General features: G+C 38.1%; 1 protein-coding gene across 1 annotated transcript; it reads right to left on the bottom strand.

Moving 5' to 3' along the window:
- Positions 1–24,090: 24,090 nt before the first annotated feature.
- Positions 24,091–30,264, bottom strand: parapinopsina (parapinopsin a). Its single transcript, XM_028825238.2, has 4 exons — positions 30,000–30,264; positions 26,672–27,000; positions 25,523–25,765; positions 24,091–24,225 (listed from the first exon to the last, which is right to left on the bottom strand). The coding sequence occupies exons 1-4, from the start codon at positions 30,229–30,231 to the stop codon at positions 24,091–24,093; spliced, it is 939 nt and encodes a 312-aa protein (XP_028681071.2). The 5' UTR covers positions 30,232–30,264.
- Between the last annotated feature and the right edge of the window lie 30,684 nt (positions 30,265–60,948).

The following is a 60,948-nucleotide window of genomic DNA, read 5'->3' as shown; positions in this document are numbered from 1 at the left end:
CCATGTGTTTTATTGCACCTTTCCTGTGTGTTTGTAAATGTTCAAAATTAACTGTTTATAGAGATTTAGGATTTTCCTACATATGTTGGTTGTTCTTCTGCACTGGCATTTTCTCTTTCCTCTGCAAACTTTCATGTTTTACTTACTTTCTTAACTTAATTTTACTCCAGTATCCCATGGTTTCAGACGTCTCATCAGAATTATTTATATGTGTTAGTAGTTCAGTACCAAGCTAGCACTTTTATTTCAACCATTGCAGTACAGAAGCGGCCAGCTTATATCTTGTACTGAACAACAAGGCATCCATCCATCTTTTTACTAAATCCATTTAATCAAAAACTAATGCTGTTAGGACACTAAACAAAAATGCATTAAATGAGACAGAAAAGGTTAACACCTACTTTTAAACTTCCACGTGAGTAACAGATCTGGCTGGAATGTTGTGTAAAACACACTCAAAAGAAACACAAATGGCTTAATATTAGCAAAAAAAAGGAAGAATTCTAAAAGTTCCATGTTAAAATGTAGACTTCTTTTTACATGAATTTGTAAAGTGGTTCGGTGACTGTTTAGTTTAAGACATTCTGTACCATTTGTACCAAGGGAACTATGAGATAATGAGTATTAATACTTTTTATTCTGTTCTCAAGAAAAATGTATATATATGAAGTTCCTCTTTAGATATTAATGTGTACCAAACACTTTTAATCTGTTTATCTACAGATATATAAAAGATATAGGTGTGCTAAACATTATACCATTTATCTGTATACTGATTGGTGTAAACTCCTGTGCTTCTTAAATCTTTAATGCAAATGAAACTAACTTATTTAGATCATTGCTTTGCTATTTCCTTCCGTCTTGTCATGCTGACATGACCTGATCTCATTCCAAGCTTCCCCAGGCTTCTTGTAATAAAGGACATCCATCTTTGAAGTTATTTATAACAGTTGTGACGCGTGAGTCCCCGTCTTGCACTCCGAAACACGAGGCTGAGTCTCAGTACTTTAGCAAAACCAGCTTTATTCAACTTGAAACAGGAACAGCAGGGTTAGCTACCACTCTCCTATACACAAACACAGCAAATGGGCATAGTCAGGGCCAAGTCAGTGGCCAAGTTATACCGTTCCCTGCATTTATAATGTACCTTGCATCACCCATCGGTGACAGGCGCTTATAGTGTGATCTTGATTGGTTCGTAGTTGTTTCTGCGGCGCAATGCTGCTGTGCTGTGAACCTGTGGTTGTCTCGGTAATGAACAAGCAATCCTCTACAGATGTTGAAGTCGCGCTTCGGCGTGTTGTCTCGTTGGGTGGGGCCCAACATGTGGTCACAACTATTCCTTATTTAGAATAGTAAATTCCCTGGCAAAATGTTACACTAATCTGAAACCTAGTTAGTTACTAATACTCCTTTACCCATTTTATAGGCTTGAGTGATCAGTTTACTTGTTATTTTATACCCATTTTATATAATCTACTAAATCAATGTCTCCTAATGTTAGACAGTGTTCTGGGATTTTTTAGTTAAGGAAGGCAATAGTTTGAAGTAAGGTAATTATACTTGCTTATTAAGACAGGCAACTTGTTGAAGTAAGAATTTCATTGTACTGTACTTGGTATAGAGACTGTATTGATCCTTTAAACCAAAAACCTTAAATCAGAAGAATTTGTGATCTTTCCATGGTTCTGGGCCTGCTTTTAAAATGAAGGAAAATGGCAAGATGTTAAGTGCTGACTCACCTGATGATGCTCACTTCATTGTGGATCCAAATCCCTGTGATATCCTAAGGTTGTGGTCATCTTGGATGCCTGAAACAAAACAAGGTCATCAGCTAAACAACTAAAATGAAAAACAATGAAAATAACTGATAAAAAGTGTGAAAACAGTATGAAACACAATTAGCTGGCTGTGAAATCTGACACAGGTGAGGACACAGTCAAAAATAAAGCAGGTTACTATATTTCAGAAGATATAATACAGAAAAAATATAGATAAGGGTTGAAACAACCTGAATACAAAAAATTATGCGTCATAACACAAGGAATCCCTTGCACCTCTGTACTTAATGGTAGTGTCAGGGGCTTCCATGAATTAATAGGCCATCTGAGGACAAAGAAAGTTCAGCTGATGGCTGTAGAAGTCCTGTCTCAGGGTTGCAATATACAAGAGGAGTTATTAAAGACAAAGTAATTGTGCAAGGAATTAAAAAATGCATGGCATATTCTAAATTTTGGTACAGGTGCATAACCAAGTACATGGACAAAACAATAATATTGCACCAGGGTAGGACAAGAAAGAAATGATGTAACATGTCCTGAAAATTTTCAGTTAGGATCAGTTAGTTGCGATTAAATCCTAAGTGGAATAGTCAATCAAAATCATAATAAAAAATACAACCCCCAGCTTTAAGGAATTGTCAGGACCCTCCTGTAAAATTTAACAGCATTTCAAAATTTCTTATCTACTGTAATATGTGAATATATTGTAGTTGTATAAGTTGTAATGAAGTACTCAGCTGACAGGGGGCTGATAGGCCCAAGGAGACTACTAGGCAACACAGAAAGCTGGCAGCAGGAAAGTGCAAACACAATGAGGCTGTTAAGGAGCACAACAGCCTGTGGTACTATGGGTAAAGTGAGGAGACACCCAACCTGCCAGACAAGACTTCAGCAACAGGTTTGAGTAACCTGTGGATATCAGACAGAAAAAATATTTGATGTACCAGCAGCATGCCTGTTTACTGGGTAAAGTACGAACATACTGTTGGCAGCCTCTGTTCCATTCTCCAGTTCTGCAGTCAGTTCAGTGTCAACGTTCTCTCACTTGCTCTTTTTGAAAAAGTGTCTGTATGTTTGTTTCACTCAAATCAACACAGAATTTGTGTGTTGTTTTGAGGGATCCTTTTTAAAAGAGTGTTGCTGTGTGAAGAAACGTCTTCAGTTCATTTTCTTAGATAGTGGTATCTGGATTAAGCAGAAAATGAAATGCTAACCTCACTCTGGGCTACATATATTTTATTTGTAACATACTTAGCTTGTTATAAAATAAAAGAATGTGATTTAAATCCCACCTTCAAAGTGAATGAAATGTTTAAAATTCCAATGGAAGGAAGCAGAGAGGGTTTACTAAGTAAGTTAAGAAGAGAAACTGAAAACTCTTGGAAATAGGAGACATACACGTATGTTAGTTTAAATTATTTTTGATATAGCAGTATTTTGTCATGGTAGTGTCCTAGGGTCATACTATTCTCCTTTGTGCTCTTTATTACATAGAGTAGACCTGACTAAAATGTCCCTAAATCCCTGCAATAGCCCTCATATATTACACTCCTTTTTATATCTATGACCTCAGGCAACAAGATAGAATACTAAAACCAGTGAAAGTTATATGTTTATTCATTTTTATATTATAGATAATATGCTCAAAATATAAGCAGAGTAGAAATGCTCAAAGAGTAATAATAATAATAATAATAATAATAATAATACAACCTGGTTCCTGTTAAGCATCTTATATGCTATGATTACCAGGTGGCTTTCTGTTTTAAAATGATGAATGTCCAATTTGGTCCAGCATGCCGGTTAAATCAGCATGCTCTCCGCAGCAGAAATGGTTTCCTCTCCTCAGAATGGAAAATGGCATAGACAGCATGGCCTTCTGCATGGACTAAAAAGAGATGGTTTGACTTTCTCTCAGCCATTAATTTAAGTTCAATCTTGTCATCATTGACACATCTCTTGGTCAGGCAGAATCCGCCCCCCATTCCAGCCCTGCTGTGGCCTGTTCATGTTTTGTCACTCATTTTGAGTAGTTTCAAAGGATACACAAATATAGTTTCGGACAAACAAGAAGGAAAGTATATGCAGATAATTAAATCATAAACTGCCTTCTCAAACCTGCTTTTCTACAAGAGCAATGATACATTCACTTCTCTCTTCTAGTCCAGGAAAGCTCATAGAATATAACATGTTCCTGCATACTGAGTCCGTTTTGATCAACCTTCGCACTCCCCATCACAGATGTTCAGAGTACTTAACAAAAGTGTCTTATCTGATCTAGTAAGCTTTAAATGTCCCAGATCAACAATTGGCTTCTCCAGCTTCCTTGCATTTTAAAATTAGATATTTAGATAATAAACCCCTTGTCTGTATAAACATATATATTATTAGCCATTAAATAAAAAATTTTAAAAATGATCTACCTAATTCTAGATATTATTCTCTGCTGCAGTATATAATATGCCTTACATGAGTGGTTGATTCTCAGAAGAAATGCCACAACATGCTATATTGTGAATTTCCCATTGGGATTAATAAAGTATCTATCTATCTATCTATCTATCTATCTATCTATCTATCTATCTATCTATCTATCTATCTATCTATCTATCTATCTATCTATCTATCTATCTATCTATCTATCTATCTATTACAATCATTTCATTTTTTTCATTAGCATTCCTATTGAAGAATGTAAGCCATCAGTGCAGTCAAGAAGCTATGTGTCTCTTTTATAGAATTTCTGTTTTCTTGTTGGTGGAGAAAAGGATATTCAATATGTTTTTTCTTTTGTTATCATACTTGAAAGACAGATGTCTCAGTGACTGACAGAATCCCCAAACACACAGTCACTGCTAGAACCAAACACTCAAGCCTGCAAATCTCTTATGGGGTACAACATAGGTGTTCACATCTGTGTTTAAAGTGATACATTCATTTGACCATGCAACATTGTTCCTCTGCTCAGAAGTCATTTGTTAACTGACAAATTCTAAATGTACATTGTCTGGTCCAGTGATTGGTGTTTGCTTCTCAACCTGACTCTGATATTGAGCTCTTTTCCACTCAGATCTCCCTCAGTAGCATCATTACGAGAGGGCTTCCAGGGCTTTTGTCCATGATCTTTGACAGCCCTCCCCACAACCTGTGCAACAGATTGAGGCTTTCATCTCCTGAACTTGGATAACTCAGCTCTTATTCTTCCTGTTTTGTGTTCTAACAGCACTCGTTGAACATTCCATGAAAACTACAGATCCAACACATATATTGCATATACTGTATCAGAGTTGGGGTGCGGCTAAGCCCCCAATAATTACTGACGCTTCTGATGCCCGTGATCTCCCCATTCAGATTATTGATTCAAATTGACCAATTGATTTAGAGTCTTGTGAAACCCAGCAGCCTGATCACCTTTTAGCAATCACCTTAGATTTAGTTCTTTATAAAATATCAACTAGCTGAGCTCACTTTGTTCCAAATACTCCTGTTAAACGTATCAAAACTCATATACTTACAGTCTGCTTTCTTAGATTCCAGAATTCTATTCAAAGTAGATAATTTTTCAGTATCTTTAAAAAGTAATCCTAAGTGACCACAGTAAATGTGAATTGATTAAGTAACTCATGAAACTCTGCTACGTGGAAGCACCTTCTTTTAGTATACGTTGTACCTATTTACACAGGCATTTCCACCTTTTCACTGGTGCCTGTTAATTGAAGTATACAAAGAAACTATACAAAGCTGTGGATTAGCAGCTATAAACTATAAAAGAAAAAAACTTACATCAGAGATGCCACCTATCATCCAATAAAAGAAAAAAGTCAAAGTCAAATGTTATGTTGGTCTCCGACTTCCAAAATCAAACATGCGTACATAGAATGCAAAAAGAAAGATCCCCAAATTTAAGTGATTTGCATTAAATAGAAGTTTTTATTCACAAAAAAACAAGCATTTGGAGTATCTTATCCTTTTGAAATAATTTTATGTAAGAAAATAAAACCTACATAGTAAATAATTTAAGGTTGTCATGAATGCAAAATGCCCACCTTATAAATAATTCAGGGAACAGTGTATTTCACTTTGTGAAGATTAACTCTTGTGAAACAATTTACTCCACCAAGAGCATTTGACCTTTACAGAGGAATGATAACTTCCATAAACAGATGGGGAAAGCATAAAAGACACAAAGTGGCTGTGGAGAAAACAAAGAGAGTCGTGATATATTAAAGTGCTTCCAGTAACCGCCTCCAATGTCACACGTAAGTGGAAGGCATCAATGTGAATAGTTCTTGAAATATTATAAGCGATCGTGTCTTCCACAGTTTGCAAGAAGCCTTTTGTAAATTTATAGAAATAACAGAAAGTAGGAGCTTTAGGTAAAAGTACTATATTTTTGCTCATAGATTTGAGGAGATTAATTGCTCAGATGTTCCAAAAAATAAGGTTACTTATTATTTAATTAAAACGCTATGTGATCTGACAGTGAGCTGACTATATAGTATGATATACTGGTATGTGTCATATCAGATGTTTTCCCCATACTCCCACCTTACAAACTCACCAAGCACTCTTCCTGCCTGCCTGTCTCCATCTTTTTACCTTGCTTTCTCTGTTGTGTAATACCTTCTGGTCTCCTTACCAATAGCTCTTTGATCCAAAATCATTTCTTGTCTTCAAGTCCACTTAGGTACTGGCATGACGTAACAAATAACCACCACCCCCTTATCTCCAGATAAGGCCACACCATTCTGTGGATCACCCACCCTTTGACCCCTTACTGGTATGTAAACAGATGTGCCATTTTACAGTTTGCTTGCCATCTTTGTTTTCTCATAAATTTTACCGTGTATCTCACCTGTGCAGTTTAGCTTTTGTCCTCTATTTTCGAGCGTATAGTTTTGGATTTCTCCTTTTTTGTGGTGTGGTGTCCCCTTGAAGACTTTTCCAAACCTTGTTGTCCCATATCTACCCTTTGTAACTTTTAGAGAGTACCATGTGTCACCTTTTTGATAGCCCCCTTACCAGTTTTTAAATCTTCTACTTAATGGCCCAACAAGTAAGATAGTTCAATAGTCACTATGACCTTTCAGTGAAAATATTTAAATCATGCTGTGTATTTTACTGCTTTTTCTTTTGTTTTTGCCATTTGAGTTTTATTTTACAGTTACTTAGTAGCATTTTGTTGATGTTGTCAAGTGTTGTCTTTTTAAAATTGCATTTAATGTTACTACATTTCGTAAGAATCATGTTCTACACATGTGTGTGTGTTTCTGAAGTCAGTAGGATGTATCCACATGGCTGTGGTTGCATCCTTATTAAAGGTTGATTTGCATGCAAGTGATTGTGATTTGTTTGTGAATAAAGAAAGACCCTATATATAGCATAATACTAGGTGCTTACTAGTCACAGTTAGGTGGTTTGCCTAATATTCTGAAGTAGAGTGGGATTACAAACTCAGGGGTGTAAAGTCCAAGGACTTAACCACCAGACCATATTTCCTGCCTTATTTGCTTCATTGAATTGAACCTGGATGCCCCGATGTGAGTGAATGTCTTAGGTAAGCGAGCTGCTAAAGAGCAAACAAACCACAGTAGAGCACTATGGCAAAACAGTACACAAACAGGAGCAGAAAGAATAAATCAGAAAGAAAAAATATGTGCATGCAAGATGCATGTACTGTCTGAAAGAAGCAATAAAGAAGTTTTTGTAAATAGGACCGGGAGAAGAGAAATAATCAAAGACAAACGTTGATTCACCAGGAATCAAAACCTTTCCTCAAGTTAAAGTACTATTTAAAAAACTGTCAAAAAGCTGGAAAAATAAATACCAATAACCAGAAACACAGCAAAGAAATAATCACTGTAATACACAGCTTTGGTCCAATCCAGGATAGTACAGAAGTGTTTGTGTTGACCGTTAATGACATTGATGTCACACCATAGCAGAGAATTCTGGAAAATGTCACAATGGCAACCACCAATGCTAATGGCAGAAAAAGTGTGGAGGCCACAAGAAAAACAAAATGGCATTGAGGGACAACACTGAACAATGTAAAAATTAAATCTTTGGGTGGAACCCCCCTAGAAATGATTCAAAGATTTTAACAAACACTTCAGGAAAGTGTGTAACAAATTAATGAATGACCCCAATCATAACAACACTGTATCTAAAGATCTGATGACATTAGCAAACATCCTGGCCACCTATTCAGAGAAAGTAACAGGCTGCTGTGACCAACGCATCACAACAGACGGTCACCAGCTGAACTGTTCTATCTCAATTGAGACTGAGGACGATATTACTGAGAAGATCAGGAGAAAAAGACGAGGTCAAAACTATCATGCCAATTCATTACCAAAAAGATTAAACCAATCTGTTGACAAATTCTAATTGTACAATGCAAATATAAGTACTACATAACAAAACCGATGTTGAAAAAGCTAGAAAACACCAAATAAAATAAATTGCACATTAAGGTCTTTATTGTATGCATTTTTGATGATTAGGGTTTGTATGTGATAACATAAATACTGTTAGGTTGATGACATCAGTAGATGCAAATTCCTGGGGAATCTTGCGATTGACTGTCATAGCAATGAGCATAATATAACTGTAAAATGATGTCATCTATAATCAGACAAAATGTCATCACATTATAATATCACACAATACCAGACTTTTAAATGGAAAAGAATAGGAAATAAATGACAAGAGATTTTAATTCTCTGAGTTAAAAAAAAAACTTTGGAAAGGACACAAACATCATCCCAGAAGACCTCAGAAAATAAAAAATGTAAAAGAAAATAATAATAACAGTAAACAAACCCAAAATTAAAAACTAAACATTAAACAAGCTGACAAACAGCAGCAAACACACAGTTTAAAGCCTAACAGTATAGAACTGCATAGGGCTGTGTAATAGTAGAGGAGCACGTAGGAGTTAAGGGTTCATGCTGATGTCAAACACACACAGAAGTGTGCTGTACGAAGCTTGGAATCTGTCCCATCTGCACAGCAGAGAGAGTTCTTGTTTTTTTCTCCTTGATATGAGAACGTTCATGTAACCCGGTTCATGACCGGTAAGCAAAGCTTAGCTGATGACACCACAGATGGATTGAAACAGCAGGGGTTAAACTGGGCTGGAGCATTCTGGAATTTCATTCTGGCACCCTTTGGTTCAAGCAAAAAAGAAACATGATTGATTTTCTATTGCCTGAATCATGTTCTCTACCTCCATGTATTTGGAGAGTGCCGAGTCAAAGAAAAAGAGCCAATCATGTTTGAATTTTGTCAGAGAGCACCCAACGATTTCCCATAGCTGCAATGTCACATGCTCAGTTAAGTGTGAAACAAAAGGAATAAAATGCACAGAGCAGCATATTAACTTAAAATCGACAGTTTGCTAAATGAACAAGCTAGATGAGTTGACTACCTTACCTGACTGAAAACGTAATAACAAATGTGGTAATCTATATATATAAAAGTCAATGTGTGTATGTATGCATGTATGTTCCAGCATCACTTCCGAGTGGCTGGATTTTCATGAAACTTGGTACACACGTTTCTCGTTGGTCAACTAAAAATGGTGAAAATCAACCCTAACCCACCCCCTTCTGGGTAAGGTGGGAGGGAGGGTGATCTTGTGGTCTTGTATGCATGTTATTGTTACTGTTACTGTTCTTTTTAAACTCTTTACTACCTTATCTTTATTCCTCTTGTTGCACTGAGCATATATATGACAAAAGAATTTCCCTCGGGATAAATAAAGTTCTTATCTTATCATCCAGTTGACATTCGGAATGACAACCAGAGGGCGAACTGGAGGGGACTGCCAGCATTCTTTACGTGTGAGCAGCACTGCGCCCCTGTTACTTTTGAAATTAAATAGAGTTTGCGGGTTCCAAGCATCAACTGGATGATACCATAGATACAAAACCGCAAAACAAGCACATTAGTGAGTCTTCATTGTTTGTTAATTTATTTTTATTTTTAAAGTTATGTGTTTTTTTTAATTATATATTTTTCAAACAATTAAAAAAAAACACTTTTTCCTCCCGGGCAACACCGGGTATTTCAGATATGTTAGCTAGTGTTATATAAAGTTTAATCCTCTCATAATGTCCAAATTGTTTATCAAACTGTACTCAAAATAGTTTGCTACCTAGTTTAATAGGCTATATGCCATCCATCCATCCATTGTCTCCCGCTTATCCGAGGTCGGGTCGTGGGGGCAGCAGCTTGAGCAGAGATGCCCAGACTTCCCTCTCCCCGGCCACTTCTTCTAGCTCTTCCGGGAGAATCCCAAGGCGTTCCCAGGCCAGTCGAGAGACATAGTCCCTCCAACGTGTCCTGGGTCTTCCCCGGGGCCTCCTCCCGGTTAGACGTGCCCGGAACACCTCACCAGGGAGGCGTCCAGGAGGCATCCTGATCAGATGCCCGAGCCACCTCATCTGACTCCTCTCGATGCGGAGGAGCAGCGGCTCTACTCTGAGCCCCTCCCGGATGACTGAGCTTCTCACCCTATCGTTAAGGGAAAGCCCAGACACCCTGCGGAGGAAACTCATTTCAGCCGCTTGTATTCGCTAAGTAGGCTATATGTGCCTGATAAAATAAGCCCATTTTTATGGCCTGCATAAAATAATGCTAAGCTGGGCTTTTGCAGTGTAGGATGAAAGAAAACATGTCATTTGATGATCATTCACGCTGCATGATTGACTTGTCCAAAGTGAAGAAGGGAAACAAAAGATGCTCACAGTACAGGCTACAAACAAGGTAATTACAATATATAGACGTTCACACTATACAAATGTCTACGTGAGTGCAATTTTGTTTCTACTGACCAGACTGTAGTGCATCTCACACCATGCTATTCTGTTAGCATTGCCAACCAAGCTAAAATCTTTTGGATTTTATGTGTGAAATTTGTGAGTGCGTTGAATGACATTCAAATCACACACCTCTTAGCCATGATGGAAACAAAGGGGTGTTACAGTATTATTGGTGAAAAATCAGACAATGTCAGCTTGGCTTTAGTGAACTTTATTCAGACATTTGAAACAAACAAAATGTTACGTTGTCTCTATTTTGTCTCTATCATTATTTTCAAACATGTGCGATTGAGCCATCTTTTTCACTGCATTACAAATTCAGTCCAGAGCCTGTAGTTACCAAGCATCTCAGAATTACTCCTAATAATTGCACTAAAGGGTGGGCTTAGAGGACTTCATGCTTCTCTTACGTTCCCCTGAGCATTTTCCCCCATTGTCTCAATGTGAGTGTGTTTACACCTGTGAATGGTTGCTGCCCCATAAAAAATGGCTTCTTGCTTTGCTTCTATTGCAGCTATGATAAGCACAGAATCATTACACCCTAGTGCAATAAGAAATGGATGGTTGGATGGAATCTGAAATGTAGCAAGTATGGAGAATATTAAAGCTGACAGGTTAGTATAGACTTTTAATCCATTCTGTGTGCTTGTGGGGACACTTATGTGTCTTGATAACCCCTGAAAGCTATACCAGTGGAGCTTTGCCTCTGGCAGGTTCAGCCAAGCCAGGCAAGTTTCAGCATGGAGGCCAGAAGAATTTTGGCACTTGTTCCTCCAAGATGGAGGCTGGGCATGGAGCCAATGACCCAACTTCATAAAACTTCCATCAAGTTACAGAAACAACAATGAACGCATCCTTCAAAGAACCTGAGCCTAATAGCTGGCAGTGTGACTACTTGTGATGAAATCCCCCAACAGGAAGTCAGAAGTATGACAGATAAGTCTACTTGGGCCCAAAATGATCCACCTATGAACATGGAATGTCTGCACCATGTTTGAACAATCTAAAATAGTTCAGGCCATCAGTGAGATGAAGAGGTATAGGTTGGGCATTTTTGGGATTAGTGAATGTTGATGGACAGGCTTTGGACGTTGTTCGAATAGTGATGGATCAGTAATCCTGCACTCTGGACCTGAAACCCAGCACATCCGTGGTGTGGCCCTTACAGTTTCAAAAGAGGCCAACAGCTTGCTGTAATGGGAGCCACTGACGGACATGCAGATCAGAGCATACTTCAACTCTAAACACTGTTAACTCACCATCCTGCAATGTTATGCACCAACAATAGATTTTTAATACACAATAACTCAGCAAGCGATTAATTAAACTGGATATCAAGTGTAACAATAAGAAACTTTCACACATCTCCATCTATTATAAAAAAAAAATCCTGTGGGAGGGAATGACTAGGAGACGATACGTGATCTTCACGTTAAGATCACGGAAGACAAAAGACCTGCGAGACAAAAGAGAATGGCCACGGAGCATCTCGCGGGGATATAGAACATGAGATGCAAGATACGCCCTACTTACAAGCAAGCAACAGAGCACGGCCAGCAAAATAAAATCAGTAGTGTAAAGGCACGCAGCACACACAGATACAGGGGTCTCAGTGCATATAAAGCGTATAAAGGACAATACGTTATAAATGAAACATCGACGACTAAAAGATCGCATTAGCGCAAACAAAAGGAAATTAATCATCAGGACCAGGTGTAATTGAAAAAATAGCAGGACAAAGCGAGGTCAGAAATAAAAGGCAAAGAGTAGAAAAGAAAGTCCTTTCTCATTTGCATCATTCAATGCACAAAACGTAGATTTACACAATAATGGACCATACGCTATGAGAATCTGTGGTCCCGCAACAGTTAAAGCAATGACAAGTTTAATTTAAAAGAAAACACAATTCAGTCAGGTGTATATTTATGATCACGGAGAAGCGATTACAACGTGAGCAGCAGAGACACGAAGTGGCAAAAAGGACAGCGGCTGTACAGGTTTTAAAATGATCGAAGGGCAGCACGACAGCAGCTGCTCCCCCCTTCACAACGCGAGCAGTGTTATACGTCCTGCAAGAAAGATATTTAACCACGCCCGGGGCCAGAAATAAAGGACAATTATTGTTTTTACATTGTCACGCGATACAAGGCAGTGAGCCATCATTTTAAACAAGTCCACAGACATCTAACCAAGCAGTTGTTGGATTGCTTTTGGCAGACACGCATCATGTGCTCCCAGCTCTTAAAACAACGACATGTGACAAGCAGAAGAGACACCTCGCAAGCAGCAGAAAGACAGCAAATGATCCAAAGGCATATCCTTAGCGTGCGTTCAGACTTCCACCCCCCCCCCACCCCACATTCACAACCCCCCCCCTTCACAACACGAGCAGCATTATACGTCTGGCAAGAAAGAGATGTAACCACGTACAGGGCCAGAAATTAAGGACAAGTATTGTTTTTACAAAAGTTTTTAAAGTAAAAGTGAAAATAATGCATATGTAACAATTCCCATGAAAATAACAATCTCTTTAAATTGTGTATCTGGTAAACCAAACACGGGGGTGGGCGAGCAAAGCGAGAATGGGGCAGAGCCCCCTAGCAATAAAAATGATAAAAAGAAGAGGATGGAAGGCAAGATGTGATTATATCTAGACTACATCCGTTTTCTAGAGTCACGGGTGAAGATTTAAAAAAAAAAAAAAAAAATTATATAAAAAAGGAAAAAGGGAAAGGGATGCTTGTCATCACAGAATATTTTCCCAATAAGTAATTACCATTGAACGTTTACCAGTATTTGAGAACTGAACTGTTTTTAACACATTCTATTTATGTATGAAAGTTTAATAAGCAATAATTTTATGAAAAAGAAAACAGATCAATAGTAGCCTATTATATATGGAAATTTAAACCCTAGAATTTTAAATGCATGCATATATATTTCTAGAAACACACATCCTGGGGACATCTTTGGGGCTCCACATGCAAAGGTATGACAGGGGAAAAGAATGTTGTCACACCGGAATTAATGTCATTTCTCTTAAAGAGAGGAAGAAAGAAAAAAAGTCAGGAGAAACCATAATGTTATTTCCGCCAACTTAGCACTAGTTGAGCTGATATTTAAAATAATCACTTACTAGAAATCTGTGTTCATTTGTGAACCAGTATCCAAGTGCAGTGCAGATTTACCTCCTTGGAAGCCATTTTGCCTGACTGAGAGTCTCTATTCCAACCATAGGTCTCTTTTGTTTGTTTTCATTTTTCCCACTGTTGTAATTAAATGGAGTTCATAACACTTTATCTCTGTTCTCTTGCTATATTTTTACAATATATTCCAATAGTATATTTTAATGAGAAACATTTTAATGTTGGTTTTAGGTTGACAGTCCTACTAAGAACATACAGGCTTATCTGCCAAGCAGCTTATATGCTGATGTGGCATGGCACGCACTGTAACTGGGTTTTGTGTCTTAGGCTGTCGTTTGCGGAGTCTGTTAAATTTGTTAGCTTAGTTTTTAAAATTACCTGGGATTGATTAAGTCCAGGGTTTTTCAGAAAAGTTAAAACAAATTGATACGTTCTTGTCTACAATGGTATCATTTCATCTCTAACTTCAGTCATGTAAGGCATTGAATTTCCAAAACTGAGAATATTGTAAAACATTCAAAAATGCATCTTTTTTATATCATGACCCAATAACCGTGATAACAGTGTGGTGTCCTAACTCTTGCACTGACTGCTCTCTTTGTCAGTTCTCCATAGTGAATAAAATATGCATTGCTTATGCCCTAGTATAACTTTACCCAGAGCTGTGGATGATATGAAGTGGTAGTGCTGTTTAATGGTATTCAATACAAGACCATATAGTCACAACTGGTATTCTGCAACTAATGTCTAACACCAATAATTGCTTCCTACTTGTGTCAAAAACGTGTGCATGGGATGCTGCTAAAGGGCCTAAATGAAGGTAATTCCACACCAGACCAGGTGGTGGCAGAGTGTGCTAATCCTTTCTCGCTTTCCACTGCAGACCAGTTTCGGGAAATTCCTCCAGGCCCTGATGACGTCCCTTCCGGTCCCCGATGATACCACTTCTGGTCATGAACCTGATGATGTCACTTCCGGTTCTGAGGATGTCACTCCCGGTTCCAGTCCTGACCCCGATGACATCACTTCGTCTGCCTTGCTTTAAAACCACCATCTTTATCTCACCCAGTCAGTTCTGTTTTGGACTCCAGTCTGTACACTATTATACTATTAATTTACCAATTTTGCAGCCGGGTTCAAGTACACAGGAGGCTGCCCCAAGCCTTTTTGTGGCTCTTTTGTTGTTCTTTTGACACTTGTAATTGAATCATTTAGCAGGATACAGTTGTAAAAATTAATGTTAGATGTTCCCTTGGATGGCGACAACAGATATGTCTTTCTCATTTATTTATCAAACATCTAAATGCTTTTGTTTTGTATACATAAGACCTAAATAGGACCCTGTTTGGTTAGTTATTTTTTGAAGAGCAAAACTGAGCAAATGGCTTATTTAAGGTATGGGTAAAGACAAATGAAAACACAGCAAAGGACAGAAGCAGGACTTTCAACAAACCAAAATGCTAAATAGAACTTGAAATCTAAAAGTAATACAAAATACTAATTATGAAATTCTTTTCACAAGCCACAATAATTTGGTGCATTCACAAGTATGCCCACATCTTTTATAATGACGAAATATAGATGGTGTTCATGATCTTGAACACGTGGTTAGCAGCAGGTGCTGCTGCCATAAACAGCATGGCGGTGTCCATGAAGAGCTCTCACTAAATGGTGGTGACTACAAAATGGCTACGGGCAAAATGGCACTGAAATGACATCACTTAAATAACAATAAATATTTGCAAGAATTTAAATAATAATGCATGACGAGCAAAAATGGATCTCCACAAAGCACACATAATGCCAGCATGCTCCTAGCAGTATATGACAAATTGATGGTTTTTAGATCATTAGTTGATAAAAAAGAAGGTGAAATATTCCCGAGGCAATGGGTTGAAGAGTACTCATTAATTTTACGGTAGTAGAAGTTCCATTAATTCCTAAAAATGCCTTGAGTATAAATATAAGCAATTATTCAGAAAACTAAGCGAGCGTAAAGGCATAGCTTGTCGTCTAGTACTCAGAAGTGTTGAAGCTTTTTGGCTATTTACTTGAATATGTTTCACATCCATCATTTTGCTACATTATTATTAATGTCAACTTCTGTCCTTTGGACAACTTTTGTCCTTTCAGCTAAATACAATGTTTTCTGTTCTAACATCAATCAAGGAGTTGGAGGCCTGGCTCAGCAGAGAGGATGAGTAAAAACTGCCCGGGTGATTCAAGTGCTGGATTTACCAACATGGCATTCTGCCTCAGATCCAATGGCCGTTGCTGGTTTATGATGTACCCATTACATCAGTGAAGACAATAGAGAAGAGAATCAGTGGATACTTTCGTAGGTGACTTCGTTTACCACGTAGTCTGAGCAGCATTACGAAAGAGTTTAAAGTCTCCCGTATTAGAGATGTGTTGCAGTAGAGAGACTCCGAAGACCCCAAAGTCCCAGCAGCTGGCACTGAAATCCATACAGGCAGGAGATGGAGTGCCGCAAAGGTGTTGGAGATGTCAGAAGCGAGGCTGTGGCACAAGGTGATGATGGGGACAGTGGCTATGGGTAGATCAGGCTTGGATGACTTTCCGATGCTTAAGTATACAGAGTCCCAGGGCAAGTAGAGATGCTTGCTGGTCCAGGGAGAAGTGAGAAAAGCAATGGATGAAGTAAGAACAAGCAGGACGGCAGGTACAGTATGAGGCAGCAGGGAGAGTGGATGAGATGGGAGAATGTGATTGAACGAAGGCTCACTTGGACTGACATTTGGTGAGTAGAGCCTTAGCACATAAAATTCCTGATCCAAGCTGAATATGACACCTTACCCAGCCCAGCAAACCTCCATTTGCTGGGTAAGTTTGACACACCTTTCTGCTCTCTACACTCTGGGAGAGGGACACTTGAACATATACTGAGAACTGCCTGAAGGCCCTAGATGATGGTTGCTAATGTTGCCGTCATGACCATGTCCTGAATAACAGGTGCCGAGAGTGTCTCCTTAGCCCCACTGTCCCCCCGGGAGAAGTTAACATTCATCAAGGCAATTAAGCATCCCAAACAACAAGCAAGAGCTTCAGTGGGTCTACTCTCCACTGCACAGTATTGGCAGCTAAAGGTAGATCTAGGCAAGCAACTAAAGTTTCCAGCACATATTGCAGTAACATCATTGCAACCAGACATTGTCAGAGGCCTCAAAACAGCTAGCCCTGATGGAATTGACAGTGCCCTGGGAAGAATACATAGAGGAGGCATTTGAGAGGAAACCTGCAAAATACCAGGGACTTCTGGAAGATTGCTGGAAACAGGGTTGGCAAGCACACTGCCACCCAGTGGAAGTAGGCTGCAATGGCTTTGCTGGCCGTCCTCTGAGAAGAGTCTACACCCTGTTGGGTATGAGTGGGCCAGTGAGGAAGTTAGCCATTAGCACAGGAATGGAGGCAGCAGAGAGGGCCTCCTTGTGGCTGTGGATTAAGAGATGTGAACCAAAGGTTAATGCTGCTGAGACTCAAGTTGGGGCCTGATTAACACTGGCTGGGTCATCAGGGTAAGGGTGTATGAGGTCGTGAGACCCAAAGCACCCAATGAACCTGGGAAACATCACTGAAGATGCATCCCAGCACATCAGTAGCACAAATCTTTTACCTTAAGGAGTTAAATTACTAGTCTTTATTGCCACATTGGCTTTCTATTGTCTGTAGCCTTTGTGTGTCCACCCCATTGTAACTGACCCTAAATGAGGAGAGCACAGGAATATGAATATCCAAATAATTATGACTAATAAGATTTGCTTATAAATAGAGATATTCATTATTTTCCTGGTCTCAGGAATGCATTTGTATGATGCTGTTTATTATTCTCAAAAAAAATAAAACACTAGGTCATATAACTTGCAGAAATACTCATATAATTCTGCACTTATGGGGTATATTGATAAAGGGGATGAGACCAAAAATAGGAGTCAGATGGGTAAGTTTATTTCTTGGTGAAAAGAGAATTATCTGGATCTTAATATCAGCAAAACCAAGGAACTGGTTATTGACTTTCACCACATCACCACGTCCAGTCAGTATTCAGAGAAATGGATGTAGAGGTGGTCTACTCCTACAAGCACTTGGGGGGTCCACATTAATGACAGTAGACTGGTCTGGAAACACAAAAGAACTATATAAGAAAGGGAAGAGCCAGTGCTTTTTCCTTAGGAGAACGTGTTCCTTTAATGTGGGAAGTGACATCCTTCACATCTATAACTCTGCAATGGCCAGTGCAATTTTTGACACACTAACACTGAGTACTTTCAGTCAATGAATTATTCTACAGAACTGTGTCAGGTATTGCTACTGGGGCTCCTTTATACCAACAGCAATACATCTGCATAATGCCTCACTGTGACTATGACAGCCAAGCAAGAACTTTTCTTTATTTTCAATTTTCTTGCTTTCTAGTCATTCTGGTGTGTGTTCAGACCAAAGTGTGTGTGTATATTTATTTATTTACTTATTTTCTACGTATTTATTATTTATTTAAAGAGCTTCTGTAAAAAGCCAAATTCCCCCCTGGGGATAAATAAAGTGCTATATACCTAAAGTTCAATCTATCTAAGCCAAATCAGGGCCAAACAAAGAAGGAAACATTTACAATTAGGTCCATAAATATTTGGACAGAGACAACTTTTTTCTAATTTTGCTTCTGTACATTACCACAATGAATTTTAAATGAAACAACTCAGATGCAGTTGAAGTGCAGACTTTCAGCTTTAATTCAGTGGGGTGAACAAAACGATTGCATAAAAATGTCAGGCAACTAAAGTATTTTTTTAACACAATCCCTTCATTTCAGGGGCTCAAAAGTAATTGGACAATTGACTCAAAGGCTATTTCCTGGGCAGGTGTGGGCAAGTCCGTCGTTATGTCATTATCAATTAAGCAGATAAAAGGCCTGGAGTTGATTTGAGGTGTGGTGCTTACATGTGGAAGATTTTGCTGTGAACAGACAACATGCGGTCAAAGGAGCTCTCCATGCAGGTGAAAGAAGCCATCCTTAAGCTGCGAGAACAGAAAAAACCTATCCAAGAAATTGCTACAATATTATGAGTGGCAAAATCTACAGTTTGGTACATCCTGAGAAAGAAAGCAAGCACTGGTGAACTCAGCAACGCAAAAAGACCTGGACGTCCACGGAAGACAACAGTGGTGGATGATTGCAGAATCATTTCCATGGTGAAGAGAAACCCCTTCACAACAGCCAACCAAGTGACCAACACTCTCCAGGGGGTACACGCATCGATATCCAAGTCTACCATAAAGAGAAGACTGCATGAAAGTAAATACAGAGGATGCACTGCAAGGTGCAAGCCACTCATAAGCCTCAAGAATAGAAAGGCTAGATTGGACTTTGCTAAAGAACATCTAAAAAAAGCCAGCACAATTCTTGAAAAACATTCTTTGGACAGATTAAACCAAGATCAACCTCTACCAGAATGATGGCAAGAAAAAAATATGGAGAAGGCATGGAACAGCTCATTATCCAAAGCATACCACATCATCTGTAAAACACGGTGGAGGCAGTGTGATGGCTTGGGCGTGCATGGCTGCCAGTGGCACTGGGACACAAGTGTTTATTGATGATGTGACACAGGACAGAAGCAGCCGAATGAATTCTGAGGTGTTCAGAGACATACTGTCTGCTCAAATCCAGCTAAATGCAGTCAAATTGATTGGGCGGCGTTTCATGATACAGATGGACAATGACCCAAAACATACAGCCAAAGCAACCCAGGAGTTTATTAAAGCAAAGAAGTGGAAAATTCTTGAATGGCCAAGTCAGTCACCTGATCTTAACCCAATTGAGCAGGCATTTCACTTGTTGAAGACTAAACTTCAGACAGAAAGGCCCACAAACAAACAGCAACTGAAAGCCGCTGCAGTAAAGGCCTGGCAGAGCATTAAAAAGGAGGAAACCCAGCATCTGGTGATGTCCAGGAGTTCAAGACTTCAGGCTGTCATTGCCAGCAAAGGGTTTTCAACCAAGTATTAGAAATGAACATTTTATTTCCAGTTATTTAATTCGTCCAATTACTTTTGAGCCCCTGAAATGAAGGGATTGTGTTAAAAAATGCTTTAGTTGCCTCACATTTTTATGCAATCGTTTTGTTCACCCCACTGAATTAAAGCTGAAAGTCTGCACTTCAACTGCATCTGAGTTGTTTAATTTAAAATTCATTGTGGTAATGTACGGAGCCAAAATTAGAAAAAAATTGTCTCTGTCCAAATATTTACGGACCTAACTGTATGTACTGTTGCTTTCTCGTATACGAAGTATAGAGAAAGTATTGTAATCGTCCAAAAATTTGATTGTCAAGATTTTGATGAATCTCTGCGTTTTATAGCTCCCTGAGTCTGAAAACACCATTTTTGGAATTATGTTTGTGTGTCTGTGTGTGTGTAAACACAATAACTTGAGTACGCTTTAACTTAGGTCAACCAAATTTTGCATACAAGTATTAGGTACAAAACGTAGATTTCTATCAACTTTTGGACTATTTCCGCTAACTGGAAGTGGTACTTTACCTTTTATTCATGCAGCTGCAGAGTCCAATTTATTCAACTTTACTTTTATAATAATTGTTCAATATATTATTAATATGATTTGTTGTTGTTGGTTCATTAATGTACATAGTATAAAAATATAATCATTGTAGTTTAGGGCGGCACGGTGGCGCAGTGAGTAGCGCTGCTGACTCTCAGTTAGGAGACCTGAGTTCGCTTCCCGGGTCCTCCCTGCGTGGAGTTTGCATGTTCTCCCCGTGTCTGCGTGGATTTCCTCCCCCAGTCCAAAGACATGCAGGTTAGGTGGATTGGCGATTCTAAATTGTCCCTAGTGTGTGTGTGTGCCCTGCGGTGGGCTGGCGCCCTGCCTGGGGTTTGTTTCCTACCTTGTGCACTGTGTTGGCTGGGTTTGGCTCCAGCAGACCCCTGTGACCCTTTAGTTAGGAATATAGTGGGTTGGATAATGGATGGATGGATGTCTTGTAGTTTACTCCTCAAATATCCATCCCAATATCTGAGTATACAAGGAAGTCGAGGGGAGACCACTCCTGATTTTTTTTAAATGTGGATCTTTTGTTATTGCTGGCTTTCCCATCTGTCACCTACACTGCTGCTTATAACTATCAATTTCTCTGCTTTCATGAGTGGAAAACTTGTTCTTTTTGCGTATTATTGGATTCCATAATTGCCTTATGTTGTCCTGGCTGGATCAGAACCACAAATACTACTTCTTTATATTCCCTACTTTCATTTGGTTTTGCAATTTGATATTTAATCCCACATTAATAGACTGTATAATTTGTTGAATAGTTGAATCCATGGACCATGAAGAACATCTACAGTAGAGTGGGCCTAGGAGTTTGGTTTCAAAGACATTGCTGCAGGTCACTATATAATTATGGTAGACCGCACCAGTGGCATCATTTCATAATGTTATAAAGATGCTCCAAAACTGAATCATTCAATGTTGATTTAATATTTCCTCAAATTACATTGCTGTTTTGGCATTAAACCTTAAAATTATAAATGCCTTATTATAAAATGTACCCGAATAAATGTCTACCACCAGGAAACATTAAAGGTTTCTAATGCCATCCTCAGTCATTCCCTTTCCACCATATTCTAAATAGCAACTCAGCATGAGCTATAAAATCATAGTTCATTATGTTTTCATTATGGCTTATCTCTGTCACAGTTAGTAATGACATGCAGGTGTATGATATCTTTGCTTTTTTCAAAAATTTAAAGCTTTGCTTTGATAGAAAATGTAGTGTTATCAGTTTATTTCATAGTCATTGTCACATATTCACTGTGCAATGAAATTTCTGGCTGGATATCTGGCCAACACGGAACAGGCCTCATCTGTTCTTTGGTGACCTGAATCTCACTCAATTGGTTATTTATAACATCACAAAATAATAGGGAGTGCTTTCACATTCAGTTTTGTAAAAATGACACTAAACTTTGGTTTGCTTGAAATTTCAGAACTGCGAAACTCATTAAATAGGGTGTTTTGGAGTTTTAAAAGTTTTTTAAAGGGTTAAAAGACAGGAATATTGCTCCTTAAAGGTTTGGCAACACCCCTTTTAGACCTTTATACGTCTCAGAAAAGGGGCTAGATGAAAATCAATGGGCTTTCGAAAATTCAGTATATGGCTAAATACAATCCATAAAAATACAAAATGATGTACTCTTAGAGAAATGTTATAATCTAGAGATACAATAAAAAAATCAATGGGCTTTCGAAAATTCAGTATATGGCTAAATACAATCCATAAAAATACAAAATGATGTACTCTTAGAGAAATGTTATAATCTAGAGATACAATAAAATTTGTATCCGAGTTAGTTGAGAAGAGAATGCTCTACCTATCAGCTCCCATTTTGGCCATTACAAAACTTTGTATGAGCTGAAAATGGTGTCCTTATATCAGCCCCATCACTCTCCTGCAGCCTGATGGGAGCTGTAGTCCTTGTGTTTGCCATTTAGCCTGTATTTTAAGTTGGACCAATGATAATGCACAGGCAAGATTTTGTGAAAATTGGTACAGCCATTTTTGCGTGATTTGCAAACAAACAAACAGATTGCAGTTTTATTTAAATACATAACAAAGTGTGCACTTATCTAACAAATGGTAAACTGACTCTCTCCAAGACTGTATGTCAGGAAGCCAGTTGTGTTAAAGGACAAACTGCATCAGCTGAAAGTTGACAAGGAGATGTTTGAAATGTATCATTTTAGTCCATGGCAGCTTCTAATCATACCTTTGATTGCTGGCATTTGTCTCATCTTTAACAAACCAATCATTTAATTTAAAAGGCCTGGAACTGCAGTTAGAAGTCGGTATAGCTGACATGGCCTGTATTCTTTGCCTTTTGGCTTTACATTTGGCAAAAAAGCTAAATTTTGATCCCATCAGCCAATAGCCTCTGGTTCCATGTGATTTCAGAGTCTCCATTGTGCCTTTTGGTAAACCGTATCTGAGTTGTCACACATTTTTTTTTTATTAACATTGGCTTTTTTCTTTGCCACTCTCCCATAAAGCACTTTTCAATAATTGAACATTAGACCTCATTATGTGCAATAAGAATGTATGGAATACTTTATCCATTTCTTTTCAGGTTTATATGCTTATCACAGCTTGGTATGTATGAACAAATGTAATCAAACTGCAGAAGAGACAGATTGTGTGAATACTTTAACTAGATTTACTTTACAGTATATGTATTCTCTACCCAGGTTTATACAAGCAAACCAATAATTATGCAATCAATGACACAATAACACGTAGGAACAGTTTTGGAACTGCAAAAACCTTCCAAAAAAGTAAGTAAACAAGTGAAAATGTTGTGCCCATTTTGAATCAAGAAATTACAGAAGCACCTCTACTGTATCTCTAAGCACATTTTCATCTACAGTGCTTAAGGTACATGTGAAAGTGCAGGGAAGCAAGGAGACAGATTACAAAAGACACACATATCAGGTAGACACCCATCCTTTATTTTAGACTAAAGAGATCCGACCCTGTGTTCGGATTCAGTGGGTTGGAAAATGGATGGATGGATGGAGATAGGGTAGCCCTGAAAATTTTTTAAATGAATGGGAAATAAAGGTGCACAAAGTAGGTCATGCTTATGCAATACTAGTGTTCACAAATGTGTAATTTAAATGGATTTGGGTTGCTTGATGGCACATGAAAAAATACCTGTAAACTGGACATTAACACTTCCATTCTGAATATTTTACTGTAATAATTTCATTACAAATGATGAAATGTTTTAAAAACAAATTATGCAACTCCAACATGAAAGGTAATTTGGCACTAACTACTGAACAATATGTAGAGTAGCTATCATTTTACAGAGCTAACATTGGTGCCCCTGCAGTCAAGAGTAAGAAAGCCTCCTAAATCAACTTAGCTAGTTACCAAGTAGTGTAATATACATCAGACATTTAAAACATCTCACATGATAATATTTTGTAAAAATTGAATGAATATGAATTGAAGAGCTAAGTTGGCTTGTTTTTTATCAAAACCTTTGTTTTTTTATTGCTGATAATGCCCAGGTGTGACACAAAATCTGCATATTTGCAACCTGCCAAAGTGACTAATCTGCTAAAGTTAAAGGCATTCATCATCCTGTTGGGAGTTTCCAGTAACAAACTGTAGCTCTTTTGACATTACTCTAATCATAAGTCAGCCTGAATGTTGATATACAGAAAATCTGAATATCACTAGCTGACAATTTTTTTTTAAATAGTCAGAAATGTCTAATGCTACATCATGGATGGGAAGATCAGATACAGGAAATGGCAACTTGCTTAGAGTTCTTGTTGACAGTGATCATGGGGGTGTCCACTTCGGAATCCTGTCTCTGCATGGCCCATGGATTTCTCCCACACAGCAAAAATGACACAGCAAAGTCACGGAACTGAAAAACAGAAGAAAGTCATCTTTTTTTCTAACCATGAGACAAATTCACTTACTCATGTTGTAACATTGAGATGTCAGGGGACACAAAAAACCAATGGCACTCACATAATTGGTATGTAAGATGGTCTAGTGGTGATATTCGGACACTTTGGAGGACTGGCTTAAACCATTAATTTCAGATGCTGTTTTAATGCTGGATGGGTTATATCAGACTGAGTGGAAAAATCAGGAAGGGAACTGGAGATTTATGTGAATACGTAATGGTGAAAAAGAAAGTACAGTACAATTAAAATTAAATGTTCTATCCTGACACTGAATTGGTCCACATTCCTGTCCAGGGAGATAAGTTACATCATCCTGGCAGACTCAGCAACAGAAATGACTCACTCTGTTACTAAGATTTTAATGATGAATTCTGAGAGCTTGTGACTTCAAACAAGGAAACAAAAGTCTATTAGCATGTTCCGTCCATGGACACTACCAGCTGGACCTACTCTGCTCAAATGCTAATGACTTTAAATATAAACCTGTGGTGCAATCTGAGCAGGTCTGACCTCGTCTTACTCCGACCTACTGTCCTGCTATTGACAGCAGCAGCTCTCCATTATCTAAGCCAGATGTTCTTATGTGTGTTTAGGAGGCTTGTTTTTATAATATTTATATATTTGTATACATATATAAATTTTTTTAGCTTCTGTAAAATTTCATTTCTCTTTGGGGAAAATATAGTGTCATCAATCCATCGGGCTATACTGGGAAACTAACTATTTAGGTGGATAGTAAATTATGACCCTCCTAGTGTCAAAGTATCCATTCAGCAGATGCAGAAGAATTTTGTGGCTCATTTGCAACCTAAAATGTAAACCTCTGGGCATTAAATCATCCATCCTGGGACACACTGAGGATGCTGATTTGAAATGTGAACCTCATGGTTTCATAACATAATATAAAATTCTCAGGTTGATTGAATTCAATTTGGGATCATAAGATACTGGAGAATATTCTGAAAGTATCAAGGACCAATCAGGGATCTACCCTGGACAGGGTGCCAGTCCATTGCAAGGTCATCCTGGCCATTTTAAGATAATAGATGTATTGAGAATTAAGAGCTAGACCCTCAAAGTAAAATTTTCTGGGCTGAAGCTTTTTCAGTCCAGATTTACGCTTGGATTAATTGGCTGAGGTAGAATCCAAACTTTGGGTCACCTGGTTTCATATTGGCACCTGGGGAGTGAACCAGTTTTAATACTTGAAAAATATGTACAGTGTCTTGGTAAAAAAGAAAAACCTCTTACCTGTGTGTTCATAAAAATGTATATAATGGGATTGTACACAGTGCTGGTCTTCGCAAGGTACATTGGGACAGTTGCCACAAGAGGATGGATATAGAACTGGGAGTTGAACACAACTGCTAATGAAAATGCTGCATATGGAAGCCAGCAGATTAGAAAAGCCAATATCATCACTATAACCATGCGAGCAACCTTGGCCTCTGCCTTAGCTGTGGTGCCACCATGAGCGATGCCTGCCCCGGATACCTACATAGCAAAGACAGAAAAAAAGACAATAAGAAATATCATACACCTGTAAAGAAGGGCACTCTCCTGCTGACCATGTCTACATGAGCCCCTTATGAAAACCCCAATGTTTTCATAAAGTATGTTGCTGCACATGATGGCATGATATAAGCGTTACTTTTGTATTTACTACGTTGACAGCTGCACTGCTGAGGAGTTCAGAAATTTGAACTGACCTGTAAGTGCTTTCATCCTCTATGTCTTTACAGCTTCAGCAATGCAAGTGAATTTTTTTTAAAGATAGCCCTATTCAAATATACAGTATTATGTTTTGTGCCATCATGGCTACCTTGAACATTGCACCCCATGAAGAATGAAAGGGAGTGAATGCAAATATAAACAGCTCCTTTCTGTTTTTCCGTAGGTTCATCCACTTAGTTACTGCTTATTTTGACATCACTAAATCATCTTGCATCTTTACTTCCATTTGCCCTAAATCTAAAATACACTGAACATATACTGGTCCATTACGGGAGAAACCTTTAGGTTTTCTTTTACACCACATGGCTGACAGCCTCTCCGGTGTCAGGTTTCAAGTCTAAATAACTGAGGCTGCCAAGTTAGTATTACACCTCTAACCACGGAAGTAAGTTAATGGGACAGGCACCCAGTAATCAGATCTCATGTCTAGCCTCGCCTATTAATTCAAATCCTTCACTCCAAGTACTAAATGTTTCAGAGTAATGGTCCTTAAACCAGTTCAGTGGAATGCACTGCCAATTATGAGATATGGCCTCTGGTAGGAACGTTTCTATCTAAAATTATTAACGTGTTTCTATGAACTGACCCAGTATTAGATACCTGAAATGGGCTAGTAAACTTAGAAAAGTCCCAAATAAACCCACAATTCACTCTTCTGGAATTTACCTTCCGCAAAGTCCATAGTAGTGTCAAGTAGGAAAACATGATTATGATGAAGGGGATGGCAAAGCAGAGGCAGAAGTAGCACATGATGTAGGACATGTTAAGGGGGTCTGGGTTTTTCCAGTCTGGGGCACAGGAGGTCTTCACTCCTTCCAGTTGGTAGCTTCCCCATCCAAAAAGAGGTGGTATGTTCCAGATTAAAGACCAGATCCAAGCAAAGGCCACTCCCATCACTGCATGCTTTGGGTGAAAGTGTACAATTCCGAGGGGTTTGCATACAATGACAAAGCGATCAACTGCTATCACAGCCACTGTACAAAGAGCTACAATGCCTAGAAGAGGAAGAAGAAGAAGGAAAATTTGTGAAAATCTAGTCCAGCTACTGACCTGGTAAAGGAATCAGCAACTTCAGGTTTCTGGAGTATTTCTGCTGTGCTATCTGTAGTGTGTCTTACAACCCAGTTAAGGCCTAATCTGCTATCACATGAGTCTACCAGTTCAAATATTGATCTTCAGCTTAGTACAGGTATAGCCTTAAAAAAAAATAATCCACATGGTCATGAATCCAGCAGCAGAGAGCCTCATAGATCTGCATTGGAGAGATTTGTTTCCTAATTTACATTAATAATTTTGATTCAGCAATGGAAAATATATAAAATTAGCAGATACAGTAATATCAAACTTGAAGGGATAGTAAATAATGAAGGGACACCAAAAGCCATTCGCACAGAAGTGTCTTGGACAGAGAAAGCTGCATCAGGTTTGATTCCTTGGCTTCAGAATTCACAGATCAAACAGAAAGTTTTCAGTATTCAGTTTCATTCAATTAAAATTTTTCTTATAAAATCCTATTCCACCCGATATTTCTGCACACGAAATAATGATGCAGTATAAATAAAAAATAACACAACAATCATTGGAGTTGTGAACGACATATTGAAATGGAAATAATGGAGTATAAGTATAATATTTAGACTACTTGAACTCTTGTGATATCTACCATTCATTGAAACCTCCTCACCAACAGACACCAGAAACTGGCAGTCTAGCCTCAGCTAATTAATAACATGTCAGATGCATAAAGAAACAAAGTCCTTGGCAATATATTAAAAAAGGTTTTTGAGAAGGGCTATCCAGTGGATATTGTACTCCTTTCAGAGCAAAGAAGTCATTGAGTTTTATTGAATGAGAAGAGACTTGTCTTCCTCACAAGCTTGCCTTATCTGTTTTACCATTTATTGGCTTTGTCTGTGGAGTCATGTAGCAAGTGAATTTTGAAATAAATGTAATTTGGAAATCTGTTGTCCGATTGGTAGATTGTTGTAAAGCATCTCTGTTATATCTCTGAGCATCATTGTGTATTTCAAATGTAAAGTAATTTTGTGTATTTGACAAGTTTAGGTCAATGGTTTGACCAGAATTCATTAAGAAGAATTTAGGGAGCCGTGGTAGGCAAGGCAAGATGACATTCTTAGAAAAAAAATGTAAACATTGTCTTTAAATTGTCTTACAAAGGTTACAAATAAACATAACTCATGATGGCCATCTTTTGTTGCATAAAAGTAGGCCCACATGAAATCAGATGCTACATTGGGTGAGAAAGACGTCCTCATGGCTAACTGAGAGGTGAAAGCAGCTCTTTGGCTGCTCCTGTTTTAGTGAATTGTGTCTTGATACTGTTGGACTAGAGTGGCACATTGGCATGGTATCTGATTCTGCTCTCTCAGAGTTCTAGGGCAACAGATTAAATTCCCTCTCTGGGTGGTATGTTCACAACGTCCTCATATTTACATGGGCTTTTCTCTGTATAATACAATTTTCCTCTGCTATTCTAAAGACATGCACATTAAGTTAATTAATTTAAGTTCAGAAAGCTGTAACTGTAGGTTTGACAATGAACATACATGGATGAAGAGATGTGATTAACAAGTGGGCGATTGGACATACCTACTGTGTCAGAAGTAAAAGGTATTGAAAAATGAAGATGATGAGCCATCTTCTAACAATTGAGACTATGCTGTACTGTGTTAAACTCATATTTATAAGATTTCTATTTTCATTTTCCATCACTTTGTTCACATTCTAGGCAGTGGAATTTAGAACAGCTCAGTTTAAATATAAAAGGACTAAGGTTTCTGTGACCCTTGCTACAGTGGCTGTTATCCAAGTTGTGAGCCACTGGAGTTGACTTGCAATGATGTCTTCATCTTCAAAGGTGCTCAATACAAAAATGGTCGATTAACAGCTTGGCTGCCCTTGATCCCTGGTGCCTACTTCTTGCAAATATTAAGTCTGTTTATTACATATTCATGTATAATATTCCATCTCTGTTAGTTTATATAGTATCTTTTGGTTACACTTTAGGTACTGAAAAAATGCCTCTATTTCTCATTTATTGTTATGCAACAAGACCTTAACAACAGCTTCATTTGGCCCTGGTAACACTTAGAAAGCACCGGTAAAGTGGTCATTTGCAATGTAGCCTACTAAACTAACTTCATTTTGGATTGGTCAGAGGTGGCTTAAAGGAGACATATTTCTCTTGATATTGCATATTTCAGTATGAGACCTGTGAATCTGTCATAACAAATCATTTTATCAGGGTATTGGCACAGAGATGAATATCCACTTTACTGATCCCTTGTAAGTGTTATTAAGAAGCCTTTATCACTTACTGTACATAAGTGATTTCATTTGTTATTTATTTACGCTCACATGTTTAACTTTACTTTTACTGTGTTTATTTTGAACTGTTAATAGTAACTGTGCCTCTCATGGTTAAATGTTTACTTTTAAATATGTGCTTCTTGTAGTTTAATGTCTACTCTTATATACCTTTACCTAAGGAATCTATAGGCTTTTGCTCCAAAAGATATTTTATTGTATTGTACAATGACAATAAAGCTATTATATTTTACATCTTAAGTATAAATAAGTAATAGATCAGTTTTTACAATACCTGTGTTACCCTCCATTTTGGTGGCCAATGTCATCTGAAGCTATTTAACATGTACAGAGCTATCGTCACCATTGTCCTATGATGCAAGCACAGTCTGGTTTTACACAGTAAGCTGGAGTTGGGACTGAATATCATCCCAACACTTTCAAATCAAGTGCCTTAGTCATTAGCCACACACAACTAACCTTTAATTAAACTAACAATGATGAACATCTGAAATCCTGACATAAAAAACTATGATTTTTTTTTTTATCATGTCAAAACACATATCATAGGCTGCCACTCTATCATCAATATAGCTTGGCAAAAGTTGTTCCATTCTTAAATTTCTCAGAAAACACCCTAAAATGCAACTGTGGAGTCATCACTTACCGAAGAATGCTACAGAAAATCCCTCAATCACACATCCAGCCCTGCCAAGACTGAAGTAACCCATGGAATTAGTTATGGCTGTTAAGAGTCCACCCGACACAGTTACACCAAGGTCAGCCACCGCCAGGTTCACCAGGGCATAGTTAATTGGCTGTCTCAGCTGCCTATGACGAATCGTTACCCAGATCACTGTTGTGTTTAAGACAACTGAAGACAAGCAGAAGATCGCCATAATCACCGCCAGTATGGAATAAGCAAACCGAGGCACTGGGGCAGTTTCTTCGTCTGCTTCTGTGGCTACTGCTTGGTCTTCAGCACTCTTCATATTTCTGTGTGGAAGTTCCATACTTCAGCTGCTAATGGTGTTCTTCTTGAATGAGGTCTTTATTTATCCTTGCAGCTCTTATGATCTTTAACAGGTTAAGTGACCCGTGATTGAAAGCTTTTATCCTGATTTTTGTCAGCGGATTTAATCTCCCATCCAGCTTTCATCTTCTAATTAATCCTTAGGCAATACTTTGCCTGATTGCTGTAAAAAGTGCTTGGTGTTTCTAACTCGGCTATTTCTCTGGACACCATTTGCCACATGACTCTTTTATATTTGATGATACTGGACCATGGCATAACACCAAGGCAACGTCTTAGCCAGGAGTTGGAAGGGAGGAATGTAGTTTAGAAAAGTTACAGTATATGGACATTGAATTACGTTAGTTTCTGGGGACCTGGCTCATTGGTGCTCATCTTTGCCCTAGTCAGTCTTCAGAAAACACTTTCACCAGAGGCATGCTTGAGATGTCAGTTAAAATCTTTGCTTAACTAAAGATACTGCTTTCATTTATCAGTTTTATGAATTTGCTTATCCAATTCAGAATCACGAGGAACATGAGCCTATCCCTGTAGTAGAGGACTGCACTCCCGTAGTAATCACAAATTAATTCTTTTGTGCAGCTGTATTTAGTTGTAATGAAACAGATGGAGGTGTGGGATCAAGAAATAAAAATTCAAAACATTCCTTTTTTGTATTAGTGATTACCTGAATCATAAGCTATACCTCACTGTTTTGTATAGGGTGACATGTGGCAACATAGCAGCTAATTAGGACCAAGACAAAAACTGTAGGAAATACTTCTGTCATGCCAGAAGTTTACAGTAAAATATTGCAATAGTGCATGTTGGTTGATGAAAAGGCTATTTAAATAGCAATTTTAAAGGCAATTAAAATATCTAAAGTAAAACCTGACATATGGCAGCCATATTCTATTGTGGTCGATGAAAGAGAAAAGTATCTGCCATTTGCTTTCTACAATATGTGTTTAAAACTTTCACCGTAAAAGAACCATAATGTAGCACACCCCGTCATATTGTGAAAGGACAAGTTAAACTGAGATTTACAACAATGTTAACGTGAGAAGTGATCGGGGAAAAAAAATCAGACAACCTGAAATGGAATAGGGCAACCACATTTTGCATGCCTCAAAGCGACACAAAGTGATTTATTTTCACATGAACTGTAACTAATCGGAAGTGCATTATTGTATTGTTCCTTTACCACTTTAACAGTGACCTTCTGTTTCTCCTAAAACTTAGTGCATGGGTGGACCATGACACTTTTTCTTGGGCTGCAGGTGAGAGTAGTAAACACTGAGATTGGTTCTGTGTGGGAATGAGTAATAAATGAGGATGGGAGAGGTGATAAAAATGCAGTCCAGTGCAGAGTTCATAGCAAGACACATTCATGCACGTGCCCACTTCTTCACACCAGGCCAGTTTAGAGTTATCAATTAACTAGACCAGGGGTGGGCAAATTCATTCCTGGAGGGCCGCAGTGGCTGCGGGTTTTTGTTCCAACCCAGTTGCTTAATTAGAAAACAATCCTTGCCAATAATTACATTTCATGGCTTGTTAGTGCTTTAACTCTGCTATGTCAAGTCATTCTCATATCCTAGATTTTTTTTTTCCATTCTAAGGATATCATCCAAATACTTTGAAGTGTAAAACGGACGGGTAATTCTCAATCCTTCACTTTTTTCTCTTCTCTTTCCTTCCAAGTATTTAATTAAACCAAATAGTGCACGATAAATTCACACAGGTGTAAAGGGTAACAAGCAAAATGGATAACTGCTGGTTTCTTTTGTCATTTGCATCTAATTGCTAATAAGGAGCAATTAAAAACCAAGAATGCAGCTGTTTAAGACTTAAATAAGCAATAAGGGTTCATAATCTTAACGATGAAGATAACTAAAATGAAGCAGAAGAATTTCTAGAGCAATAAGTGCTTCTTATTAAGCAATTGGGTTGGAACAAAAACCTGCAGCCACTGCGGCCCTCCAGGAATGAATTTGCCCACCCCTGAACTAGACACATACCTTCAGGAGGTTTATTGCAGAAAAAGTGAATATATTGTGAAAAGGTTGATGGAAACCCAAAGAAATTCTTTCAATATTTTAGTAGTGAATGAACGGTCAAGGGGGAGGCGAAGAGTATTAGAAACAGTTAAGGTGAGTTAGAATATACAATAAAGTGAAATGTCAAATATTTTGAATTTGCATTTTATTGAAGTCTATAACCCAGGGCCGGATTTTCCTATAGGCTAACTAGGCTTCAGCCTAGGGCCTCAAGATCAAGAGGGGCCTACATTCAAATTGTTAGCAAAATTTTATTATCTCTCATGTATTTTACAAACTTAAAAATGGAAGGTGAAAGGGCCTCATAAGTGGAATAGCCTAGGGCCTCTTTTCATATAAATCCGGCCCTGCTATAACCTTTCTAAAGTATCAGGACTACAAAAGAGTTACTTAGTTATTTGGAAACCACAGAGGGAGAAGTGTTGTGTAGATTAAAAAGGCTAAAATCAAACAAATCTCTTGGACTGGATAACATTATTCCTTGAGTGCTTCAGGACGTTAGTGAGTACTTATAATAACCCTTTACACATATATTTGACACAAATATCTGCACAATGGGGAAATTCCTGAAGACTGGAGACTAGCAAATATTATCCCAGTTTATGAAAAGAATGCTTGAGCTGATCTAAGTAAGTATAGGCCAATAAGCTTAATGTGCATCACAGGTAAATTAAAGTAAGGAATTAATAAGGATAAGATCAAACAGAGCAGGTGTATTAGCAAGTAAAAGCGGAAGCAACAAAAGCATATAATAAGAAAGGTGCATATGATATCATTTATCTTGATTGTTCAGAAGCCTTTTGTGGTACCACATTTAAGGTTAGTGATCACACTAAAAGAAGTGGTAATTCAAGGCACAGTTTGTAGAAGTAAAAACATTAGATTTAAAGACAAAATGAGAGGTCTGAAGCTTGAAAGTATACTCTATGAGAAGGATCTAGGAGTTATAGTGGACTAATAACTATCTACATCCAACAATGTACAGAAGCGATCACGAAGACAAATAGGAAGGATATGTTACATTTCAGAATTTGTGTGGAGTATAAGTCAAAGGTGGTTATGCCTAAGTTACATAACACACTAGTGAATATTCACCTAGAGTACTGTATACATCTTTGGTATCCATACTACAAAACAGGCACAGCAAGAGAGCGTCCAGAGGAGCGTGACAAGGCTAGTTCCAGGACTAAGAGGTATGAGCTATGAAGGGAGACTGAAGGAGATGAAGCTTCCCAGTTTAAACCAATGGACATTAAAAGATGTTTAAAATTCCGAAAGAAATAAAGTTTCTTCAACAAGGACACAGGTGGGAACATGTTAAGGGCAGATTTCACCAATTGTAATAATTTGTTTTTATCACACAAAGAAACACATACCTATGGAATAAATTACCAAGTAGTGTGCCAGAGGATAGGACTTTAGAGACCTTCAGATCTCAAATTGATTTTATTTTGGAGAAACTAAGTAGATAGAACGGATGAGCATGTTGGACTGAATGGCCTGTTTTCACCACACATGTTCTAATGTTCTAAAGGTGGAAGCCAAACCCAGAGAGACATAGAATATACTCAAACTTCATATAAACAGTAATCAGACTGGGATTTGAAGCCATGAGGCAGCAGCAGCACTATATATAAAGTTGTTTGTCAAAGATCCAGAGACATCAAAAAAGTTAGTAGAGACCAAACTTGTCTGTGTTAGGTGAGTATAATTTTGTAATTTGGCTTTAAAAAAACTAAAAACTTAAAGGAGAGCAGATTTATTGGGCCATCTCTTTGTCTTCTCCTCAAACCTAGGATGCCTCCTTATCTTACACAGTCATTTTCTAGAAGATACATTTTATGCTTCAACAACATGAAAGTTTCTCCCAGCCTTTGTTTTCCATCTTGAATTCTTACCCTCTTTTTCCTCAGTGAGGTCTTCATGAGTCTGATTTACTGAACTGGAAGCCAGCAGGACTCATCATGATCCTGCCCTTCAGGGATTTAAAGACCTTGGAGTGTTCAAGACTGCAAAGATTGAGATCCCTTGGCTTACTGAAGTAGGAAATGCCCTTTGACTCCAGAGATGCATTTGCTTGCGTGTCTCCCATACCACTCATGCTTTTCAAGATAAATAAAGCCTGATTAAAATGCAACTGAATATTCATGATGCATCAATGTGCCACTCAGCAGAAAGAGATGCCAGAGGTCAAACGTGTATGCAAGCCTGATGTTCACTCTGTGAAAATGAGCGCAATGACAATGATTTCTTCTAATATTTTCAGTCGATTCATAGTTACGCCTCCTCTTATTCCAGGACAAAGAACCACATAGATGTATTATTCATTAATTCATTATTGCTAGCAATGCAAAGAATTCCCCATAACAGACACAAGTCTATACCCTGTATGGATTAAGCAGCTTAAGTGAATTTACAAATGACTTATATTGCTTCCTAATCTGCAGCACTCTTGTAAATAAGTGAAAAATTGATTAAGCCCTGCTATCCTTTAATTTATCTTTAGGTTCAACACATCAGTGGTCACACAGGTTTTCACATGTTGCTATCAATACAGCATTAATAAAAATCTCTGGCCAATTTCACGCACGTTAATACATTGTCTATAAATCATGGCATTTGATAATTATGCCACTGCCTAGACACAGTGCAGGAAATATATTGACAGGTTAGAATTTAATTCATAAGTTGAATTAGTTCACCACATAAGCAATTGAGAAGTGCACTGAAGAGTAAACTTACGTTTTATGCTGTACACCACACATGCCTAAATAACACCTGACTCTAGGAAACATAATGGAATTATCCATGTTCTGCCCAGCTCCATATTTGTTAGCAGCTATTAGTTAAATGTGTGAAAATCACCAAACATAAAATTCTGGGTAACAACAATTCACATTTATAATGATTTCAGTTTAATATCTTTTTTGAGATTCAGCACAAGGCATCATCTTTTCAATGATGAGAACTAATCAATGCCAATCTTACCATCTTGTAGTGATCTTCTCAACTGTTTATTTGGCATGTGCTATGTGCAGTTGTTTTTTTATTCTGTGCATAAAATACTACTGAAGAAACAAAATTATTAACAAAGAATGAAGGACCATGAAAAACCAAAAAAAATGACCATAAATTGAATATGTTTGGATGTATACATGAAAGGGCGCAGTGGGTATCGCTGCTGCCTCACAGTTAGGAGACCCGGGTTCGCTTTCCGGGTCCTCCCTGCGTGGAGTTTGCATATTCTCCCCGTGTCTGCGTGGATTTCCCCCGGGTGCTCTGGTTTCCTCCCGCAGTCCAAAGACATGCAGGTTAGGTGGATTGGCAATTCTAAATTGTCCCTAATGTGTGCTTGGTGTGTGGGTGTTTGTGTGTGTGCCCTGCAGTGGGCTGGTGCCCTGCCCGGGGTTTGTTTCCTGCCTTGCGCCCCGTGTTGGCTGGGATTGGCTCCAGCAGACCCCCCGTGACCCTGTAGTTAGGATATAGCAGGTTGGATAATGGATGGATGGATGGTATACATGAAAGACAAATTAACAAAAATGATATGCAGGTCCTGAGTTTATCTTCTTCAACAACTTGTAGATGTAGTTATGTAGCTGATTCTTCTGAGCCTGGAGGAAAAATAATAAGAACTACAAAATGTCAATGATCCAGAAGTAATGGAGTGTGAAGAACTTAGTGCCTCTTCCTCTTTATTTTTTCGTTTCTTTTTCACACATAATCCATCAGCCTCCCTCACTGTTACCATCACTAACACTGCAGTGACTTATTATGGCTCCACTGCTGCCTCTTCTCTTTATTTTTACACTTGTTCAGTGAGTGTGATATTAATGGCATTGTTCCACTGATATTCTTTATCATTATTGTTAAGATATCCTTTATTCATGATTAAATAAAGTTTTGTCTTAAAGGTCTAATTAAAGTTAAATTTTATGCCCATAAATAATGGGCATCATACAGCAGGTCTATGAGTGAAGGTGTAAAAGTAAAGTGTGTAATAACACAAGCCCATAAACAGCTATATAAGATTAAGTCATTAATAAAGAGAAAATACCATGTTTGAGTGACCCACCATGACCTAGTGAAGTGATTGTGATCTTTATAATGATATTTGGTGTTATTTTAGGAAATATGCATGCCAATTAGGGTTAAGGTTAGCGTTAGGGGCTATTTAAATTAACTAAATCAGCACTTCTTTTAAACACTTCCTGCGGTTAATGCTCCTTTCCTGCATGGATTCCTATGACTATCTCTCTTTAATACTTGTATTTGAGCTTTGATATTTTCCCAGTGCTACAAAAACTGGTTATTGCTAATTACTGTAGGAGCTTTAATAGCACTAAAGATTGATTCACTGCACGGTGATCTTTTTTGTTGTCTTTCCATTCCGGGCTGGGTGTTTTTAAAATGAATGCACTCCTTCATTTTCATTTTGTAAGTGCTGTGCTACCCTTCCCTCTCCAAATAAATTTTGCCTAGGAGTTAGATCCTTGATCTCTAAATTCTTATGGAATGCAGAGAGACCCTCCATTAAGTTTTTGACTCTAATTCATGATAAATTGGAGGGTGGAATCGCCTTACCAGATTTTGAATTGTATCTTTAAGCTTTTGTTCTTTGCCTGGTTTTGATCTGGATGAACCATCTTTTTTAATCACCCCTCCTGCCTGGTGATCCCTCTCTCTCCTCCTCTTTACACCACTTAAACTGAAATCGCATGGTAACTATTTGGGACCTTTAAGCCACGAGGTTAAAAAACTTCTAGATTACTGTTTAAAATAGCACTCACACACCCCTATCTTCAACTGTCCTGCTATGTTATAGGTGATCATCCCATTTTATTTCCATCTTTGGCCACTTTTGGCATTTCAACATTTTAATAGTGCTAGGCTCCAGATATTCTAGCCCCTGAGGCCCGAGTTTGGACTTATATACTCCACGTTTTTTCCATTAACAACTGACGTCTGTTGTCAAAACATAAAATATTTCTCTATCTTCATTTCTTCCTTTAATTTCACTTTGCAACTTCTGTAGGCCTCTATCCTTCATTTTGAGACCAGTGGCTTCGTGTCTGTGCAAAGCGTCATATTGACCTTTACCAAATTCTCTCTGTTAGGCAGCAGAACCTTCGCTCAACCTACCCTTCACTTTTTTGGAAATCGATTTTTACAATTTCTTAATCTTTGCTTAAAAGCTTAATCTTTGAAACGTTCAATTTTGGAATGCTCATCGCACTTATTTTACTCCATGAAAGAATTTTGGCATGGGTATGTCCAATAATCCTTGTTGTCTCTTCTGTCGGACGAGAATTCCAGGTACTTTAATATGTGTTTCTGGAGTATCTCCTGTCTTGGCTTTGTAGATGCCTATCATTACATTTCTCTTAACCTCCATCCCTTTCTTTCATCAAATTTTTCATTTATTGGAACTCCAGTCTCTCTCTCTCTATTTTATTAAGCAGATTCTGTTTTGTCTATGCACTATAGCTGCTATGTCGTCCCTAGCCTTTTGCTGGAAATCTGATGTTTCTATGTCCTATCTGTCTTGGCAAGCTTCGTTTTTCAAAGTTGTTCTCACTCTCACTCTCACTCCAAGTGGGTTAACTGCTTCATGTAAAGGACAAATTCGTTTAGAACGAAGTGCTCTGGAGTGAAAAAAAAATTGTTATAAGAGGGATTAGTTACAATGAATTTGAAAAAAAAATTGATGTATGGTGTAAAAAAAGAGGTTTATTTTTGAAAAAACCCATGGTTTGTAAATTTCTGCTGTTTGTTCTTTTGTGAGTCATTATATTTTTTAACTAGGAAATTTTTTAGATAACAAGATCACAGCAAAAAGGTTGAGGAAATTGAGGTCACTTTTAAAACTAAGAATCTTTGGATGCATAAATTTGCAGGCACAAAATTCAAAGAAACATTCAAATGCAATAAAAAAAATGTAAAAATATTAAGGTGTGTTGGTGTTCACAGGGTAGAATCTTAGCAAATTTATGCAACACATTGGAAACTTGTTTAATAGCATAAAATGAGAGAAGTTAAACAGCCAGCCGTTATGCTGTAGGGTTAGCCAAAATATAATTCTCTATCTGTTCAATATGTTGAGCGAGGAGAACCGTACCTCGAGGAACCGCTGCAGACCTGTGCAGCAGTGAGATTCCGAAGCTCCAATGAACAGTCAATACTTCTTGATTTTCATGACAATGTACATGATTTGAGTCAGATGACCCCTTATCTTAATCATTATGTACCTGGGTGTATCGTGTAACATCACTGACAAAACGACAACTTCCTCAACAGAGTGGAGTGCTGGTGGTCTGCAGCTAGACTCCATTGAGGGAAGTCTGGGTCAAGGCCAGAAGAAATAGGCATGTTTTTTTGCATTTTTTATGAAAAATGAATTTTTCAGATTAAATGGTTTTCACTGTAACAAAGTTTTTTTTAACACTAGTTCTATAGGAAATTTGCCAGAACATAAATCAAGGATTTTGTTAACATGGAGTTTGCTTCAATGGAATTTGACAAGTATTACAGAATGGTATGCTCTATTGCAAGTTCTGTGAAGCTGAATAGCCAGTGGTTACCCTCATGTTCTTTTTAATCTACTTAAATTTCATCTCAAAGGGGTCTGACGTCTGGTATTACCCTCCTAGGTTTAGATGAATTCGTTTTTCTTTCTACCGTTTTACAGGACAGTTTGGTGGATGGCTGGGTAGGATTGGATGGGATGTTTTATGATGATGATGATGATTACTGTCATTATCAAATTCTAAGATGATTCTCCACTTATGGGGTGTATTGATAAAGGGGATGAGACAGAGTATAGGAGTCAGGTGGAGAAGTTTGTTTCTTGGTGCAAAGAGAATTACCTGTATCTTAACATCAGCAAAAACTGAGGAACTGGTTATTGGCTTTCGCCACCGCAAAAAGCCTTGATGTCCGGTCACTATTCAAGGAGTGGATGTAAAGGTGGTCCACTCCTACAATTACTTGGGGGATCCACATTAATGGCATGTTGGACTGGTCTTGGAACACAGAGGAACTATGTAAGAAAGAGCAGAGAACGCTAGCTCTTTTTCCTTAGGAGACTGTGTTCCTTTAATGTGGGAAGTGACATCCTTCACATCTTCTATAATTCTGTGATGGCCAAGGCAATTTTCTACACTGGTATACTGGGCCACTAAAATCACTTTAAGAGAGACCCACTGAATCAACAAGCTAATTAAAAGGGCAAGCTGATGTATAGGACACACTCTGAACCCCATGGTGGTCACAGTGAAGAAGAGAATTAAAACAAAACAGTGTGTTATTATGAACAATGCTGAACATCCTCTCTCTGACACAACAACACTGAAGACTTTCACCCAACGTACTATTCAACAGAAGTGTGTCAGGAATTGCTACTGGGGCTCCTTCATACCAACAACAGCAATACATCTACGAAAGTGTTGCTTGCCTTTGGGTGTCTGTTGACCCTGCTTCAAATAAACCAGCAACACCTCATTTTGATTTTGTGGGGCAGCCAGGAATAACAGTGAACATTGACAACCAAGATCCACTTAATTACTCGAAGTTATTTCTTTATGATGACGTAATCGAAAGAGTTGTTGTTGAGATGAAACCGTTATGCTGAACAAAGTCGGGTAAATGACCGTACACCTAAGCAGTTTTCCGTTTGACTGGTATTAGCATCGTTATAATTATTCACTTCACATTATTATTTATCATTATTATTATCTGTATCATTATTATACTTTTTACACTTCTGATTTATTACTGTTAGTGTTATAGTATCGCCATCATTATAATTATTTTTCATTTCATACTATTATTATTTCTATCATTATTATAGTTTTTACACCTCTGACTTTGTACTTTTAGCGTTTTGCATGTTTTACAGTAGAAAGATGAGATTTAATAAAAATGTAATTTTTCAATCCAAAAAAATCCGGAACTGTGTTGGTGTGTTTGTGTTTTGGAGTTTGATCTATCTATCTATCTATCTATCTATCTATCTATCTATCTATCTATCTATCTATCTATCTATCTATCTATCTATCTATCTATCTATCTATCTATCTATCTATCTATCTTTTGACTTTTTATTTTATGCAAAACCTGGTGACTATTGCTCATTGTTGTTTATATTCAATAAATATTTGGTCACACAAAAAAACATAGCCCTCTATTATAATGTATACATTCATGTGCCGAATAGGTTGATTAATATTGCAGCTACACCAAACATTTTATAATTACTGTTATTATTGGCATTTAATAGCTCAGAATTTTGTTTCAAAAACACTCCAGTACCAGCTTTCCTTTATCCTTACTACAAATTGGTTAGTTCTGTTGATACACCAGAAAACGTTACCAACTGAAATTGGTAATCAAGCCAACAGCATCTTTTTCAAAGCATTTAAGAGTTTGAGTCTTCTTCTTCTTCTTTCGGCTGCTCCCGTTAGGGTTTGCCACAGCAGATCATCTTTTTCCATATCTTTCAGTCCTCTGCATCTTGCTCTGTCACACCCATCACCAGCATGTCCTCTCTCACCACATCCAATTACCTTCTCTTAGGCCTTCCTCTTCTCCTCTTACCTGGCAGCTCTATCCTTAGCACCCTTCTCTCATTATACTCAGCACCTCTCCCCTGCATATGTCCAAACCAATGCAATCTCGCCTCCCTGACTTTGTCTCCCAAACGTCCAACTTGAGATGACCCTCTAATGTCCTCATTTCTAATCCTGTCTATCCTCATCACACCCAGTGCAAATCTTAACATCTTTAACTCTGCCACCTCCAGCTCTGTCTCCTGTTTTCTGGTCAGTGCCACCATCTCCAACCCATATAACATAGCTGGTCTCACTACCGTCCTGTAGACCTTCCCTTTCACTCTTGCTGATACCCGTCTGTCACAAATTACTCCTGACACTCTTCTCCACCCATTCCACCCTGCCTGCACTCTCTTTTTCATCTCTCTTCCACACTCCCTGTTACTCTGTACTGTTGATCCCAAACTTGAACAGTTTGAGTATACTTCTCAAAAGGATATACAGCAACCAAGTTGCACCCAGGATGGCTTAGTGGCACAGACTTCTTTCTGTGTCTCCCTGGCACTCTCTTTGTCTATCCTGGATCATGTTGGGCCATCTCACTGTCTTGGAGGATTTAGGCAAGCCATAATAAAGCTCTCTGAATCTATCTACTGCAGCAAACGTCTCCTCATGCCTGTGTATATCCCTATGAAATTGGCGGAAAAGTGCTCATGGTAATTATAATTGGTTACAGTCTTGCTTACTATTATCTTTTCCTCCATTTGGTGTCTTAACTTTTTTTCCAGTTCATAAGCCAGAGACAGTGTATTTTGCTATCTGTCCATTCCTTGAGTCGATGTGACTTGTTTCCCATTCACATACTAGGGACAGTGTAGATGACTCCCTCTTTATTACTCTCATTACTTTTTTCATTATTTGCACCAATTTTCTGCATTCTTCACCCGCATGAGAATTGTTTACATATAATGCTACAAAATGTAATTTGTGTGATTTACCTGACCTGGTAATAACAATAACAAGGCAATGCTTACCTCTTACATCACATTACTTGATAGGGTTTTATATTTTAGAGGAATCAGCTCTTTTCATATAAATCAGAAGCAACTTCTATCTTTTCTGGCACAAAGCTACCTCTCAGCCTGCTTATACTGTATTTGTGTGTGTGAAGAGAGCTCGTCTCCTGGTTCACTGCTATCTCCTCCATTTCCACAGTGCTTTCAGAAGCAAGACTTCATTAAAGCAATTGTTTAAAGATTATGGAGCCCATAATTACTTTCCCTGAAAGGTCAGCTTGGCTCTTTCAGTGACTGGGCATGTCTGTAGAGATATTGACAAAAGTGTTATCAGCCTAGAAAGCTTTGACTGTAAATTAATGTTTAAGAAAAAGAAATTGTGGAGCCCAGCTGCACGGCACGATTGTAAGTGGCAGGCACAGAAATTCAGATGCTTTCTATCTATAAACACTTGGCTGCTGCATATCCCAGCACAGTAAATTTCTTCAAATCCTAATGAGGTTCTTTATTTGGAATGCATTTTAAAAGTTTCCAGAGATCCTTTTGCACTCCACATCCCAATTCATAGCAGTAAAGAGCCTTTGTTAGCTTTTCTCAGCCGAATTCTAATAGCATGTTAATTACAGATAATTCAAGTTTTTTTCTGTTTACAACTAAATATTTAAATGCCAACTCAGAATAAAAACAAGGCAATTTTATTTTTTGGTTGTTAATAAAATTGTAAGCTTATTGTAAAGCTAATTGTAACAGGGCCTGCTTACTATGAAAGGTGTTATGTACAATAATTGAAAATTGTGTGAGTGAAGTGTGTCCTGTTTATTCAATCGGTTCCTGCTTTGTTCACAACGTTGTGTCTCTGAACTGGATTAGAAGAGTTTAAAAATGAATGGATGAGATAAACAGGACATATGCTCTCGTCACAATCCCAGCCTCCAGCAAAATGCGAAAGAGGCTAAACTATCAAGATAAAATATTTATTAAACACATTATAATAAGGAATGGTGATCATGGAACAAGGTAATGCGTTGTTTTATAGACAGTGGAACATCATAGAGTAACAACAAAAAGAGACACTCATCCACATTCTTATTTCATTTCATAAGTAAGATTCTGAACTTTAGTGTTACACCTTTATAATGGTCACATCAAAATTAATAAAACAGTGCACCGAATGCCTACAGCATGTAGCTGTTAAAATCAGTGAGCACTGGCATAGCACAGATGATGCCTACCTTGGTCATTGTCCCTGGAACTGCACACAATTTGATGTTTAATCCAAAAAAACAGTTCATTTAGCTAAAGACATTATTAATTAGTCTTGGGTTAAAACACTGGCTGTAGTCTCTGTACCTTTGCCCAGACCTGTGACCAAAAAATGTTAAAACAAGTGCAGTTCGTGAAGATCCATGTAAATATCACTTTGTAACTTGTAAGGGAGTTTTACTCCTCCTTTGATTTATGAATGTTAAGCACAGTACAAACCAGATTAAAACTGAAAAAAGCGTAACTTTAACCTATTCAATAATGTGTAACTTCCTTTTGGGATTGGCATTTTAATAATAATAATAATAATACCATATATACTCGCGTTTAAGTTCTCCTGTGGATAAGTTGGGACTTGATTTTACCGTATAATTTCTGGTATTTTATAATGTCAGTCGTATAAGTCGAATGCGGAAAACTCATGCTATTAGTCCAAGAGATTATGATATGCTAACACCCACCTGAGAGAGTAACCACGGAGCACACGGCCTTTTTTTCTATGTATTGTGCCTACATGACCACACAGTAATACCCAAACTTATTCCGAAAGCGACATTTGCACTGTTTTGTATTTTTTGTATCTCACACCCTCACACACCTTTATCGTACGAGCATCCCTTATCTACGATGGAGCATTCGATCAGAAGAAAATATGAAGCTGGTTTAAAATTAAAAGTCATTGAAGTGGCAAAAGAAATTGGTAACTGCGCCGCTGCAACAAAATTTGATGTGTCTGAGAAACTGATGTGAGATCGGAGGAGGCAAGAAGATGTGAAAAGAAAAAAATGTAAGTGTCGTATTTTTGAACAGGCGTACAATTCAGGGTCTGATTTTATGATCGATTTTTCAGGTTTCAAGACCCGACTTATACATGAGTATACACGGTAATAATAATAGTATGTTTTATTTATATACCTCCTTATCACAAATACAAGGTCACTTTACAATAATGAATTAAGAACTAGGTACACAGAAAGAAAAATATTTCAGATGACACAATACAAATACAGAGCACAAATAACTCATAAATATCATCAGAAATTTTCAGACACTCTTACAGTAGGTCTTACTTAAAGAATGGTAATATTGGGCGAGCAAATAAGTTTTAAGGTTGGACTTGAAAAAACATGCGGCTTGTGCAGCTGTGGGGGGATTGAGGAGGAGTGTTCCACAGTTTGGGAGCATCCACACTGAATGACCTTCCTCCAACATCACTCAATCATTAGACCTGGGTGAACAAGCTGGTGTATAAGGTGTGAGAAAATAAGGAGACAAAAATAAAGATAAAGAGTTGGGGAAGCTTCCCCGTATAATGTTCAAGTCATCAAATGAGACTGATCTTTAGTCATTTTATGAAAAATACATTAGACCATGAGGTACAGTACCGCGGGTCTTTTATGTGATGGTGGCAGGAAGGAAGTCTGGTTTAGAAGGAACAGGAAATGAGATCATTGAATGGAGCCGGAGGTGACATCATCAGAAGAAGCCGAAGGAAATGTCGGGGGAAGCCGGACGTGACGTCATCGGGATGGGACTGGAGTGGAAAAGAATGGTTATTCGTCTGTTGGTCTGTTGAAAGAGGGAGAAAGGCATTAGTACTTCATTCCAACCCCCTGTTTTTTGATATTTCACTCTCAATTGGACCCTTTGGCTGCCCCCTAAGTGCACATGTGTGACAGTGGTTGAAGAACAGCAGAAAGATAAGATGGGGCAAAGCATTAAATTGCTTTGAATGTGAATGTGAGCAGTTTAAATTGAACATGAATGAGTTCAGGGAGCCAATGTAACTGGAAAAAAACAGCAATAAAATGTGAGGATTTCCTGGTATGGGTAAGTAGTTTTGGTTAAATTGTAGCTTACTGAGAGATTTGAGAGGGAGAGCGGTATATAATGAACTAATAATGAATTAGGATCTCTGCATCACATAAAGGAAGTGAAACACAGAGAATGTCTCATAGCTAACACAATGCGGCTGAACAGTCAACATGTGTCTGGAAAGAGAGTGTGGAGTCAACAATAATGGCAAGATTACAACTGTACCATCTGAATTAAGAGAAAAAAAGTCATAAGCTGCTTTGAACCCTAGCAACACGATCTCAATCTTCTACTTATTTAAGATAAGAGAAAAAGATGCCATCCAGTGCTTAATATCCTTCAGGCAGTTTATCAGCGAAGAAGGTGGATGGGGACCAATGTGAAGGATGCTTAGATATATCTGGGTGTCATCTGCATAAAAATGAAATAGCAAACCCTTCGGATGGATAATAGAGCCCTGGGAAGTAAGTAGATGGTAAACAACAGAGGACCAGCAGCAGAGCTTCATGGAACGCCTTAAGAAATATGAGCAGTGTGAGATTTATGTTTTCCAATAAAAAATGAAATGATCCTGTTAGTAGGGTGAGACCTGAAGCAGGCTAAAGAAGTATTTCAAATTCCAAGGTCAGAATGATGACTGGAGAGTAGAATGTTATGATTAACTGTATCAGAATCAGTACTATGATCAATCAGGAGCAGAACATTGACAACTCTGGAGTCACATGGACAAGCAAAAGTATTGGATTTCAGGTTCCTATCTTAAATGTGCACAAAATCAGTGGGAATAAAGCAACTAAAAAGAGTAACAGAATCAATGTTATTACTACCATCCAAAATGTCAGATGGAGAGCAGGGTGGTAGTTGTCCATATATACTATAAATTGTATTATTAAAAATCTAAAAATTTACAAAGTACTGTAACATAATTGGTCAATATAGAAGACAGAGGGTATAAGAATTTTTTAATGTTTATGAAAAGAGTCCTGGGCCTTTTGCAACCCTCATTTATAACAATAGAAAAATAAGCTGACCTAGTGGCACAGAGAATATACTTCTATTGTGTAATGTGATCAGTGTAACCTAAACAATGTCCTGTAAGTCGAGATTTCTTATAAAGGCCCTCAAGGCTCCATCCAGCAGCTATCACAGATCTAATCTCAGAGGTGTAATAGAGCAGCATGTATTGAAGAAACATGTATAGTTTAAAGAGGAGCTATAGCATCAAGGACAGTAGAAATGAGAGAATCATAGTTTAACACTATGTTTTTGTTGATTTAAAACCGCCGAGAGTGGCAACCTTTTCTGCAGCTCCGTGTACGACTTTATTTTTATACCTTTTATTTTTCTTTTTTTATTGATCACTCCTATCACTTTCTTTTATGTGGATTCGTTCCCTGGACACTTTTACTTTTACAACGTGGACATGGATTTTTACACGCCGAGACTCGTCTATTCAAGTAGTCAACTTCAAGCGCTGACAACAAATGCCAGTGTCGGTGTGGTTCCCTATTTACCTGACGAGGTAAGAAGGCGGTATCGTTGCAGCAGAGCTGGCACTAAGCTAAAAATGAAGCGGCTTGCGAGAAAGTGCCTTCTGTGATTCTGGGAAATGTGAACTCAATATCTATTGTGAATTTCCCCTTGGGATTAATAAAGTATGTATGTATGTATGTATGTATGTATGTATCTATCTATCTATCTATCTATCTATCTATCTATCTATCTATCTATCTATCTATCTATCTATCTATCTATCTATCTATCTAAAACTAACTCTTTACATGAGATTGAATCATTAGATAGTAATAACATTACAACAAATATTTGTGATGAGCCATCTGTTGAAATGCCAAATGCATTTCATTACTGCAAATGTTTGTGATGCTCCATCTGTTGGAATGACAGATACATAGCAACCAGTTAGACACACACAAATACAAAGACACATAGACAGTTGTCCATTTCTTAGAATGGATTATTCCAAGTTACTGGGGCAAAATAATTGAATCCAAATTCAGTAAAAAACTTGTAAGACGTGAAACATAACGTAGTCATTGGAGGGAGTATGGTTAAGGTTCATTGGTCTTGGTCAGCACAGAAGCAATATAAAGTGGTAAATGACCAATAATGTCCTTAAAATAAACAACAGCTAACGTATATCTTGTCTTACAGATGGAGAAGCCATTCAACTTTATAGTGTAGAATACAATGAAGAATGCCATTAAAGCTGCCATTAATACATTAAAGGGCAGAGGGATGAACTGAGTCCAAAGGTTTAACAATGGTAACTGAAGCAAACCTTCCGTATAAGCACATAAATATAATCTAAAAATGATAGAAATTTGCCATAATTAACTCTTTTAAACAACATACAGTATATTTGTTGCTGCCTATCATAGCGGAAACCCTGGGACACATCAAAGATTTCATCTGTACAATTTTAGCTGGAGAAGCTTCAAGTTTGACTAAGATGTACTGTATGCCAAAAAAAAAGCAGTCCCAGTAGTGTCTGAAGTGAATATCTGCATTTCTGTAGTCTGATGAGGTCATAGAGAATGGCCTTCAGATGACGTCAAAGAAGTTCTGGGAAACCATTTGGCATCCTTGGCAGATCATCACCCAAGCTGTTCTTGGCAAGGGTGGAGAAATATTGACCTTATCTGGGGTTATTGCTGAGAGGTCAGATAAGCGCTTGTTGCAATAAAATGCTATAGGTAAAAATGCATTTAGCTACATTTAATTATGATAATGATGGCATAAATACATTGGAAAAATATTACAAGGAACACAATGGGATGTAGCAGCTTACTGTTGCCATTGCATCTTTATATTTACATGGCATGTTTAATGTTTACATGTTATGATTAAACTGATGATGTATAAATTAAAACAGAATTAATATTAGATATTCAAAGAATATGTGTTATATTGATTACAGTCTTTAATATCGTGTACACATTTCTATTTTCAAGATACAAAAATTTCAGAAGGTTGTTTAAATAAAATACTACTTCCAGTTGAGTAATTTCTCTCAAACTGCATATGTTTGTTTTTTATAATTATAAATATCTATGCAAAATTTTAATCATCTGTCTGTAATTATACTCATAGTTTACTTGGAAATTGGTGAAAGTATTCAGTTAAAGTACCACTTCCGGCAAAAGTTGATAGGATTCCTTATTTTTGAAATAAAGCAGGTATACAACATCTCATTGACCAGGTCAAAGTGTTTTTGAGTTATCGTGTTTTCACACAGACACACAGAGAGACATAATTTCAAAAATGGTATTTTTAGACTCAGGAAGGCCTAAAATGTCAAGATTCATCAAAATCTCGATGTCCAATTTTTTTACGATTCCTATACTTTCTCTAAACTATGTATACATGTCAAGACTCATCAAAATCTCGAGGTTGAATTTTTTTCACGATTCCTATACTGTCTTTATATATGGTATTTTCGGACTCAGGAAGGTCTAAAACATTAAGATTCATCAAAATCTCACCCTTCTCATCCTTCCAGAAAGCCTATGCTGTGGTACATGAAAATAAACTTTGTCCAATAGCTGAACCTCAGACCCAGGAGGACAAATGTGGATTTCATCCAAGTTTTGGAATAGAAGACCAAATGCTTATGGCTGTCATCATGGGCTTTGCCTACACAACTGTTTCAGGGGTTTGGTCCGAAAAGCAAAACACTACCAGTAACAGGCAGTCCTCTGGACAAAATTAATGTAAAGAGTCCAAGGGAAATTGTGAAAACTGAATAAGCGAACAAAAAAGCCACAACCAGGCAAATCAGATCTGAATTTAATAATGGTGTGCAAAATGTCATCCAGGACCACACTACTTATTGGACTTTGTACTCAGTGGAAAACAACAGCTGAAGATCATGTCAGGTGCTGATGTTGTCAATGAAAAAAAGAACATCTCTAGTGGGCACAGAAGAATCCAACCTGGATTGTCAAGGAACGGAAAGGCGCTGCTTCATCGGATGAATCCAGGTTTCTCGTACATCATTTTGATGGAAGGATCAGGATTTGATGCAAGCAACATGAGTTCATGGAGCTATCCTGTGCGATGTGAGATATACAGCTTGGTGGTGGCAGTGCAATGGGGTGGGGACTATTTTCCTGTGACACAGTGATTCTTGTGATACTCAGTGAAGCACATCTGAATGGCAAGGCATATCTGAACATCATTGCTGACCTACATGCACCGATGAAGATCTTAAGGATTCTAATGACACTGCTCTTACCTGGATACGGCAGTGGCGTAGATAAGATAGGATGATGAAGATGATTGCTGACCGAGTTCATTCCTTTATGACTACAGTATATCCATGCCCAGATAAATACTTACAGTATGACAATGCTCCATGTCACAAAGCATGTGTCATCACTGAACGGTTCCAGGGACTTGACCGTGAATTTTCATTGCTTCAGTGGCCTGCATAGTCCCTGGGTCTCAGTGCTATAGGATGGTGGAAAGGGCTGCTGGAATTAAGACTGTGCCACCCACATTTTCAGCAGCTATTCAATGTTTTCATTCCCATATGGTACAATATCTTGTAGCATCTTGTAGAATATACAAATTCATGCTGTTCTGCAGGCTGGAGGTTCAACACATAATTAAATAGGCATGCCTAAAAAACTAACAACTCAATTTGTAAAATTGTGAAAATATTATATAAGGACTGGTGCCCAGCTCTGGACATTTTCCTTCCTCTTACCTTAAATCAAGGGCAGTTAAATATCAGATTGTGTCCGACACAGCTAGCACAATTTAAATTTATGCCCTGCTTGGAAAGGTGGCTCAGTGGTAATTGCTGTTGCCTTGTAAGTCCAGACACCTTGGCTCAAATTCCACTCTGGTCACTGTCTCTATGAAATGTGCACATTCTTTTCATGTCTACTTGAGTATTCCCAAGGTACTTTGGCTTTCGTACATATCCCAAAAGATCTGTGGTAGGCTGATCAGTGACCTTCACTTTCACTTACGTCAGAAAGATCGATCTTCTAAGATGGCAGGAAGCTGTACATGTACACCTGCATTTTCTTCATCTAGAAAGAGACTTATTGTCTTCTTGTGAAGTTCAGAAAAGAAAGCATTAAAATAGCCAGGTCTGCTTTTAATAAATGCATGGGTATATTTCACTGCATCATTATGATATAAGCAAGGCCTGACCTCAACATTATTTCTTATATGAAAGAAAGAAACCTGTGTAACATTATTTCTGTGGTGAACAAAACAAAGATCTCAATGTAAAGTTATGCCAGAATTTATGCTTCTGATATGTGAAGCAAAAGAAGTCTAATTAGAGAACTGTTTTCTTTGACCTTAAGTGACTATAATTAATAACTCTGTCTTGTTCTGAGTTATGTTAGATAAATTTCATTATCTCAAGCAGAAATTTGTTCAACCATATAAACAACATAGAGACATCTACCTCTCATATGTTCAAAAAATTTACTAATGGTGGTTATCAAGTGGAGAAAGAAATATTCTTCTCTGTGATGGATGGCTGTGGCCTCTGCCTGGTTGGAAGGCTGACATACTGGAAGGAAAGGGGGAGCAGATGTGCACAGGACACTGGCTCCCCTGCAATGCTATAGAGGGCTGCCCTCTGTGTTGTTGTGGCACCACGGATTCCCGCAGGGCTTCATGGGAGCTGGAGTTCGGCACAGCCCTATTGGGTTCCGTGGGGGCTGCTGCAGAGCTCTACTTTGGGTTTCCACCACACCTAGGAGTGATTCTAGATCTGGCTAACAAGTCACCTGGAACACTCCCAGGAGCAGCATAAAAGGAGCTGCCTCACTTTACTCAGGGAACCAGAGTCAGGAGGAAGAGGGATGAAGCTTGGAGTGGACAAGGAACGAGGAAGAGAAAGGAAGAAAGATGGGCTGTTTATTGTGTGATTGGTGCTTCTACTGTGCTGTGCAGTTGGGAATGAAACAAAAGGGCTTCCCCATAGCAATTAAGCCATGTTATGCGTCTGTCTGTGTTGGGGTTTGGGCAGCTGGAGCGCCCTCTGGTGGCCAATATAAATATATAAAAATATAAAGATAAATACATAATCCTAGCAAGGCAGCAAGTCCCGACGGTGTCCCTGGACGTGAGTTGAGGAGCTGTGCAGAGCAGCTGGCTGGGGTATTTACAAAGATCTTTAACCTGTCACTGTCCCAAGCCTCAGTTCCTCCCAGTCTGGAATCCTTCATCTTACTCCCTTTACCAAAACAATCACCCATAACCTGCCTGAATGACTATCGGCCAGTAGCGCTCACCCCGGTGTTGATGAAGTGTTTTGAGAGACTGGTCCGGAGTCATATCATGTCCTTCATCCCTCCCACCTTTGATGCACACCAATTTGCTTACAGGGCTAACAGCTCTACTGTGGACGCTGTTGCTGCTGCTGTCCGTGCTACCCTGTCCCATCTGGAGCACCAGGGGAGCTAAGCACTTTTCCTCTTTATTGATTTTAGCTCTGCTTTTAACACCATCCTCCCTTACAGATTGGTGTGCAAGCTGCTAGCCCTGGGACTCCCGTATTCCACCTGTATATGGATTAAAGACTTCCTGACAGACCGTACACAAAGGGTTAGGGTGGGCCCTCACATCTCCTCGGCCATCAGCATCAGCTCCGGCTCTTCTCAGGGCTGTGTGCTGAGCCCCCTGCTCCTCATGCTGTACACACATGACTGCACCCCCGCCCACCACAGTAACACCATCATCAAATTTGCAGACGACACCATTGTGGTGGGACTCATCTCTGGGGAAGATGAATCCGCCTACAGGGACAAAGTGGAGTGGCTGACAGCATGGTGCACTGACAACAACCTGCTCCTGAACACAATTAAGACCAAGGAGCTCGTTGTGGACTTCAGGAAAAAGAAAACGGATATCAAACCACTCTACATCGGAGGGGACTGTGTGGAGAGGGTGTCAAACTTCCGCTTCCCGGAAGTCCACATCATGGAAGACCTGTCCTGAGGTGTGAACACAGCTGAGCTGGCGAAGAAGGCTCAGCGGAGACTTTATTTCCTGAGAATCCTCAGGAAAAATAACATCCCCCAAAAACTGTTGGTGTCCTTCTATTGCTGCTCTATCGAGAGTATCCTATGCTACTGCCTCTGTGTGTGGTTTTCCAGCTGCACAACAGCGCAGAGGAAAACACTTCAGCGGATCGTAAAGACTGCCCAGCAGATCATCGGCTGCTCTTTACCCTCTCTGGATGAACTGCACCGCTCTCGCTGCCTCAGGAAAGCCGAAAATATCTTAAAAGACTCCTCACACCCTGCTCATGACATGTTCCAACTGTTGCCATCAGGCAAAAGATATAGGAGCATCAAAATAAAGACTAATAGACTGAATAACAGTTTCTACCCTGTTGCTATTAGGGTACTGAATGCCACCTAATCACCTCCAATGCAGCAGTGGAATAGATGACATTGTTTGCAATAGTGTTCACATGCAATTAAGGTCTTATGTTGAATGTTTGTGTTCTACCTTATTTCTTCTTATCCTTTCTTATCCTTTTTTAATTATATTTATTCATATTTTGACACTGCAGGGACTGCACCTAATTTCGTTGTATTTGTTACAATGACAATAAAGATATTCTGATTCTGATAAAAAATAATTTCCTTCACAAAGTCTTTAAATTTTAGTGATTGGCAAAAATGGATATAATGAAGTTATTAGAAATAAACTTGGTGCATTAAGATTAAAAGTCAAGACGGAGGTAAAGAATTTAGGGGTAACTATTGACTCTGACCTAAATTTTAAATCGCATATTAATCAGATTACTAGGACAGCATTTTTTCACTTAAGAAATATAGCAAAAGTTAGATCTTTTCTAACATTTCAAGATGCTGAGAAATTAGTTCATGTTTTTGTCTTCAATTGGCTAGATTACTGTAATGCACTCCTCTCAGAACTACCCAAAAAACTCACCAATCGATTACAACTAGTGCAGAATGGACCTGCTAGAATCTTAATTGGAAAAAGAAAATCCGAGCACATCACACCAATTCTGATGTCACTACATTGGTTACCTGTGCCATTTAGAATTGACTTTAAAATACTGCTTATGGTCTACAAAGCCTTAAATAATCTCACACCTTACACTCCAAATCGTAACCTTAGATCCTCAAATGAGTGTCTTCTTAGAATTCCAAGAGCTAAACTTAAAAGAAGTGGTGAGGTGGCCTTCTGCTGTTATGCACCTAACATCTGGAATAGCTTACCAATAGGAATTCGCCAGGTTAATACAGTGGAGCACTTTAAAACACTGCTGAAAACACATTACTTTAACATGGCTTTCTCATAGCTTCATTTTAGTTTAATCCTGATGCTCTGTATATTCAATTAATTATCATTATTATTCATGGAGGCTTCAAAATCCATACTAACCCCTACTTTCTCTTCTGTTCTTTTTCTGGTTTTCTGTGGTGGCAATCTGCACCACCACCACGTATTCAAAGTACCGTGATGTCCCTACATTGATGTATTACACGGTTAGAAGTCTACATGACCGTCATCATCAAGTTCTTCCATGAGAACCCTGAATACACTGAGGACTGATCATTTATGTTAGGTAGAATGCCTAGAGGGGGCTGGGTGGTCTCGTGGCCTGGAACCTCTGCAGATTTTATTAGTTTTCTCCAGCTGTCTGGAATTTTTTTGTTTTTTCTGTCTTCCCTGGCCATCGGACCTTACTTTTATTCTATGTTAATTAGTGTTCCCTTATTTTAATTCTTATCTATTTTGTCTTTTTTTCTCTTTCTTCATCATGTAAAGCACTTTGAGCTACATTATTTGTATGCAAATGTGCTATATAAATAAATGCTGTTGTTTAAAGTATTTATCAAACAAACTGTAAATATAACATATAACTTCTTTCTCTTTACTTAGAATAATGCAAAAACGTGCACCATTATTATCAAATAAAGTTCTTAATTATATAAGGAAGAACACTCTGGTCATATAGAGCTTTCCTGAATGGGTCTTGAAGCCCTGCCTACCTAATGGTGTGGCTCCCTCAAATATAATTCTTGAAAAATGTCATGCTCTCTTATCACTCCTCTTTTCTTTACACGCTGAGGAGAGAGGACTCCAATAGTGAGCAGTATATAAATACTATTTGGGCAAGTGACATTAATCTGTTGTGTTACAGCCAGGAGTTTTCCCTGGCTTGTATTTATTTTCTGATTTTTTTTTTTTTGTTAATTTTCAATTATTATTTTTCATGTTTTTATGTAATTTTTGTAAGTTGTCATTATTTGTGCACTGTTATTTAATTCTGCTGCCATTCCTTATTTTTTGTTGGTGGGGCACCAGTAGATAGGACCACCCTGATAGCACCACTGCTGGGTCCTCCCTCTATTGGAGTCAGAAAGGGAATCTCAGCAGTGGATTACTGAGTTTCTGTTAAAATTTATGTGTTATCATTCATTTTTGATTTTTCTGTTTTATTAGAAATTTAACTGATGTTATTGTCTTTAGATTGTGAGTTGGGACTTGTTTGCTTTCTGGTTACCTTTTAGGCAAATTGTTTTGGCTATTTTGAGTATTTTGTTATATGTTTCTATTTTCATTAATAAATATTTTTTGCCCTTTTGTTCACAAGCCAGAGGTTTAAGGTTACCTTTTCCACTGTAGAGAATTTTGGCATAATTCTGATCCTTATGTAGTTTATCATTTTGGGCCTGAGCAGGTCAAAGTCTGCAAGTAGTAGTGAAGAACTGTCTGCCTTAGGGTGTGGCTATATTTGGGTAGGCCATTAAGGGTCCTGACCTGCTTTGTGGCTCATATTGTAGACCTCACATCCCTCTGAGACTCCAGTACACAACATAACCAAGGTTTGCCAGTTACCAAAGCCTCCAATGTGAAGGTTACAATGTGTCAGCACTCAGTGTTTAAGGTATATGCTAGGACACCTGTGTGGAATACTGAGGAGTTACAAAGAAAGTGATTTGTCTTGTTGCAACAGTGACATTTCTTTGGCAATGATGAGAGCATTATAGATTCTACTTGTATCGACAGTGAAGGATATGAAGATGATGATTTGGATGCACAGTAAACTCTGATGCCACTTCTGAATGTGTGTGCAACTTTCAAAGCTGCCATTTACTTATTTACAGAATTTAGATAGATAGATAGATAGATAGATAGATAGATAGATAGATAGATAGATAGATAGATAGATAGATAGATAGATAGATAGATAGATAGATAGATAGATAGATAGATAGATAGATAGATAGATAGATAGATAGATAGATACTTTATTAATCCCAAGGGGAAATTCACAATTTTTTAATTAGGTTTCAATGTGTTGAATGTAACAATGGCCGATTCAGCCAGCACTGTATGGTAAAACCAAATTCCAGGGTGCTCATGTGGTCTGATGAATTGCTGAGACAACCATTAAAGAAACTTGCTTTTCAGGTGTTTTGTTTACACTTACCCACCACTTTGCACAATAGTGAGAAATCCTTTTTGAAAATTAAATTGTTCTTTATACTTTACATATCTGAGCAGAGTGCTGTTGTTGACAAATCATTAATGGTTTTCAAAATGGTTGCTTGGCAATGAAGCGGCACAAACTGTACCTCATACAATTACTAAGCTGGGAAAATATTCACTGAACTACAGTGGAAGTTTATTGGTAGCTTGACAAAAATGTCCAGATGTACGGCCAGAGATATAATGTATAAAATTATATTTACTGATGTGTTCTTATTATTACATTTTCTTTTTATCAATTTTAATTTTTGTTGCAATTTTTTTTAGTTTTACCTTAACAGCCAAAAATAATTGATATTGTAAAAATAACTAGATTCCAGAATATTGTTATGAAATATTTTCCTCCCCATCTAATTTAGAATAGATCAGAATAGATATAGATATTTGAAGTATCAGACTGACTTTGTTCTGATGTCTATCAAGTATCTAATTCTAAGATCTGGCATTGCACGCCTTGCAATCCCCCCATCTCTCATAACCTTAGAAGTTGTAGTTTTTGCTGCTATCCATATATCTATTGCATGCTCTTGCACTATTTGCTGTTCTGGTGTAGTGTTTATTTATGTTTATACGACTCAGAAGCTGTGACATCACATAGTAATTCTGTGGCTGCCTGGGTCCATGGCGTAGAACAGATTTTAAATAAATAAGTCCTGAGAGTGTGCAGGGAAAGATTGGGTGCAGGTGTGCACATGATGGCGCTGCTCTGGGGTTGATGGGAGCGGATCGGTCTGGTGCCCCATTCACATCTCATTGTTGGCAGAGGGTCACATCTGCATACAATCAAGCCAATATAAGAGGAGCTCGCATGGATGAAGGACACACAAACACGCACACACAGAAACAGACAGACTGAGAGAGAGCAGTGAGAGACGGAGGTTAAAGGAATGATGGAGACGACAGGAGGTAGAAAAGCTATTGTGTGGTGGAACGGAGGCAGGCAGTCGGTTAGAGAGCCTTAGAAAAAGAGCGTTGGGCTGATGCTCAAGGGGGCTGAAGAGGGTCACTCTTACTTAGTGCTTTTCAGGTATCTGGAGCGATCTGAGGGTCAGGCTGAGGTGTGGCAGCAGGAGTTGCAGAAATGGGACTCAGCACGGTGCTGTGCAGGGACCCAAGGCTGGATTAGAAGGTTGGTTGTACTTGTTGGAAGCGTGTTTCCTCTGGCTGCAGGATCCCATGTGGGGTAAGCAGAGGAGATGCTGGTTTTAGAAGGAGGCACCAGGGTTTGTGCATTTTTAAAGAATAGTTCCCTGCCATGGATTTTAACCTCAGCTTAATGGACATTTTTATTATGGATATTTTAACTTTGCATCCTTTGAACAATTACATTCCAAATTTAACCTTCCAGCTACACATTTCTTTCACTATCTTCAAATTAGAAACTTTGTCAAACAGAACCTGCCCGATTTTCCTCATCTCGTACCCTCCACCATGCTGGAAAAAATACTGCTCAACTTCGAGGACTTAGACACCATTTCTGCAATATATAAAATTTTATTAGAGTCCCTTCCTTTCAAAGATCCAAGAGGACAATGGGAAAAAGATCTCTTAATTAATATATCAGAAAAGGAGTGGAAGGTAGCAATGCAGAGAATTCACTCGAGCTCCATATGCGCAAAGCATAGAATTATTCAACTCAAAATTATATATCGAGCTCATCTGTCTCGATTAAAACTGTCCAAAATGTTTCCAGGGCAAGATCCAACTTGCGAACGCTGCAACCAAGCTCCTGCCTCACTGGGTCACATGTTTTGGGCCTGCACCAAACTAACAACATTTTGGACCAAAATTTTTAAGTGCCTTTCAGACAGCCTTGGTGTCACAATCCCTCCTAACCCATTAATAGCTGTGTTTGATGTTCTTCCAGATGGATTTGAAATGGATAAGGACAAGCAAACTGTGATTGCATTCACTACACTTTTGGCACACAGACTGATGTTGTTAAATTGGAAGAATTCTAACTCTCCTCTAATAAGTCAGTGGGAAACCGATGTTTTATATTATTTGAAATTGGAAAAAATCAAATTCTCAGTTAGGGGATCTGTACAGAATTTTTTCAAAACCTGGCAGGATCTAATCAATAATATTTTAGAATAAGAAGAAATAATTATTTCCGCATTTCTTTTCGTTCTCCAGTTATCTTTTTTTGCCCTATTAAACTCAATAATTTAGGCATGTTTACAAGCCTTAAGTTTTACTCCTTTGGCCATGCTCTCCTTCTCAGGGGTGGGGTTTGATTTGTTTTCAATCCTACTTTTTGTAAAAATTGATCTATATGTACCGAATGATTACAATAAAAAAATGGGTAACACTCTAGTTTGGGTACTGCAAAAATGTATTTATTACTCGTTTATGAGTTTTCACAGTTATTCATCTGTGTGCAATGTAGCATATTAACATGATGGTAAAACGGCTTGTTAATATGAAGGATTCACATATCTTGTACTAAGTTTATAATATTAAGAGAATTAGGGGGCTCTGCCCCCTGCTCGCTTCGATCGCCAACCCAACTAGCCACTTTGTGGATCTGCCACTCGCGTATGGGGAAGAGGATTTACAATTTAAACAGATTGTTATTTTCATGGCAATTGTTACATATGCATAATAGAATTAATATTTTACATTACAGTGAGTAATTAACCATAGTAAAAAATATTAAAACGTAAGAAATTGAAAGAAAATTAGGTTTCATGTTGTGTTAAGAGGTATTTGTTGCGTTATACGTTTTCGTTCTTTTTGGCTTTGAAATTAACATGCAAATATTTTTTAAACTTACACTTTTACTATAAAACCTCAGTAAAAACAATTTTTTGAATTAACTTTTCATCAATATTACATTGAATTTTGATTCCATGTTTGGACTTACATCGTGACAACGCAATGTATAACTGCCCATGAGTGAGTTTCGTTTCTTTCTCTCTAATAAATAAACCAACTTTTTCGAATGTTTGTCCCTGTGATTTGTTAATTGTCATAGCAAAAGCTATTCTAACGGGAAACTGTAAACGTTTTAATATGAATGACATATCAAGATCTCCTTTGGTTTCTAATGTTATCCACTGAAGATGTACTACATTACCATTCTTGTCACCTGTTAAAATTTTACATGTCATTGCCGTGCAACCGATCGACAATTTTCACGTTAATTCGTTTGACTTCGTTACTCAGAGCAAGGATTGCCTGTGTACTCATTTCTTCTGTTGATAACCCTTTGGGATGAAATTCATCAATAAGATTTGGACATAATAAGTGTTCTTTTATTGGGAACTTAAAGATAGGAAAACATAAAAATTTATAAGAGCTGAGAGTGCAGGACCTGTGTCTGACAAAAGCATTCTCATTGAGAAACATGTCTCAGTTAAGCCACCTCAGAGCATGTCAAAGTGAAGTTTTGTCATTAAGTCACATTGAAGAGATGAATTAACACTTTACTGATGCTTTGTAATTGTTATAAAGTGTTTCTTAAGGCCTTGTTACATAACGTTAGACACATTTTTGCAGTACCTAAACTATACTGTTACCCAAAAATGAAATGCAATCCTTACTTGAGTGCATATAATGTTTTAAGTAAGATACCATATCCTATCATCAGGGATGTATTTTGCAGAACACAATGATTTACTACACAAAGTACACCCCAGTTTCATTGATTAACTGCCTTATGCATTAACTCCACACCCTCTCCCTTTCCTTGGTGGCACCTACTACTGCTGTTATATTAAACTTCTTTCGAAGGATGTGCCATAAACTTCATGTGCTGCCATCAGCACCTCTTGCGCTTTTGGCGTCAAGATTGTTGTCCTCTGTTTTTCAAGCTTGTGGTCTACGACTGATCGGCTGTTTAGTGCTCGATTAATAAGCACTTTTAATGTTTGCTGTGAACATGCGTAATACCATCTCAACCCTTTTGAAATTTTGTGAGCCGACTGCACTCTACGTTTTGGTACCCAATAATCCAATGGTGTGTGGGAAATCGCACTATAATAAGCAGGAATTCTTTTTGAGATTCAATTTTTTCCAATGTCTCTCTCTCTCTGGAATAAACCATTGGAAAAGCAGAACAAAACTAATGAAAATCTTAAAGCAAGATTAAATGAAAGAAAAACTACAGTCCATTAACAATGTAGTAAAGTCAGTTTTGTAATTTCTGCATTGGCATCAAAACATAACAACTTGGAAATAACAGTTCTTACAATTAAGGTAGGAGTCCAATTAAAAAGCAGAAACTGATTGGGACAAAAAGCCAAAGTCATAGAGAATGTTCCAGGACTGAACTCAACAACCACAGGAGCAGTTAGATTGTGGTTACTTTTTCACACATGGCTCCTGCATGGTGGTTTATTTTCTACTAAATAGATAATATCAAAAAATCAGTTATGTGTTGTTTATCTTGTGAGGTCAGATTTGTCTAATTTTAGGACAAGATTGTATTTTATGTATGCTATGATTTTACTTAAAGAAGTACACTCTTAAATATAAAGGTATCAGTGTGGTTCTTCTTAGAGGAACAATTTTTGCTTTCCTAGAGAACCGTCCACATGAAGGTTCCAGAAAGTACCTTTAGATAGATAGATAGATAGATAGATAGATAGATAGATAGATAGATAGATAGATAGATAGATAGATAGATAGATAGATAGATAGATAGATAGATAGATAGATAGATAGATAGATACTTTATTAATCCCAAAATGGAAATTCACATTCTTCAGCAGCAGCATACTGATACAGTAAATAATATTAAAGAATGATAATAATGCAGGTGAAAAACAGACAATAACTATGTATAATGTTAAATGTTAACGTTTACCCCCCCGGATGGAATTAAACAGTCGCATAGTTTGGGGGAGGAACGATCTCCTCAATCTGTCAGTGGAGCAGGACAGTGACAGCAGTCTGTCGCTGAAGCTGCTCTTCTGTCTGGAGATGATACTATTAAGTGGATGCAGTGGATTCTCCATAATTGATAGGAGCCTGCTGAGCGCCCTTCGCTCTGCCACAGATGTTAAACTGTCCAGCTCCATGCCAACAATAGAGCTTGCCTTCCTCACCAGTTTGTCCAGACGGGAGGCGTCTTTCCTCTTAATGCTGCCTCCCCAGCACACCACTGCGTAGAAGAGGGCGCTCGCCACAACTGTTTGATAGAACATCTGCAGCATCTTATTGCAGATGTTGAAGGACACCAGCCTTCTAAGGTAGTATAACCGGCTCTTTATTTATTATTTATTTAGATCAGTAACAGGCACCATAGATAACCAGATGATAACAGATTTGAAATACCAACAAGCCCATCTTTTTAAAAGGACTCTTGCTGCATATGATAACACAGGGTAAGATCAGGTTTTCTTGATCTGTCGATACCCCGCTAGGCACTTACTGT

The sequence above is a fragment of the Erpetoichthys calabaricus genome, chromosome 18 (genome assembly GCF_900747795.2).
Source record: "Erpetoichthys calabaricus chromosome 18, fErpCal1.3, whole genome shotgun sequence".
Taxonomy (NCBI): domain Eukaryota; kingdom Metazoa; phylum Chordata; class Cladistia; order Polypteriformes; family Polypteridae; genus Erpetoichthys; species Erpetoichthys calabaricus.
The sequence above is the reverse complement of the archived record's forward strand: the minus strand, read 5'-3'. Positions and strand labels throughout refer to the sequence as shown.

What these genes read in the sequence shown, in the direction of transcription:
- parapinopsina (XM_028825238.2), bottom strand. Translation starts at nt 30,231, where the DNA reads ATGGCGATCTTCTGCTTGTCTTCAGTTGTCTTAAACACAACAGTGATC. An exon ending in ATTTTCTGTAGCATTCTTCG is followed by an intron (nt 27,001 to 29,999) that starts GTAAGTGATGAC and finishes TTCCTCTTCTAG; the next exon opens with GCATTGTAGCTCTTTGTACA. An exon ending in ACATTTTTATGAACACACAG is followed by an intron (nt 24,226 to 25,522) that starts GTAAGAGGTTTT and finishes TCTGTTTTTCAG; the next exon opens with TTCCGTGACTTTGCTGTGTC.